The sequence below is a fragment of the Mytilus trossulus genome, chromosome 1 (assembly GCF_036588685.1).
Source record: "Mytilus trossulus isolate FHL-02 chromosome 1, PNRI_Mtr1.1.1.hap1, whole genome shotgun sequence".
Classification (NCBI taxonomy): Eukaryota; Metazoa; Mollusca; class Bivalvia; order Mytilida; family Mytilidae; genus Mytilus; species Mytilus trossulus.
The window spans coordinates 41,852,188-41,924,276 of NC_086373.1; the positions used below are offsets into that span (position 1 = coordinate 41,852,188).

At 33.4% G+C, this 72,089-nt stretch overlaps 3 protein-coding genes across 5 annotated transcripts; 2 read left to right on the top strand and 1 right to left on the bottom strand.

Annotated features, from left to right (window-relative positions):
• Positions 1–2,162: 2,162 nt before the first annotated feature.
• On the bottom strand, positions 2,163–6,049 carry LOC134708064 (uncharacterized). The gene is made up of 3 exons (XM_063568359.1): positions 5,780–6,049; positions 4,658–4,745; positions 2,163–3,036 (listed from the first exon to the last, which is right to left on the bottom strand). Exons 1-3 carry the CDS (start codon positions 5,964–5,966, stop codon positions 2,523–2,525), a joined length of 789 nt encoding a protein of 262 aa, XP_063424429.1. The 5' UTR covers positions 5,967–6,049; the 3' UTR covers positions 2,163–2,522.
• A 7,104-nt stretch (positions 6,050–13,153) lies between these two features.
• LOC134708069 (uncharacterized) lies at positions 13,154–34,009 on the top strand. Its single transcript, XM_063568371.1, has 3 exons — positions 13,154–13,291; positions 31,767–31,874; positions 33,492–34,009. The coding sequence occupies exons 1-3, from the start codon at positions 13,202–13,204 to the stop codon at positions 33,642–33,644; spliced, it is 351 nt and encodes a 116-aa protein (XP_063424441.1). The 5' UTR covers positions 13,154–13,201; the 3' UTR covers positions 33,645–34,009.
• A 2,137-nt stretch (positions 34,010–36,146) lies between these two features.
• Positions 36,147–56,847, top strand: LOC134724733 (mucolipin-3-like). 3 transcript variants are annotated; one of them, XM_063587945.1, is made up of 16 exons: positions 36,147–36,438; positions 40,031–40,072; positions 44,881–45,146; positions 45,704–45,895; positions 46,671–46,827; positions 47,406–47,496; positions 48,777–48,873; positions 49,543–49,639; positions 50,518–50,621; positions 51,381–51,551; positions 51,893–52,006; positions 52,689–52,811; positions 53,795–54,001; positions 54,570–54,667; positions 55,382–55,440; positions 56,531–56,847. In XM_063587945.1, exons 1-15 carry the CDS (start codon positions 36,363–36,365, stop codon positions 55,392–55,394), a joined length of 1,848 nt encoding a protein of 615 aa, XP_063444015.1. In that variant the 5' UTR covers positions 36,147–36,362; the 3' UTR covers positions 55,395–55,440; positions 56,531–56,847. The 3 variants fall into 3 exon arrangements, with proteins under 3 accessions (XP_063444015.1, XP_063444006.1, XP_063444023.1); XM_063587936.1 differs by lacking the exon at positions 55,382–55,440 and having other exon boundaries at positions 36,148–36,438; XM_063587953.1 differs by lacking the exons at positions 40,031–40,072; positions 55,382–55,440 and having other exon boundaries at positions 36,149–36,438.
• Positions 56,848–72,089: the final 15,242 nt, after the last annotated feature.

The window sequence follows — 72,089 nt, forward strand, 5'->3', positions numbered from 1 at the left end:
TATATGTATCCAAAAACTTTTAGTAATCTTCATTTTAGGCTATTACTCGACGAATAGGCACTTGTAGCTGTCACAAATCTTTGATTGAGATTTAGTTTATATAAGAAGTCAAAATTAGCACCGCGTAGCATGATCGAGATAACTCGTGTCGTAAACACACAATTGCGTTTAGTTAACTTCGTATTTATTCTATTCTTCATTTATCATACTAGTATATGTATGTGAATTATAGTGTGTGTGTTTCATAACAATGAGTGGTGTACAAAATGTAACATAGTCTGTCCTTCTTGACGGAGAACAAAAACAGCAACGGAGAATAAAATCAGCAACGCAGCACAAAATCAGCAACGCAGAAGAAAAGGTGTGAAGGACGAATTTAACATGAATTATTGTGTACAAGGTCAAGTTGAAAAGTAAATCAATCAATTTTACAAATTCGTGAATGAATTGATAAGGTCTTTACAAAAAGTCTCAAATATATTACCGTGATAGGACACAATATTGGAAATCTGAGACGTTGTTTTGGAGACAGTTAACTGGATATTACCCAAAGTAAATTGGTATGACATATTGATACGTTTTTTTTCTGTAGATGTATTGTTTATATAATACTGTCAAATTCGTTACACGAAGGTTTTTCTGAATCTGTTATTGATGGTCTTACGTGTATTTTGCATAACTTTTTTTTCAATGTAATCTATGCTAAAGCAATTCTCTTCATCTTAATGCTGAGTTTGGGATTTTAATTAGGGTTTTTTTTTCGAGCGCCACTGTAGATGAAACGAGCAAATACCATCTGTGACTAAAAGGTTTATTGTAGTATAAGGTTTTTGTAGTTTTTCGGATGTGTGTAAGTTTTATCCTTACATTGTATGCACACTTTTAATTTTGTATACTAGTTATTATCTTGTTACGCGTGTGTGTGTGTTGTGTGTAGTGGTTATGTAAAACTTTGATGCTTTGGTTTATAGTTTAATGACAATAAAACATTTAAACTTAAATTTTACATGAACAAATATAGAAGTTAAAATAAAATCAATTAAACAGAAACTAGTAACCTTATAAGCAATGCAGATCACAAAGAGAATCACTGTTCATGATAAACGTTGCATTAAATTAAACATTCCTATAAGCGAAATAACTCAAGTATGTATCGGTATCATCAGTATATATGTTTTACCCATATGGTTATGGTGCTTTTTTGTTATAGGAACCCAATACACAAATATGAATGAAACAAAAACAAAAAGTTGGATACCTTTCTAAATTCAAAATCTGTGTTAAGGAAAAGAATAATACATTTCTAATAGTCGTTATGTATATTAAATGCATGCTAACGCTATTTATTAACCCTATTTTGCTTTTTCTGTTCTTCACCTGTTGACATTTAGTTGGAAAACCCATAAAATATATCTTAATATGTTAAGCATTGTTGGGTTTTTTCCAAATAACACCCTCTATTAAGATAAAATTTGAAAGTTAAACTATCATGTTTATTGTAGTAAATTCACATCTTTTGTGTGGGTATCTTATTATTAGTAGTACTTACTATTTTAAAATTAGTATAGAACTGTTAGATGCTTCTAACATTAAATGGATATATTTTTTACACTAATTGTAAATCCAAGGTAAAAGGTGGACTACATTCGTATTGCCTTCTATTTCCCCTGGATAGATGGTTCATTTTGTAAACAGGGACCCTTAGCCTGTTCCTGGACGACTAAGGTAATTGTAGAAAAGAAATATTTAGGAACAAAACGTTTATATGTCTTAAAAATGAAGAAAAAAAGATAAATTTGGGATCAATCAAAAAGAAACTACATATTAATTGACATAAACATAAAATTCTAAACGAACAAAAGCAGTTTTTGTAAGGGGGATTAAGCAGTACATATAAGCAACTGTCCCAAGTCAGGAGCCTCTGGCCTTTGTTAGTCTTGTATTATTTTAATTTTAGTTTTTTGTGTACAATTTGGAAATTAGTATGGCGTTCATTATCACTGAACTAGTATATATTTGTTTAGGGAGGACGCCTCCGGGTGCGGGAATTTCTCGCTACATTGAAGACCTGTTGGTGACCTTCTGCTGTTGTTTTTTTATTTGGTCGGGTTTTTGTCTCTTTGACATATTCCTCATTTCCATTCTCAATTTTTTTTAGTTCAATAATTTGAACTAAACAATCTCTTGTCATCTCCAGCATTGGTAGAACAAGAAGCACAGTAAAAATTAAGTAAACTAAAACAAAACACGCTTTAAAAATTGTAGTTGGTTTTTTTTAAAGGGAAAGCAAATGTTTACAAAATCAATAATAAAATAAATTCTATCTGTATGCGATATTAAGATTGCTCTTAAATACTTTAAGTAAGCTGAAGCTATTGTGTCTGTTAAATATTCATCAACAGATGGGTTGAATTTTAAATATTATTATATACATTCACCGTTTTGATAATTTGTTATCCTTCTTCATCTATGTCTTAGAATCAGACAAAAAATATTAAAGTCATCTCAAGAGCGTGTGTTATTCATTTAGTACTAGTATTAATACTCCGAACTGGATTTGAATGCGGCAACCATATGTCTAAGTCTTTTGCACTCCTTCTTACTTTACCATACGTTTCGTCGTTTAAAGGGTTTTCGACACGTTCTGACACATAATCTCGGTTTTCAAGCATGCGCTGTCTTTTCTTTTTTAATCTCATTGCCGTTTTCTTAGATAATCGACCTCGTTTTGGCAGCTCTTCCCACCTTGTTGATATTCTTGGAGTTACGTTTTGATGATTAATATAGAAAACGTTCCCGGTAACATCCATTCTTTTCCGGTGACTTTCAAGTGGTTCTCGACAACATCGACAACAACCGAAAAACCAACTACACACCCCAAGGTAACCACAGCAACCATACAACGCACAGCATCCATAGAAATCAATGCATCCACAGACATCACAACTTCCACCATAATCACAACATCCCCCACAGCAGCCAAATTGTTCGTCGTCATCAGAATTCAAAGCACGAACTCGATTGCGGCGACGATACCTGAAAGACAAGAATGAAAAAATAGATTTCGAAAAATAAAGAAGCAATTAATGTTAACTTATTGTCCACTTATCTGTACTAATATGCATTATTGTTAAGGAGGAAGCGTAACCCCGCTTCCGAGTGCGGGATTTTCTCACTGTGTTGAAGACCCATTAGTAGACTTGGGATGTTTTCGTTCCTTTGGTCGGGTTGTTGTCTCTTTGGCACATTCTCCGTTTTCATTCTCATTTATATTACCAATTTTCTCTGTATATCAGTGTCAAAATTGGAAAGTTGGCCTAACGTATTCAAAATTTAATAGCAAAGTGCATATGTACATTTTAATGCACTCAATAGACGATGCGACAACATTAAAAAAAGACAGTTGTATATATTATATGTTTTTCAGTGCTACAATTGCAGTTAAAGACTATCAATTACTAACCAAAATTTGTATGTTTTCTGATAGTTTTGTTTAGCTTTACTTTAGGTACAGTGTTTGTATGGTAAAGATGTCCTGTCGAAGTATATTTCAGTAACGATTTAAAACATTTTGAAATAAGCCATGATGTGAAATAATTCAAACACAAAAATTGGCTAGTTCTCTCTTTCAAATATGACAGAACTGTTAGTGTAATGTTTAAACGACCATTTTCGAATAATATCGATATTGATTAATTGTTGAGTTACAACAGCAACAAATAATTAAAGATAAAATCAAGTTTGCAGTTGAAGAACCAAATATTCCAAAAGTTTTACTGAAAAAAAGAATCTACGCCTTTAACTAGCATCAGTTCTACTGCCATATTTTAGAAGTTCTTGTGACTATTCATCTATTCTTAGAATCATTTCCAAAACAGTGTGGTCCTGGCCATTGATTGACGACCTAAATTATCCCATTGACTGGGACAGATAAGGTGAACGTTTGTCTGTAACGACCATTGCTCACTTCTTACTTTTTATAGAATTTAAACTGTGGGGTCACAAAAGGTTCTTAACGCCTTTAATAATAAAATAATTCGAAAAATTATTCAGGAATAACCTTTATGTTTTGATTTATATTATTGATATAAATCAATACATCGTATTATTCCGGATTAGTTTTTCGAATTGCTTTATTTAGGTGTTGAGAACCTTTGGTGACCCCACAGATTCAGTGTCTTTAACAAGTACATAGTGAGCAGTGATTGTTTCCGACAAACTTTCACCTAATCTGTCCCAGTCAATGGGATAGTTTAGGTCGTCAATCAATAGCCAGGACCACACTGTTTTGAATATGATTCTATAGAAGATCTTTGAGGTTTGTACTTCATTGTAGATAGTAGTGTGCGCTTTCCATTTATTTTTTTTACTTTTGGACCAGCATAAACCCGCCTAGGAGTGCGTGGTTTGCTCGCTGCGTTAAAGAACAATTGGTTGTTTTTCGGCTATTTGGTCGGGTTGACTCTTCGATGCATTCCTATTCTCTATTTTATTGTTATGAGTGTCGAATATTAATTTTCCTTATATATATAAATTGAAATAAAAAAATGTCGATTTTGGTTGTTAATATTTCTTTTTTTCTGCTTTTTTATTTGTGTTTGTACATACATTTTACTTGAGTATATCCGATTCTTTAAAAGAATGCACGTTGGCTTACCTGTGTCGTTTTGTGCAATACAAACATAATGCTGTTATAATAGCGATGGTAAGCAAAAGTCCTAAACCAATCAGCAACCAGAACCAAACTGAAAAATAAGTAGAACAATTTTTTTAACAATTCAATTTATGCAAATCCATGAGAAATGCTCACACAGACTTGCTACAGGAGGGTGTTTGGGTTATAGCCTTTATTGAAATTGGAATGTACCTAGATTAATAAAACGGTGGTAAAAAAAATAGATGGATTTGAAATGCTGATGTATTGAACTTCCCTACGACTTTCTCTTAAAATATTGTATGAAAACAAGTCAAGCTAACACCTTTCAAATCTTCGATTTGAATATGGCAGGTATACCTATTACTTTGTACAATGCATAAAATGAGATGAAGGGTTCACATCATTGAGAAAGCAACCCACGTACATTTTGTACACAAATAACCAAAAGACTTCTAGAGTACGGTCGTCAGTCATATACAGCAGCTACTGAGTACACCATATGTTAAGCACACGCATATTCTTCAACTTCATTTTTGCAACAGATTTCTGATTTCTTTCCGCAGCAGTTTTATATATAAAACAAGGTCCAGTACATCAACCTCCAATAATTGTATACGTGTTTTAAACTTAAAGGTAGGATGCGAACCATAGCTATACCGGCATTGTTGTGAGGTTTTTCGGAAAATGTGATAAAGTTATAAATGTCAACAGCGGCTTTTGTTTTCTCTCTTTCTCTCTTACTTTCTGAAAGATGAAGAAAGAAGGATATTTTTTACCAAGCCCAAAATAATATCCGAGATAAAGCGACGAATTGTGTTTGAAGAAAAACATTTTTTTTTTCGGTTAGTGATGCTGATCTTCAATAAGAAACATTGATTAAGACTTTATTTTTTTACATACGTTTTAACCAATTTAAAAAGTGTATTATTCAGAGTCTTCCGTATCTATATTCCTGTAGTTTTCAATATATTTTATATTGCGACATAGTGAACGAAACAAATAGTGTGAAGACTTTAGTTCTTCAAGTTATCTCTTTATTTATCTTATCTATATATCTTTTCATTTTTACCTTAAAATTTGGTTAATTTGATGTATCTTAACAAATATAAAAACCTTACTAACCATCATCAATAAAATCCAAAGAACATTTAGGTGAACCAATCCAATGTGTGCCATTACATGTTATTGTTGGAGTCCCCGTTTGTTTATAACTATCATGACACACAAATCCCACTTCATCGTCTTTAGCATATGCAGATTTAGATCCCGTGGGGAATCCATGAGGAATAGTACCCGGAGTGCTACACATTTTCTACATCACTGTGTATAATAGACTAAATATACTTCGCAGTACTTTTAAAATAAAGATAGTATTTGTGTACTACTGACTAATTGGCAACGGTTACTGCAAATCAAACAAACCCAAAGAAAGTAAAGGGAAATTTATTACAGTCCGTCAATATCACGATTTGAAGAATTTACTTGATAAAGGTTTCGTTGCTGACAATTTACCAGTTTTGAATACTTCATTACTATATAATAAAACGCTTTACCTTTCACACAGAAAAGAAACTGTTCTTTTAGTTAATTGTAGTTTTAGTAGAGTTCACTGATTTAAAAATATATAATTTTCAATAAAACATGTTATTAGTACTGAATAACAGGTTTTCTAACTGATTGATTGATTCTTGATTGCTTAACGTCAGTAGCAAATATTTCATGCATGCACAAGACGACAGTGGTTTTCTTGGATTGATTATTTGCAAGCAGCGATATCAACCTTAAACCTCAAATCAAACATGTGATATCACTTCAGAGAACATGGCTGATATGTTGTTACCTTCATATTGTAATCGAGACAAAAAGTTTCAAATACTTAAAACTTTTAGACACCAAATCCTAAAAATGATATACAGAAAACAGTTAATAGTCTGCTGTCAGATTTGTCAGCAGAGTTGTAATAATTGCTTTTTGTCCAATTACATAAGTCATTATCTTTAATATACAGTCATTGAATTCTTTTTACCATACTCACACCAAATTACTAAATGTTATTTGGATAACATCTTTTGGGTGTGGTAGTTCGTGAACATTATTTTCTACTGCAATTTGCACTTATTCATTTAAATCTATATTGTATATATTCCAGACTATCTAATGAATGTCTGCTTATTTTTCTTGTCATTGGCTTGCTGTCACATTTGCGTATACCTAACATCTTCTTATACACATTCAAAACAAGGACCGAAGCTCATTCACTCGCCAACCAACACAGGTCTCATGGAAAGTTTAGTTTAGTCAACAAACTTGCTTCGGGAGTTGTTTCTATGATACATATTCTAGTAAATCACTGTAATTTTCAAATCCGTGTTCTTAGAACGCTTAAGCTGGTTGTAATGTTTTCATTTATATTGTTGTTTATTTGTTCGGTTTTCAGGTTTTTTTTAAACATTTTTTATCATCTTTAGAATTTATTGTTTTAGAGTGTTGAATCTGAATAAAAAAGCGATAAACTTATTTAAAGCTTCCGTTGATTTTTTTTTTTTAATCTCGTTTGATTCTTAAAAGCAATAATAAGCATTGTTCATTTCAAATTTGTAAGTGAAAAATACTCAATACCAACAGGTTGTATATAATCCAACAAAACAAATTCAATTAGTTTTCTTACTTTACTTCCAGAATACAAATATATCTAATCAGCTAAGAAATGGCGACCAAGGAAACTGACACAAACAATTAGTTTATCGTTAAGTTTACTTGTAATGAGAATGACATTTTTCATGCTCGTATTTGTTTATGATAATAAATTTTCACTACACAATAATATAAAATCAGATTTGCAACATAAATCTATTTAAAATCACATCAGTGAAGTTTAACCTAACATATACTTTTGGTTCATATCAATTTATATATCGATTGAACTGTGAACTAAGTACTTTAAAGAATGTGATTTATTTCAATACTTACGTTGGAGTTTGTGACGTATATTGCGATAAAGCTTATACTGGTATTTAGGTGTTTTTTTTCTAGTTTTTGTTTGTTATGTATATTACAAATCCATGTTTTTTACAAACATGCGCTTATTACTTTTCACGCTGCTAATATTGATGTTCACGAAGGATTTTTTTTTTTTACTTTATATATATTATATTTTTATAATAAGAGAGATGTGAGATGTTCGTCCATAACCCAACAACACACAAAAGTTAAAACACATCTTAGACTAGTGACTGGCATCGTTGACTGAGTTGTCTAGTAAGTTCATCTACATGTACTTCATTATTAGCCTGCCAACACTGCGAGTATGAAAACCCGAACGTGGCAAGTCCGTTCGACTCAAATATTAATTCACTAGTCCAAATGTCTCTTGTTCTCTTCGAACGCTCTGTTTATTTGCCAATAACAACCGACAACCACAAATTAGACTTTGGGCTGAAAGTGATATTAACACAAAAACTGTTGTATTTATAATTAAGAGATTTATATCATTAATAAAAATAATGTCTATTTAATAAAATTATGAAGCAGCTGGTCAAATATATCCGTTTTCGATATGATACAATAAATATCGATAATATAATTTACTTTCAGTATTTAAAATACAAATACTTTAGAGTATTGTTTCTCTAGTTAAAACGATTGACGTCGATATTAGACGATTGACACAGATATTAATGCACAAAGTACGGTGACCTATAGTTGTTATATCTGTTTCATTTTTGGTCTTTTGTGGATAGTTGTCTCATTGGCAATCATACCACATCTTCTTTTTATAATATATGCTTTCTGGTATATTTTCCATCAGACACGCGTGGGACAAGTTTTCATGTTGCGTTTGGTTCAATGTTGCTCGTCCTTTTGTCTGTTTTAGTTTTATTCCCATGTCATTTTCAGTTGGGTTTTTTTCGACTTATGATTTTGGATATCCCTTTGATGTCTTTCGCCTTTCTCTTTTATGAATTCTTCAAGATTCAGATAATCTGCATATTAACTTTCATAACAATCCCAAAAAGCCAAACAAACGTCTCCATTCTATGCATCAGGTGAGCAATATTAGTTTTCCGTATAATCTACTTATTGTTAAACTTCTTTAGTGTATTTGTCTAGACATATTTCAAACAAAAGAATAAGATTTGATATATATTGACATATGTCCTGAAATGCCTCTTTCAAATAGGGATCTTTATATAAAATTCCAGAAACGTCAGGATTGTTATATGGACTTGTTTAATGAGAACATGTTTCAACAATGTTGGCATTAATCTTTATGAAATGATTTCACTATAACTCAAAAATCACGAAATATGGAAAGAAATTTGTTTGAACGTATCAAATTATGTATTTGAAGAACGTAATGGTTTACTTTACAGGGTTGGGTCTTCAGAATGAATAAGACATTACGTAACATATCTTCTCTTTTCTGTTACTGTACCTGATATTCTTACTTATTAATAAGATGGGGTTATTTTCAATTTTAATATTGACGTATTTGTACTGAAGTTATTGTTAACTATCTTTCTCATATTAATCTATCTCTTGTATATACAATAATGTTATTATAGATCACAATTAGTTTGCCCTACATGATACTTGAAGACTGATTTGCACTGGTTGGTCATTCAGGTAAAATGTTTGTAACGCATATGAAAAAAAGAAAATAGTTCACCTGAACTTGAACTCGCATTTTCTTTTCTTAACCTTTTTTTATGTGTGAAATTTCAATATTTTAGAAGATACTTAAAATAAATGAAAACCGTAAAAAAAACCAGTCATTTTTAGATTAAGGGTAGGTTGAGAAGTTACAAACATGTTTAATCCCGCCACATTTCCTTTTGTACAATAACGCACCTGTGTCAAGTCAGGAGCCTTGAGACGGTTTCAAAAGAAAAATACGACTAAAAATGTTCGTATTAGTCTACTGAATTGTTAATGACTTATTGTTTGGTACATAAGGCGTTATTTTTTACGTTCGTTTTATATTTTTCATGTAACTGAGACTTTTATGAGGTTTTCTCATTGTCGAAGGGTAACAGTTGGTATACATTTACCAACTACCAATTTCCGTTGTCAACCATACCACATCTCCTTATTTTATATGTATCCCGTTGGATTTGTTCTTCGTAAATTGTTTACTTATAAATAGGCCTTTAATTTTTCTCGTTTAAATGTTTTACATTTTTAAGGTATGGCCCTTTAATTTATAATCGACTATACGGTATGGGATTTCCTCATTGTTGAAGGGTGTACGGTTGTTCTACATTTGCCTACTACCACTTTGTTTGACCTCTTGTAGGTATTTTGTTTCATTTTCAATCATAGCACATCTTTTAATTTCATATTAACCCCGGTAGATTTGTTTTCGTTATTGTTTACTAATAAATAGGCGCATAAATGTTTTACATTTTTCGGGGCCTTTTATAGTCGACTATAGGGTATGAATTTTCTAATTTGTGTAAAAAGAGGGCCGACACACACCAGAAGGACATTCAAACTCACAAAATCGTTAATAAACTGACAACGCCATGTCTAAAAAAAAACAAAAACAAACAGACAAAAAATAGTACACAAGACACGACGTAGAAAAATAATTAAAATACTAAGCAACACGAACACCGCAAAACACTGTGGGGGAGCTGAGGTGCTCCGGAAGGGGTAGCAGAGCCTGCCTCACAGGTAAAAAAATGTAGCACCTGTCGCGCGCGTTGCTCATATTATCATAAGCCCGGTATATAGTCTAATTCGGTACGTCACATTAGTGAAAAGGGAAGGGGATTGTAGTTACGACATAAAGAACATATCCTATATCATCTGTAAAACGGATATTAAGAACGATTAACCAACTAGTGATGGCGTTCGTATGGTGGGCTTAGAATTGCTCTCTACCACTTTATTTTAACTCTGGTGGTTATTTGTTTCATTGGGAAATTATACAAAATTTTCTTATTTTTAAATTAATGTGCATAATACATGTATATACTTACCATCATCTTTGATATTTAAAGTACATTCTGGTAGTGTGCTCCAGTGAGATCCATTGCAGGTAATTATTGGACTTCCGACCAGACTGTAACCTTGGTGACAGATATATCCCACAGCTTCATGGTTGCCATAACGACTCTTCGTAGACGTCGTGTAACCGTCTGATATAGTTCCAGGCTCACTGCATACCATGACGGAAAAAAATCAATGAAACTCCAATGTTTTTCATTAAATAAAACACAAGTTTTTCCAGCTTATACCGTTCTGCGTTTTGTCGAATAATTATAGACCCTGTTAGTTTGGTGGGATAATTTAAAAGGTGACATAAATTTATAAGTTAAATTTATCCCATGTCAAGTATTCTTTTATGGTTTATGTAATTTTAAACATAATTCAGAAACTGTTAAAGTACAGGATGTTTCAGCCTTTACAATATATGAACATAAATTAAAGGATAAATCCAATCTTTTTACCATTTTATAGAAATGATTAAACTATAAGACTTGGTTGAGACGCCTCTTGTGTACTCTAACCTGAATTAATAACATATATACATATAGCTAAAGTCAAATACTTAGAGAAAGTACATCGATGCTCGAAAATATGTATAAACTGGAAATATGCAATTGTAAAAGAACAATGCATGTCCTTAGAGATAGCCGTGAATATTATAAAGTCGTACAGTTTGTATTGCTGTTCTCCGTCTTACATTTTACAGAGGTCCACAATATGATAAAACAAGAATGTGTCCATAGTACACGTATGCCCCATCCGCACTATCATTTTCTATGTTCAGTGGACCGCGAAAATGGGGTAAAAACTCTAGTTCGGCATTCAAATTAGAAAGATCATATCATAGGGAACATGTGTGCTAAATTTCAAGTTGATTGGATTTCGACTTCATCAAAACTATCTGGACCAAAAGTTTTAACCTGAAGCGGGAAAGATGGACGAACGACCGGACGGACGAACGAACGGAAGCACAGACCAGAAAACATAATGCCCCTAAATGAGGCATAAAAATCATAATTTACCACAATTACAAACTTTTTTTTCTTCAACACAGTTGATGAATATAATATGTAAGTACTAGTATATGATTTCGAAGTAAACCATAATACATGTACTAAATATAAAATTGAGTACATATACAGTTTAAAAGGCAAACAATACACACGTCCATATGTACTTGGAATAAATTAAATATGCACATGCTGTTGGTTTATCCGAAGTCCATGACAATGATGCATAATAGCAATTCTTTTTAGATCTCACATTTTCAATACACAATCATTAATTTGAAAAAAATGAATTACCGGGTGTTGCACGTCTACATTTAGCCATGTAAGATTGTTGTGAAAGTGTCATTTTGTCTCTTGTGGAGAGTTGTATCATTGGCAATCAGACCACATCTTCTTTTTTATTTAAAATTCATATTTTCAAATTCAATAAAATTGAGAATGGAAACGTGGAGAGAGGCAACAACCCGACCAAAGAACAGAAAACAGCCCAAGACTACCAATGGATCTTCAACACAGCTCATAAAGTTGACTTAACTGAAGTAAATCCATTATTTTGTTTGCCTACTTTCTTTCTAACGTGTAAAGTCAGTCAAATAAATTTAGAAAGTCTACAGATTTGACATGGTTTTTAAAAAAGGAGGCCGAAAAATTGACACAAAGAATTGACTTCAAAGCTTTCCAAGGAATCTTCAAAAGATAAACCAATCAAAACTGCATTGCTTGCAGTCTAGCAATTCTTGTCTAAAAGTATGTGCTTAAAGATAATTAAAATATGAATATATAAACGAAGATGTGGTATATTGCCAATGAGACAACTCTCCATAAGAAACCAAATGACACAGAAATTAACAACTATAGGTCACCGTACCGCCTTCAACAATGAACAAAGCTTAACTATAAAAATCAGTTGAAAAAGGCTTAACTCATCAGGTGGATACACATAGAAATACTACACAGAGTGGACGTGGCCGGTTACTTGTATATCCCAACAACAAAAAAGACACTGAGGTCAGATCTGAGAGTGCTCACAGTCACTGACAGCTAGATCAAAGCCACTAACAAATAATAATAAAAATATATCTCTCTCTCTTTCGCTTTTTTTCCGCTGAATTTTTATCTCTCCCTTTTTATTTTTCTCCCTTTTTCTTTCTCTCTGTCTCTCTCTCTCTCAAATTTGCATTAGTTATTGAATTCCGATTTTCATTTACAGATGCGCATCCAACCGTTCATTTATTTGACTAATCTCCGAATTATTAAATTCGTCTGACCTTGTTACGCTATTAAAAACTTTAACTTATATTGGGATATTGCTAGCATAGGTATATGTCAATATATAATTCAATAAAGTATCTTATTAAAATATTGCCATCAGAGATCTTCATTTGTTTCTCGATATTCACATTGTTAGTATTTCCCCCAAATGTTACAACTACATGTTTATAATGAGATATGAAATATATCAAGAAAAATAAACTGAATTGAGTAATTTATGTGACAGGTGTTCCTAGAATAAGCCTCACTTCATCACCAACTTTGAAGGATGAAAATGTTAGGGGCATGGTTGGTGTTTAGTATTTATATTTCTTATGGAATATGCCACACAGCGATAAATTTAGATGAATTTCCCGAGGTAATTACTAGATTTTATAGATAATTACATGATATTGATTAAGATATTCAGGAAATGTTCTTACATTTTGTACTTATAACAAACATAGTTTTTAGAAAAGTAAATTTTCTATTTAGCAATACAAGTAAAAATAAACGATTTGATAATATATTTGTATATTGCCTTATTTATTTCTTTATGTATATACGCGATTTACGTACAAGTATGAAAACGCCCATTCAATCATTCCAAAGACATGTAGGAAATATAAAGTAATTTTTTTTGGCGAAAAATCATAGCAGGACAAAACCATCAAATGTCTGTATTAAATGCAAATACATATACATGTAATATAAAACTATCTGTAATATTATGCCTGTGTGTCATCTCTGGATTTAATGTTTGTGTGGTTTCTGTCTTATCTACGAATATCACAAGTATTTTCGCCCGATCTGTTCATTCCCATCTCACATTATAATCCATAAGATGCAAGTTACTGTCGAAAAGAATGATATTAAGTACTTTAAAATTGAAAAGCAATTACATGTAGAATTCGTAGCATGTGACGGGTTAGGTAATGGTGAAAATTTGGGGATTACTGACGGAGTGTGTGTGTACTTTATACAATAAACATTTACCTTCTAAGATAAAAATGTGAAATATTCTGATATTAAATAAAAAAAAAAAAAAAAAAAAAAAAATTATTGGAAAGCAGATTAATATGTTATTTTATTAATCTATAGATATCATTGTAAATGTATGTAATTATATAGATAGTATTTTTTTATCTAATGTACTATATAAATTTGTATAAATTTCTTACGGATCCCTATAGGAAGATTAGTTTTGACTAATGTGGTCATTCGTATCTATATTTATCCTAATGATGATTGAAACTCATAAACTCGGCTATGAATAAATTGTTTAAAGGATAATCGAAAAATGATTAGGAATTAAAGAAAGTTACCCTTTTTGTGTTTCATATTCGTAACTAATATGAAATGTGCTTTATCTGCCTATCCGCATGATTCGAATAAGCATTCTTGTACAACGTTCATTAGTTTACCTTTAAGTATTTTAGTGCTATATGTTACATAAACATTTTGACATGCTATGTTTAGCGCTTTTATATTACATTAGCATTTGACCATAACATATTAATGGCACGTCTTTTACATAAATTAAAGGCAACAGTAACGTAGTCTACCGATGTTCAAAATCAATTAAGACGATACAAATTAGGGTAAAAAGCAAAGACTTAGGGGAATCGCATGAATTCCGAAAGGAGCGAGACTGGGGGCGACAAAAGGAAGGATAAGTATCGCCTGTTATGCATGCATCATAAACAAATAACTTCTTTGTTCAGGCGCATGTAATGAACTTAATATATGATGCTGTATAAACCGTTTTGAAAGATAAGTTGCATCTGAGTTAGAACTGTAGATATTTTTCATTATATTTTTTTTTCAAATATATAGCGATGGCTAGGATTATAGATCAGTAACATATAGAAAAGTGATGCATTTTTTTGCCACAAGATTAAATGAATGTTAATCTTTAGATAAAGGTTTAGAGTATTGGACACTTTTATTAAACCCTTTTCGATTCTGAAACAATATTTTTTAAACTGGGGCTTTTATGCTGAACTGATTCCCCGTTTAAAAAGACCATAATGGTAAACAAAAGTTATATATACTGAAAAAAATTCATTTCGTAGTCGGTTTTATTACGTATATAATTTATTCTGGTATACAGAAAAACATACTAATTTACTAATTTACGTAATTGCATTGAACATTTGTTGAGGAAGCATTAAATATGAGTTATGTTACATCATGAGCAGTACAGACGACAGGTAAACATCAGAGAGAATTGGCGTGTTTATCAAAACGATTCCCGTAACATGTTTACTAAATTTAAACAGTTCTAATTTATAAGAAATGTGTATGAAAAAAGCTTCAATATCGCTCATTCGCCAATTTACTGACATAAATAAGACCTGTCCAGTTCAGAGGTACATATACATAAAGATTTGTCAAAAATGTATTAGTATGAATGAGTGGATGTTCATGATCAGATGTTGTTTTACACATTGAATGTTTTTCCTCTTTCTAAAAAAAAGTCCATTCTTTCACTGCCCTTTAAAAAGATTGTTCTGTCGACATTGTAGTCTACCTAGTTTTGAAAATAGCAGTTAAAGAAAGAATATGTGAAATCAAAATAAACCCAGACTGTGAACCATGTGATAAGCTCACGGCATACCAAGCCATGTCAGTTGATTAAATTCGGAATGAGATATGATTTTGGAGAGTTTTTCGGTAGCTTTGATGTTTTGTACATTTTTTGGTAAATATATTTTTAGAAAAAAAAAACTCGCAGCAAGTACCCTTAAAAATGAAATCGTATGGAGACGCTGTATTTTTAATTAAATGTCAGATACAGCCTGCTCATACAGTTGAACGAAGTAATACAAATATGAAAATAATTTGACATCTGTTTCAAGATAAAGGGAATGTAAATTATTAATCTACCTTGAATTATCAAGAATTCATAGAACTCATATACAATCTGTTATAATGACCAACTCGTATTTATCTATTACTGAGCTATTGATACATCATAATAATGAATAATGGACATATGAGGAATTATCTTAGTATATATCTCTTCCTCGAGAAAATAAAAGAAGAGCACCAACCCTTGCTCCCATCCAAACCAATAATAATCAATCCTTAAATTTAAACCAAGTTCCTTGATAGTCCACAAAATGTTTTCATTTAGTCTTAAAGTTCTACGTTCCACATTTTTTAATTCAACACCGATTTCCCAAGATCGAAATGATCACTATTCGTTAGCAATATCAAAAATTGTTAGTAATAAAATTAGTCATTGACAATTCATAGGACGTTAGTAAGACATATTAAAGTTGTGTATATTAACATTAATAAGTGTTGTCTTCGGTATAGACTATTTTATCATAGAAAGTTTAAATCCCGTATTACAGCTTTTGCATTAATGATATAGTGCCTAACAGGATTGTGTGAGGTAGAGAAACATGACTTTTAAACGATCGTGTTGAATTATGACATACAAAAATTGGCAGATCGGACATATTTTGACTTTAATTACTCACAGCTTTTGTTTGGGTTTAATTGGAATTGCAATATTGAAATTAGAATGAAAAATGTGTTTTTTGGTCAATATAAATAAACATTTTACCTGGCGAAGCCGTGCGTAAAATGAATTTCGGCGCTTCTCATCTAAAAATGACTTCTTTAGTGGAACAAACGTTTTATTAGTTAATTTCCAGTAATTTCTCAAGAACAGGCTATCCGTGGATAATTTATTTGCTCTAAATAAGTAGCATTTTGAGAAATATAAGAATTCGCAATTACGACCTTTCATACCTTTAGTTTCATTGATAAATATAATATGGCTTCGTCCGTGGTCCAGTTTGAAGGTCATTTAATTTACTGTTCACTCATCACGTGTTCGTGTATAAAGAGGAAAACCAATTATATTATAAATTTTATATCAACAGAAGTTTCTCATACATTTCTTTAAAATTGAGAATTGAAATCCTTTGCACATTTTTAGTTAGGCAACTGTTCATTTAAAGGGGTCATAGGGCTTTACTTTTATTTTCTTTTTTTATCTTTAATAAAACAGTGGCGGATCCAGCCCGCTGATTGATCTAAGAGGCGCACCGCTGAAATGATTTAAGGGGGGGGGGGGGCTGCTCCAATCATGCTTCAGCGACTCGCTTATAAGTTTTCCAACAAAAGCAATAGTTGGGCCAGACCGTCCCCTCAGGTCCTACTGGAGTCACCTATGACAGAGATGATTTATTGATATTACACTTCTAAAAAAAATTTTTATTAATTCAAAATTAAACAATTTTCGAAAGAGGCACGTAGACGAATGACCGATTTCATGAGACATACTATTTAATTGACACAAAAAAGTCATTTTACTTTCCAACTTATATATTATTCAGTATAATAAAATGATAATCATATGAAACAAAAATACAGTGATAATTATGCACTTTTAATCTAAATCGTATGCGTCCGAGTCATTATCAATGCCTTCAGATATAGCTTCCGAAATGCTTATGCATTCAGATGAGGGAATATCATGATTTTCAATCTCTGCATCTTCATCTTCGGAATCAGAAGAATCACCAACGCTAAATACTAAAGAAGGATTTTCTCTTTTGAATTTTCCATTTCGTCTTCTTTGTGGATTCCCTGAAACAAATATCAATCTTCCCAAGTGCGTGCTTTTTTTACTAAACCTTCCCATTGTTTTTTTAGAACCAAGTCAATGCCTTTCTCAATGAGAAATTTCAGCATTTTAAATGTGTGATTGATGTTGTTATTGGCGACATAATTTTTTACCAATGCCCATGCCATTTCAATAGGGTTCAGTTGAGGATGATAAGGTGGCAAAAAAATAACTTTATGTCCATATTTGGCAGCTATTGATGACATCTTCAGTTCTCCGTTAGGCATGTTTGCAAATATAACTTCGCGTATTGCCTTCGCTGTTTTCGGACAGGGCATTTCTAACTGTCATGGAATTTCCCCTTTCAACCACATTTCCTTTAATTGTGCAGCTTTTGTTTTTGTCCAATAAGTTTTTCGACATTCTTGGTTAACAACCTCTTTATGATATGATGCATTATCTGCAATGAAAACACACTTTCCAATAGTTTGGCATTCTTTTGCTAGTTCTTCAAAAATTTCCATGAAATGTTTCCCGTTCATAGAGTCATGGTAATCAGCTGAAGAAATATAATAAAATAAACTAAGAATGATAAACAAATATAGCGAAAATAACCAAGGATTAAAACAAATAGAATAAAACAGTAAAAAAATATGAAAGAGAAACAATCATAGCAAAATTATTAATGCAAAAGAGGCGTGAAATTAAATAAATTTATTAAAGAAATAATAGAAAAATGATAGAATGTCCATCAGATATCTTTCGCCCTTCTTTCATAAAACAAAAACAAGAATAATGTGTCCATAGTACACAGAAGCCCCATCAGCATTTTCTATGTTCAGTGGAGCGTTAAATCGGGGTAAAAAACTCTTATTATGCATTGAAATTGGGAGATCATATTATAGGGAGCATGGACAATATCATCTGCTTCAAGTTGATTGGACTTCATCTTAATAAAAAACCTCGACTAAAAACTTAAACCAAAAACTTTAACCAGAAGCGGGACATGCGAACTACGGAGGAACGGACAGACGGACGCACGGATCAAAAAATAATGCCATAAAAACAGAAACAACATGTGGTCCTGAAAATATTAATGTCATTGACAAAAAAGATCGTTACGCCAACATCTGACCTTCCAATGACATTTACTTGGTTGCCGTCAGATTATCACATTTTATTAAAGACTTATAATTTGGCAACAGGCAGGAATAAAACGTAAAGTGTCTTCTTCTCTATTTATCTCGTATACAGTTATAATTTTAGGATGAGATTTGGCGTTTGTCCTATAACTGTATATGAAAATAAGAAGATGTGGTGCGATTGACAATCAGACAACTATCACCCGGAGTTGATTTCAAATGCATTGTAGGTCGTCATACGGACTTCAACAATGAGAAGCACACACATTGTACAAGTTAGACCCTAAACAGAATTTAATGCACGGCTTTGTGCAATTTTATTTCACTGTTTTCTATAATATCTTATTTTATTTTATTCTAAATTGTTTTATTTTATTTGACTTTAATACTGTTTTCTATTGTTTCGGTTTTGTTTTTGTAGTCATGTTTTAAACATCATTTACTGCTTATTTTTTTAAACATACCAGTCTTTTTGGCAGTAAATAGTTTATATTTCCATTGAACCCAGCCATTAGCACCACCAGCGTGGAAAAGAATCCATCTGTTGCCTTTTCCAGACTTACAGTTAAACCGTTATAAAACCAGCCTTTGTTTAATACATGGTTTTCGTTAACATACGTCTCATCTATGTATACTGGATAAAAACCTTCATTGTCCCTCAAGTTTTTCAATTCACAAATCTAATCTGAATCACAAAATCAGAGTAGGTGTGTTCGAATAGCTATTTTGTTTTACTAAAAGTACTTGACGACAGTCTTTTAAGTTGGATGATGAAAATGCATATCTTCGAGAGAAAAAAATTACAATTTTTTTGGCTTCCATTTCTACGATTGCGCTTTATATTTGTCATCCTGTGATGTTTTAAAATTGAGTGTCCTTAACCTCAAACATAACGTCCAATAAAATTTAAGTATGATGTATACAAGCTGAAGCCCCGCCTATCTTAATTGCCATGCTTTAGCAAACATTGATACAAACAAAGCAAGCAAGCCAAACAAAGATTTGTCTTGCTAGCAATAATGTAAAAGCTGTAAAGTGAGGTGTTCATTTGGCGGTTACGGATTCATAGACATTAACTGTTTAGTGTCTTTAAATATCAGCTGTATTTGTACGAGGCTAGGAAACAAGGTGTATGCGAGCTTTTAGCGAGCTACTACACCTGTTTCGAGCCGAGTACAAATACAGCTGATATTCAAGACACTAAACAGTTATTGTCTTTATCCTGCAATTAATTCTGTATATTGCTTGTGTTTTGAAAGACACAAAAACTAACATATTTAGCATTTATTTTCGATTTGTAATCCCTTGAGGCCCGCGTAGTAATATCAAAATCACACATTACGCTGAAGACGGGTTCGCAAAAAAGGATCTCGAATTGTCAACAATAATACATCGCTCAAGGTGAATAATTATCTATTTTAACATAACAACTAAGTTCAACAGTAAAAACAAATAACAAAACATTGTCAAATTTGAAACAGAAGTGTACGAGTTGTCCTACGCTTCAGACTTGACATTCACTAAACAAACATGCATGCTGAAATTGACATGGTTGATATTGTAACCGTCATACACATTCAAGTTTTGAAATCGACAATTGTCATCGTCATTGGAATGCAACAGGAATACACATTCTGAGGTCACATAGGTTCAAACAATACTCAGTCCGGCAGTGGGCGGAGCTTTAAAGAGATATCTGTATAGTATACAAATACAGCATAGCGATATCTGTAGGGCTGTATCTGTATAGTAGGACACCCAATTGCAAGATAAATACATATGTATATACAACCTCTTTCGGTCAGAACGAGGAAGTTATAACCGATGCCTCGCGTTGGTAGAATACCACGCCCTCGATCTGCACATTTAGAGATCCATTAAAAAAACTCATTTGGGTGCCTCTAGGTAGCTTGTTGTGAAGCAAAATGTAATTTTTAAAAAGAGAATTAATTTACCATCCAAAATAAGGACATGTGTTCTTATTACCAATGCGACACACAATCAACAAATTGCACATAACAAGTAAAAGAGGCCTTGAGCAAAACTCGTACCTTAGAGTCATATATGAAAAGACAAACAATTTATGAAACAATTTAAAACAAAAACAAAATTGTTTTGACTATGACAAAACAACAAACGAAAAACAGAAATGACATACATGTATCAATAAACGACAACCACTGAATAAAGAGTTCATGTCTTGCGTAGGCACATCAAGTATATGCAGTGAGGTTAAACATGTTAGTGGGCGAACTACCCTTTTTGTAACCTGGAATAATTATAGTGTGTAACAGTTCAACGTTAAGAATAAACCATAAAGATAAGTTTGAAACGGCTTTAATCACCAGATTGGTACGAAACAGAGAAAAAACAGACTAACATAGAGACAACAGACACAAAGTTACAATTTTTAAAACTATTCACCGCTACTGTAGTACTGAAAGCAAGACCAAAGCCAACAATTAATAACAAAATAAACCATCTTTTTTTCGATATGCAGTCTCAATTCCCCATTGTTCTTAACGGTTGGTCAATTTTGTAGAACTGTCACATTATATTTAAATGTTAATTGGTTCTCGTCTATAATATGGATGAACTACTTGCGACTCAACTTTTCGCTAAAAAAAAATATATATATTATGCTGTGAATTACAAATGTATCACAGCTGACTGTTACCTTGTCCAATAGTCCCAAGAACAGTTCTGTCGCAGTTCATTTCTTTTATACAAAAAAAAACGCAAATTAAAAAAATCGCAGCTGCTATTTTTGTTTGCATGTAATTTCAATAAAACTTGGCATATGTAGGCTTAATTTATGAAATAAAACAACGGTGGCGCATTTAGGGTTCAACTTTTCAAAAACAGTATTTTAAAGAATATAATATACGCTGCACTTTGGTAAGAGAAAAAAATGTTCAGTTTTGCCTCACTATAAAGTATTTTAAAACCCCGAAAGGTTCAAAAGATAAGTATAAAATTTGAATAGCAAAAAGTCAAACAAATTTGTGATAAAAAGGGTCAGTAATTCTCAATACAGTTGGAAAAATATCCATGTACTGCCCTTTTATATCACCAAAAACTCAAAACTGCAGTGGTTTCAGTACAGAATAATACATCGAATGTTAGGCTCTTATGAACTTATCTTTCGGATAAAAGTGAAAGATACACAAATGAAAGATACAAATAAGCGCAATTTTGCGTTTGGAGGGGTCGAAACAATAGAACATATACTCTGGACTTGTCCGTATATATCAAAATTATGGGAAAATCTTAACTCCTAGATATATGTGAAAAAAACTAACTTTAAATATAGATTTAGTTTTAGTTGATATTCTAACGAAAATCTAGGATATAATTATTGTTAGATAAATAGTCCCAGCGAAAACCCATTAAAAATGACATAAGAAACTTATTTACTGTTTATATTTTTAGAAACAAATTATCACTGGAGCAAACCAATATGATAGCGCTTAAAATTTTCAAAGAAAACTTACCACTAGAAAAATATATATTTAATGTAAATAAAAGATTCAGTAGGGCGGGAAACTGTTAGAACTGCTATACTCCTTTATTTTTTAAATAACATGAAATATAAACAACAGGGCCATATGTTGCATATATTAGAAATATGCACTATCTATCCAAGCAACCTGTGTTTTGCAATCATATTTTGCAATATGCTAAACGATTTTAGCTGTATTTACTTAATGTTACTGTGTTGAATTAATTGACTGATGGGTGTCTATATTAAACTGTTGTATATCTTTTGTCATATATTAAATTGTGCATAAAATGTGTTTATTATGTTCATATGATTCATGTGCAAACAAAAAGAAATTCAATATAGAAAAATTTATGCAACTTATTATGTATGCCACAATACTAGATGAATGTTCGTCTAAAAATAAATGTTATGAATAAACCACTTCTTCGATTCTGACATAATATTTTTTGATTTGGTGCTTTAATGACAAACTGATTCCCTGTTTAAAGAGAGGATAAGGGGAAACGAAAATAAATGAACCAGAGCTTCATTTCTTAGTCGGTTCCTTCTGAAAGATTTTCGTTAAAGGTTTACTCAGCTGAAGAGACATTTGAAATATAAGGGGATGGACGGTGGTATGATAACATGGAAATGACGGTGCGGGAAGCGGGAGAGAGAGAGAAAAGAAAGCGGGATCATGGGAGATGAACCAAAAGATGAGGGGGTACAAATATGTATATTCGGGATATTGCTTAGAATCGATTTTCGTTTGGGAGTAAGGAAATGGAAGTGGAAGTACAGTGGACGAAGTTGGAAGTAGATAGGGGACGAAGTTGGAGTTGAGGGTAGTGAAGTGGGAATAAGACACCCTTCTTTTTAATCCCTCTAAACGATTCAGTTTTACCTCAGCTTATTCACTGCTTATAAGAATGAAATACCTCTACAAAAACACTGGAATACCTATCAAAAGTGAGGTTGCGTATAAGTAAGGAATTTTCAAATGTTGTTTTACACGTACCTGGAAAATATTGGGGTGGTTTTCTTCTGTTAATTTTTTGTTAGTTTTGCAAAACGATTTTCCTCCCCTGTCCCTTAAAAGAATGCTACGTCGGTTTGTTCAATAACTTTCATGTTTAAAGTAAATTTTATGGTGTAGATATTTTTAGCATAAACTCATCTGTTATAATAGCCTTAAACTTAACGTAATAACTCAAATAAGAATATGTTGGATTGCGCATTGCTATTTCAATTAAAATAAGAAGATGTGGTATGATTGCCAATGAGACAACTCTCTACCAGAGACCAAATGACATTGAAGTAAAAAACAATAAGTTGAACTGGACGGCCTTGAACAATGAGCCAAATATACCATGTCCCCATGCTGTAAATTTAATTAAATGTCAGATAAAATCAAGTTCTTATAGTTGATCAAACTAATACAAATATGAAAATAATTTGACATCTGTTTCAAATCTATATAAAAAAGGGAATGTAATTTACGTTTTTACCTTGAATTATCAGGAATTCATACAGTTCATAAGCAATCTGTTAAATTAATCAATTCGTGTATCTATAACTGAATTATTGAGCCATCATAATAACTATAATTATGAACACATGGGGAGAAAATATTTTAGTGTAACTGTCCTCAAGAAAACGAAAGTATCGCACCCAAAAAAATAAACCTTCAAATTGAATCAATTTCCTTGACTGTCCACAAATGATCTCATATTATTGAGATTTACGCTTGTTTTTTTCAAGACAAGAAAATTTAATATTCATTTTACATTTTCCTTGTTAACATTTTTTTGTACCAAGTCAGGAAAATGGCCATTGTTATATTGTAGTTCGTTTCTGTGTGTGTTACATTCTAATGTTGTGTTTCTGTTGTGTCGTAGTTCTCCTCTTATATTGATGTGTTTCCCTCAGTTTTAGCTTGTAACCCGGATTGGTATTTTCTCAATCGATTTATGAATTTCGAACAGCGGTATACTAGTACTGTTGCCTTTATCTACAACCTTTCCTCATCCGCTTGCGTTTGGCTTACATATTGAAGTTGTGCACAGTATATTAACAAGCCTTTATTTGGGTGTATAAAAATATGATCACCTTGGGTTTTAAATCTGGAAAAGAGGTGTTCGTTTGCCGCTGTCAGGTCAGAATGAGGTCAATAAACTTAATGCCTCGTGTCAGCAGAATGCGACGCCCTCAGTTACAAAACTCTTGTAACAACTATCTGTAGGTACAAATGTAGCATGTTGCAAAAAAAAAAATGCCCTTTTTAAATATATTATTATTATACAAAATAAAGAGATGTGGTCTGATTGCCAGTGAGACACCTATCCAACAGAATTCAAATACCTTGGATTTAAGCAAGTATATATGCCTTTGATCACAATCTGAAAAATAAGATAAGCTATATGAAATGTCCGGACGAACGAAAATATGAAACAAAAGATCCAACGGCCAGAATCATGACAAACAAATAAACGAACTCACAGACAGGATCTGAGTTTATTTTCATTCGTCCTAAATGTACATGAACTATTTGCGACCAACTTTAACACAAAAAACGATCAGTACCTAACCTTTGTTTACTATGCTACTTACTAATCAATTTAGAAATTATAATGCTCACTTCCAGTTATCTTGTCCATTTAAGACATGTCTAATGGCTTTCCTTGAAATATTTCCCGTCCAAATTGACACAAATATCTTGCAAAACTGTTTTGGCTCGAAAAATACTTTACTTAATTTGGTGTTATACCATAATTCAAAAGAACCAGAGCAGTTCATGTTTATTAATTTTTATTTTTTTTTCATTTTATTTTTTCACATCTAAAGATTTGTTGCAGATAGAGCATGTAACTATATAAGTTATTTCCGTTAAAAAAAAAAGAATTGAAATATGACAGCACAAATTACGGAAGCTGTTACATCTCATGGAAAATTGTGTGTGGGTTTTTTTTTAATTGTCATATAACGACATAGCTACTCATTGAAACTAACTAACTCATTATAATGAGTAAGTAAAGTCGTTATAATGAGTTCAAATAAAGAAATAATAATTCAGCATGACATCAATGACACATACCGGCTTTCGTACGAAATAGTTGCCAAAAGAAACCAATGATTTCTTAATTTGATTAAAAACTACTCAATTCTTGGATTCAATATTTTGATTTTTTTTATACCAAAAAACTTAAGCAAACAATCCGGCGTTTTGCATTTGCGCCGACCAGCATTTCACTTGTGCCGATTTGTTTTTTCACTTTCTCCAATTTTGTTTTTCATTTGCGTCTATTGTGTACCGGCAAATTACAGTCGAAGGTTATTTTTTTATTTATCATTATAAATCTCTACCTTTAGCCTAGTCCTATAATATAAGACTTTGCAGGTTCATACCATTTACATTCATTATCGGATATTGTTTTTACTATCAATGTTGAACCGCAAAGTCTTATGAGAACCATTCATTTTCTCGTAGCGGATTCCCAACGAATTTTGGTGGTAACTTTGAACGACAATTTGACAATGTTTTCGACAGTTTTAGGTTAACTTATGTCATTATCCTTACAAATAAACATCTCAAATAATAAATAAAATGTCTTACCTTATCATATGATGGATTTTTATCCGTTTTTGAACCACTTTTCAAACTGTCCCCCCTCATTTCAAATTGTCAAGCGGGTCAAGTACGAAAAGTTCCGAGTCTTTCCGAATGTTAATCACTTGTACATATTTCAGAATATTCCTTGGAAAACCAATTTTGTTTAGGACTTTAAGATGATAGTAATTGATGAAATTATGTAAATTAATTCTAATTTCCTCATCAAGAGAAAAGGAAGCTTATCGTCAAATGTGTCTTAACCCTTAAGAGGCGACCATTTAGTATTCATAAAAAGGTAAAGGATGATTTTATAAATGAATAGTATGTCCCGATAATAACAAGAATTACAAGGTGATAATTTCTCCAAAGAGTTATTGAAAATAAGTGTGTTGTGTCATGAACATAATGGTCAAAGCTGGAAATGGTGACAATCATTACATACATGAATAAGGTAGTTGGCTTTTTCGATTTACTTGCTTTACAGATTTTTTTTCATGTTGTGGCTTTGCCATTACAGCGGGGTTTTTGTTTCATGATGGCCATAACGGCGTGGGTTTTTTTCCTCTCGCGGAAGGCCATGTGGTATAAACTGCTTACATCAACTTCATTTAAACTCTTGTTAATGTAACATTGTTTTGTCTCATTGGCTTCCATACCACATCTCCTTACAATTTTGATTGGGCTACTTTCATAATGCCTGTAGAGTGAAGCTTTGATCGCCTTGCTTGCTTTGTTTGTTTAAACTTCTACCAAATATTTGTAAAAAAGATTGACATCTTAATACAATATATATCTATATATAGTTATACAGTTAATGCATAGCTCACCGGTCATATGCAGAGTCTGGGGTCAAATGTAAATAAATAAACGGTAAAATGTGATTCTAAAAGTATTTTGTAATTGAAAAGTGATTCAAAAGATATGAATAATACATGTATAAATAATTACGCAAACCAATATAAATTTGCAATTACGCATTACAACATCTTTCATGTTTCTTGTGCTGTTAAGCTGGAGGCCACTTTTTTCTTTCTTTTTCTTATTTTAAACGACTTCATGTACGTTTTCCAAAAAACCTATTTTCTTCCTGTAATATTTAAACAATATTACTATTTTGAGCCCTTTTACATCGCATAACACAGAACAAAACAATGGTAAAATTGCGAGATCAACATATGCATGAAAAGTTTAAATATTAAATGTCCTAAATCAGTGCTGTCCTATTGGCAAGAAGCTGACAGATGCGCTAGGGATGGCAGAGATGGATTCAGTTTTATTTTATTATGATAACCACCGACAAATGTATACACGATATCATAAAAAGCACCAGCACTTGTATCAGACGTTAAATTGTAAATTCATTAACCGTAGACAACTTCAAAGAAGATACATCAGATACAAAGAAATGCGAAGGATGCGATTTGCAGCACTGTCGGTGTCCTTCCTGTAAATGTTGTGCAGAGTGTTAAAAACAACTATACTTGTCAAGAAAGGAGAAAATTTAGTGTAGAAGAGTTTCCCAAAACATCGAGAGATTAAAATTGCATTCTTTCTTGAACTGTCTTCTCTAACAACTTGCTATTATTCTTTGTAACCACTAGATTTTTGAAATATTGCCTCGCCAGCTATTATAAATTTATTTCTATTGATACACAAAAGAAAACATTTGGTGAATGAGAATTGGCTCGCTCACCCCCGTTGTATAAACTCGTACTTTGAAAGATATTTATCTACTCATCCGCTCTCACAACTATAAATTCAATACTGCTTAATTTAACAATTTGGACAAGAGAACTTTTGGTGAATGAGAATTGGCTCGCTCACTGTTGTATGAACTCGTTTTTTGAAGGATCATCGCCTCGTCCGCTCTTAGAACTCAATTGACTAGAGAACATTCATTTGGTGAATTTGGCTCTTACATCCCCGTTACATGAACTCACATTTCCAAAGACATTTATAACCTCGCCCGCTTTCACAACTCGCCCATGATTTCTGTTGGTGCTCAATTAACAACTTGGAGTAGAGAACTTTTTGTGAAGGATAATTGGTTTGAATAACTTATAATTTAGAGCTTTTGGAGAATTCTGTACAGTAGCATACCATGTCTGTCTGAACTGGTCAGTAAGTCTTAATTTAACAGTATCATACAACCAGTTTTTACTTATAAAATATTTAGTGTTCCATATATTTGATAGTCCACAATGATCAAGCACAGATTTTACATTCTTGAACCAAGCTATATTTCCATTATAACTACCAGTTACAAGATTGTATAGAATAACAGGAAGTTTCTTATTTTCCCCAGTTACAAGCTTTTCCCAATAACTTATAGTACGTAATTTAATAAAAATATCCAATGGGAATCGGCCAAGTTCCCCATATATCATAAAATCAGGCGTGGACTTTTTAAGATTAAGCAGTAATTTACAAAATTTTAGATGAACACGTTCTATAACAGAGGTGTTACCCATTCCCCAGACTTCACACCCGTATAATAATATAGGCTTAACTACTTTATCAAATAGTTCTAGCTGGCTTTTAATATCTAAATTATGTAATCTCCCCTTTTTCAGAATATCGTACATAGCCCTTGTTGCTTTATCAGCTTGTGCCTTTTTTGCTTTTGTGAAACTTGCTGTTCTAGAAAATAATACACCAAGATATGTAAATTCTTCAACAATTTCTAACACAATATCAGCATATTTAAAACTAACATTTTGTAGTGGTCTACCTTTAGAAAAAATTACTATTTTGCTTTTTGGGATATTGACTTTTAATTTCCATGTATTACAATATTCCTTTAAAGCGTCTAATTGTTTTTGTAGATCTGCTTGTGTTTCTGATATAAGTACAGTGTCGTCTGCGTACAATACAACAAACAGTTTTAAATACATATTTAGCTCATTCTCTATCTGATCTGATAAAGATTTCAAACCGCTTATATTTTTGTTCTGAAAAAAGCTTTCTAAATCATTTAGATAAATAGAAAAAAGTATGGGAGATAAATTTTCTCCCTGTCTTACACCTACATTACATGGAAAGTAGTCTGAATATTCTCCATCACTGAAAATTCGTGATTTCACATTTTTATACATATTAAATATAGTGTTATACATCTTCCCATTCACTGTATGTAAAATGAGTTTTGACCAAAGACCAGATCTCCAAACTGTATCGAAAGCTTTAGCAAAATCAATAAAAGCACAAAAAAGTTTTTTCTTTTTTTGTCTCAGTAATTCAAATAAAATATGCAGAGTAAATATGCTGTCTATATAGTGGAATAACCCTTTCTGAAACCAAACTGGTTTTCATTTAACAACAAATATTCTTCCAAAAAGTTACTCAATCTTAAATTCAAAATTGACGTAAAAAGTTTACCCATACAGCTTAATATAGTTATAGGTCTGTAGTTTTGGGGATCTGACTGGTCACCTTTGTTTTTATAAAAAGGTATAACATTACCAGCAAGCCAAAGTTCAGGCACTTTTCCAGTATCAAATACAATATTGAACAGTTTAACATAGATTGGCATGAAAATCTGAGAGGTGCTCTTAATATATTCATTTATGATGAAGTCATCGCCACAAGCTTTGCCATTTTAAAGATTTTTGATGCATTTAAAATTTTCATTTTCCGTAATAGAACTGTTTAATAACGAATTAAGTTCGTTATTTTCATCTATAATAGTTTCTTCACTAGCGTCAGGATCTGACGAATTTAAATTTTTGAAAAATTCAAAAAGTATATCAACAGGAATATTATACCTGTTTTTCTCTTTATACGAGTTCAATATCTTCCAAAATTCTTTAGAATTACTATTTTTTAAAACATTCATCTTTTTTCTCATGACTTTTTTATGCTTATTAATAGAAATGTTCATTTGCCTCTTATATTCACGTTCTGTATTCTTCATCTCCTCTCTTTTTAAACATGTTTTATTGCATTTATATCTTCTTTTTGCTATTCGAAAGCACCGCCTTTTTTCCCAACATATTTTGTCAAACCAAGGTTTAATAACTTTTTTTCGACATTTCTTTTCATGTCGTTTATATGTAAAAGATCCAAACACCTTTTCGGCTGAATCCAGCATTAAACCATTTACAGATTCAACTATTTTATTAATATTTTCTTGAGCCAGTATACTGGTATTCAACATAGTTAAATCATTATTTAATTGATCGATTTTATTTCTATCGATATTTCTCAAAAATTCGGCTTCTTTTTCACAATCCCATTTTTTGAAGCCCTTTCTTTCATGGCATGTAAAATCGTTTATTAAAATGTCATCGCATTCGACGATGTTATCAATCGAGTTGAAGACTAGCTTACAGTTCAGAGGCGAATGAACATCGGAAAAAAGAGCAGAAAAATCAAGTACAGACATATTTACAATACATGATAACAAATTATATGTACAAATAAAATAGTCAACCACACTTGACTGGCGACATGTAAATAAGCCTTCTTTATCACCTTCAACCCTACCGTTTAAAATAAACAGATTGTTAATTCTACACATTTCTAAAAGTAGATTGCCATAGTGTTTTTTTGTCTTGTCGCAACTATTTCTAAAACGTGACATATGAAACTTGTGTAAATTGTTTGAAAAATCAATATTAAAATTATCTGATGTGTCATGATTGGTATTTGTTATTTCATAGAAGTCTAAATTGGCAGCAGTTCTGCTGTTAAAAATAGACTCATGGTTTGCTGAAAATTTTAGAAATTCTTGTTCAAGTATATTTATTGAATCTGGTACCTTATAGGTAGAATTTTCGGGTGGTATGTACACTGTACCAATCATAACATCTTGTTCTGTTTTTAAATAATTGGCTGAAATTTTAACCCAAAATACTAAATTACTATCTGTTTCTATTGTTTGCACATAATTTTCTAATTCATTTTTATATCCAAATGCAATACCACCTGATTTGACTTTTGATTTAGTTTTCTATTTTTCAATTTAAAAGTATAACCTGGTATATCAACATTATCAAAATCATCACTGTTGATACATTATATTAAATGATTTTGGACATGTTCTTTTCAACTGTAAACAATATACTTATACCGGTTCTTTTTCTTGTGTGTGTGTGGGGGGGGATATCATGTTAAAAAAAAATAGAACCCATATTTTTCTATTCTTTATGTTTTTTGCCGATTGTTCTCTATTCTGTAAACCCCATTCGTATTCTCTCACCACCTTTTATGGATATATCAATAATTTAATTGCATGACACTATTACAGTAATTGGTCGTGTTTTCGTGCGTTGTACATAGTACAATACTGATTATAAATATTATCGTCAAATTCGTTTCGTTCACGAAATCCTTAAAATAAAGAATCGTCACATATATTTGAAATAAAATGGCGTGAAAAAAATTGTTTATCAACTGAGGATAAAAGTGATGGATAAGGAACATTATTTTAAACTATTAATGCGGTAAGAAGTTACTTTCATTCATATTTAGGTTATTCTTAATAATTTTATCTGTTTTGGCAGTGGATTATTAATTTAAATTTTTGCTACGAGAAAATGGATGGTTCTCATAAGACTCTGCGGTTCAACATTGATAGTAAAAAAAAAATCCGATAAAAAACGTTGAATGTAAATGATATGAACCTGCAGAGTCTTATATAATAGGATTACCTCTCGCCAAGTTGTACATATATTATGAATTGTCAATTATAACATGTATATAACTGTTATCCCCCGTTGTCCCCAGCATTCAAAAGTACAACATAACATGCAATTATATCCAGATTTTACCAATATACCTTCTAGGTATACTAGTAGTACATGTGCATGTATTTAATCATCCGTATTAATATGCAATGCAAATAGAGGCAAATAAAGAATCAGTAATAATGAAAGAATCAAATCGGCGCAAATGAAAGATCGTAAATTTTGTCAATCGGCGCAAATGAAAGATCGTAAATTTTGTCAATCGGCGCAAGGTCATACGCCCAAACAATTACAACATAATGCTAAAAGCACCAATAATTATAACTCCTGTTTGTTTTTATTTCAGTGTGTAATAGCAGATAAAATAGATCAGTCATTACACCATATCAACAGATGTGAGGACCCCGAAAACATGTTAGACACACCCGACGGCAGCTATGAAAAAGAACGATCAGTATGATATACACATATATATAAATAAGGCAACTTTTTTGGAGGAAAAAAAGGGGGGATAATAAATTCTTTAATCTAATGTGACCTTTAAGAAAAAAGAATAATGGGCAAAAAAAGAGTATACAGCGAAGGACCCTCATTCAGACCCTTATATATAACGACCATAAATGAAGATCTCAATCTCTGGTATCAGAGTTATCTATCCTGATTACATGATTGTTGTCTTGAAGTAACACGCGCTTTCGATGGTGACAGAAAGGCTTATGTTTAATCAATTGTTGAATCTTCCCAGTTGAAGACACAACTGTGTTTAAGTTTTATATGAATGATTATATGCTCATTTTCTGATACATATTTAACAAGAACAGTATACTCATCTTCTGATACATATTTAACAAGAACAGTATACTCATCTTCTGATACATATTTAACAAGAACAGTATACTCATCTTCTGATACATATTTAACAAGAACAGTATACTCATCTTCTGATACATATTTAACAAGAACAGTATACTCATCTTCTGATACATATTTAACAAGAACAGTATACTCATCTTCTGATACATATTTAACAAGGACAGTATACTCATCTTCTGATACACATTTCACAAGGACAGTATACTCATCTTCTGATACACATTTCACAAGGACAGTATACTCATCTTCTGATACATATTTAACAAGAACAGTATACTCATCTTCTGATACATATTTAACAAGGACAGTATACTCATCTTCTGATACACATTTCACAAGGACAGTATACTCATCTTCTGATACATATTTAACAAGAACAGTATACTCATCTTCTGATACATATTTAACAAGAACAGTATACTCATCTTCTGATACATATGTTACCTGAATAGTATACACATCTTCTGATACATATTTAACAAGAACAGTATCCTCATCTTCTGATACATATTTAACAAGAACAGTATACTCATCTTCTGACACATATTTAACAAGAACAGTATACTCATCTTCTGACACATATTTAACAAGAACAGTATACTCATCTTCTGATACATATTTCACAAGGACAGTATACTCATCTTCTGATACATATTTAACAAGAACAGTGTATTCATCTTCTGATACATATTTAACAAGAACAGTATCCTCATCTTCTGATACATATTTAACAAGAACAGTATACTCATCTTCTGATACATATTTAACAAGAACAGTATACTCATCTTCTGATACATATTTCACAAGGACAGTATACTCATCTTCTGATACATATTTAACAAGAACAGTGTATTCATCTTCTGATACATATTTAACAAGAACAGTATACTCATCTTCTGATACATATATATTACCTGAATAGTATAATACTCAACTTTTGATATACATTTTATTTGATTAGTATTCTCAACTTCTGGCGTCAATTGTACATGGATTGTAATATGTATACTTATCGTCTAGTGTTCAATCAATTGACAAGTCTTCCAAACGTATCCAATTGTTAAAAATTTATAGGCAGCCATTTATTTCAACGTACCTAATAAAAATTATTTTGAAGAAAAAAAAACTTCCATTGAATAATTTTAAATCGAGAAGTCACAATTGCATTATTGATTACTATCAACACTTATCTATGCAGGTTTGCAAATGCCCTGGTGATACAATATGTCATGAAACTGGTGGAACGGGGAATTCAAAAGTTTACTACTGCAAGAAATTTATACCTAAAGCGTCCGGAACTAGTGGTCTTAATTTGGATGAGCCAAAAAACAAAACGGCGACACAGGATTGAATCACATGAACTATAGTTTTATGGAATTTCAATATTTGGGTATTTGTATTGCTTGATAAAGGTGTAACTGCATCTTCAGCACTGTGTGGGACTTATACATTAAATATATATTTTTTCAATATCAGATAGTATTTCTTTGAATTTGAAATTTAAATGCATGTATTGTTGTTTAAATTTTAAACTTTTATATAGATATTGATATCAATAACATAATGGAAGATATTATTACACTGTTGACATCAAAGATCTGAATCTGTTTCTCAATATTCACATTGTTTTCAATTCCCCCAAAACAACTGCATGTTAATGAGATTTAAATATATCAAGAAAAATAACCGGTGGCATTAAAGTACTTTTTAAACTGACAGATCTTTGTTTTTGTTTTTTTCTCTCTCAATTATTTCAAGAACAAGATGTAGAGTATTCATTAATGAGACGGTTCTAAACCAACCGCCACAATGAAAGACATCAAGAGGTCGACCAATAAACAATTCAACAATTATCATAAAGTCTGCACAATGAGAGCAGCACTTCTTGTAAAAACAGACCAGAAGCAAACTGAAAAAAAATAGTTTGAAAAAGATCTACCATAAAAACCCATAAAAACAGTTTCCTTTCTATAGAACAAACACGTTCAGACATAACCTAAGACAAATATCGAGGAAATTCCTGTATGAGGACATATGGCACATTTCAACTGTTTTTGTGTTTTTTGGGCTGGGGTTATGTGGAACTCAACTTTTTTAACTTTTAACTCGCTCTCTCTTTTTCGCTGCTACATGCGGTCGTTGCTCCTCACGTCTATCCAGTGTTCCTGGTATAACTTTTTTTTCTAGTTCTATGTTAAATTCCAAAATTACAATAATGTCTTCAACAATGAGCCAAATCTTACACTTTACTGAAAAATCAATTGTCAATATCACCGGTTCGTGCGGATTTATCAGATAGATGCCGATAGCAACACGCTTGTACGGTGCGAAATAGATGCGAATCCCAGATCATGAATTACAGTCAATGATATCTTCCATAAAATTCCACTGTAAAACATATAAACAAGACCAACAATTAGAAAACCACTGGGCAAATCAATAAATTATTAGCAGCTTGGCAGGAAAATAATACGGACAGAACTATTAAAAAATAGAGAAAACATGAGATTTGTGAATATGACAATAATAACTTGAAATGTGGTCGACTAATGTTTTTTAATAACAGCGCATTCTCTTTAGTTTATATCAATAGATATCATTCGATGAATTAAAGTAAACAAGAAAAACTGAGCGCTACCGCTCACTGGTGATACCTCCGCCGAGAAATATATTTCGGTAAACAGGAAGTTGTTGAGTGATGAATCTGAAAACCCATCACATACTGACTTACATATAAACCCGGAAACCAAATTTCAGAAATCCTTGTACAAAATGTATTGTAGTTCCTGAGAAAAATGTGACGAAAGTTGTCAACGTGGCTATCATGTGTAAAATGATACAAGTGTTCGGTATACAGGAAGTTGTTGAGTGATGAATCTGAAAACGTATCTGAAAATGTGACGAAAATTTTCCAACTTGGCTATCATGTGTAAAATATAAATACAAGTGTTCGGTAAAGAAGAAGTTGTTAAGTAATGAATCTGAAAACGCATCACACGGTATATCTTACTTATATAAACCCTGAAACCGAATTTCAGAAATCCTTTTCAAGAAGTTCCTGAGAAAAATGCAACGAAAATATTCATGGGACGGATGGACTGACTAACGGACTGATGGATGAATGGACAGACAGTGGTAAACAGTATACCGCCACTTTTTTAAAGCGGGGGTATATATACAATGTAACTATAGTCTTTTCGTTGTCACTTTGAATTTTGAAAATGATACTAACACTGATGAAACAGAAATTTAGTAATTGGTAAAGACTGTTTTGACCACCAGTTTGGCTTGTGTTTTTTTTTGTTTTATTGTGTTGTTTTGGTTGTTGTCTCATTGGTAAAATTAACTAGAGACGATTTTATATATTTGTGGATCTTTATCGATTACTTGTTTTATTTATTCGTTCGTTCGTTCGTTATTTCGTTCGGATTCGTTCGTTTTTTCATTCATTCATTCATTTACTCGTTCCTTCATCACTTCGTATGGTTTTGATTTTGATTTTATATTCGGTCAAAAATTGTGTTACGTTACTGACTAAATGTTGCTTCTCCTTCTTAATTAATTGTGATAACCTCCTTAATTACTATTGAATAATGGGTAGCGGAATTATCTGATCATTTTATCAAGATGTCTATGACATTTACACTAATCATCAAAGAAGATAACCTGAACATGTATATGTACCTGTCAATTCCGCTACTTTTACCTTGTAGTAATACTTTTATATCAACTAGGAATGTGCTATTTATAGGCATTGACTTGCGTGATATTAACACAAAATGCAAACAATTTTTAATGCGTATTAAAAATTACCAATAGTATTTATTATACAATCATGTGTTATTTGCAGTTTTAGCCATATTAGTGAATGCCCCTTGTTGGCCAGTGATTCTGAAACTGTCTATCTTCCGGCTAAGTTATGCATTAACAAATGTAAAATTGATTTATACGATGGTCAGCGACATGACGTGTATTGACCTTTCAAAACAAATATAAAACTACTACACATTGAAGTGACCATTAACACACTTGAGTAAATTTTGAATTGACCATCGTTTTTGGTGTGAAAATGGAGGAAATGGACAATTACAGTGAAGGTATTCAAGATTTAGACGATGATAAAAATGACTACAATCTATTATCAGGTAAATAAACTATATATATAAGTAAAAGTAATAACATTTACTTCATTCAGGTAGAACAAGTAAACCGATCGATACATATTTATGTATATTTAATCTCCGAATGATATATATTTATTTGTAATTTGTACATTTTAATTCATACTTGACATGATATACACCTATTTGACCCAGGTCACTCTTTTTTACATGGACGAACTGTCACATGCAGTTCTCTTTGTGTCATATTTTGCATAAAGATAGATTTTTGTTAATTCGTGTTCATTTGTTTTACCTTTGTCCAAACTAGCTATAGGATTTTTTTCGGAGGTTGAATTTAAATAAATTTCCTTTTGGATTTTACTTTTAAGGTCATTTTTATCATATCCATGATATTCAGGATTAATTTCCAAATAAATGACAGGACAAATAATTATTTTAATTGAGACGGTAACGACGTTTCCTCATTATATAATGTGATCGTCGTTATAAATCGATTTATAGTTTCACAATATAAAAAATAATAAGAAAATCTGGTTCAGTTTATTTTAAACCAGAATCAATACAGCTGATATATAAATCATAAAATGATAAATATGTAAATGTTATAATAACAATACATTTTAAATAAATTTGGAGGTAAGACTAAAAAGCATGTCATTCAAATGATTGTCATGTAAATTTCCTATCTGTGATGTATTTTACATATTTTCTTGAATTAGACAATAATTCCTTTACATTCTTGGTTGAAAATTATACAGAACAAATTATTTTTTTTAAAAACAGATGCATTTGTATGAAATAGATTTGAATATACCATTTGCTTAAAGCCATATTTTGGACATTCTAAACTGAATGAAATTAATCATTATTATCGCCATGGTGACATTAAATACATACCGTAATCTTTAATGACTTGCTCTAGATCTTTTTGTGAATCTTACCATGATTTTCGATATTAAGCTTGTGTGAACAAAGTCTTTTCTTAGTAAAAATTTAATACATTGTGAAGATAAGTGTTTTAACAAATAAAGCTGGTGATGGTTTTGCTAAGCTATCATAAGACCTGTCAAAAGATACTAGTTTATCTTATCATACCATGATCCTCTTAGGATTATCGCAGACCTCGCCTCGAAACTGCCGTAGGTTGATCTTAGCAAAAATATCCTAAACCTGTCGCAAGTTCTTAATATTAAAAAAAAAAATGGATTTATGGAAAATTCATGTAAATGAGGAATGTGTTTCCCATATATTACTAAACGTCTTGAATTATATTTCATAATTAGATAATTTGCAAAATAAATATAAAAAGTTAGTGTAATTCATATAAATACTCTGTTAATAAATTTAAACACCAATATAATATAAAAATTTTAAAAAACAAAATGAAGAATATAAGAAACAAATGATGGGGGTTTTTTTGTACAAAAGAGTAAAATTCAAATTTTCTTGTATCGGTTATAATAATAATGTCAAAAGGATAAAATCGTAAAAGTATACTTTTGGATGCAGTGGTTACTTATATCTTTAGTAAGACCATGCACCATAAGACACCTCTCGTGTAGTCCGAACTATATGAGCAGGTTTAAGATATGTCTTAAGGTAGGACCATTTTGTGAAACCCAATTAAGATAAAGATGTGTCGTAAGACCATCATAAGTCATGTCTTAGTCCTTATACAGTTTTGTAAAACTGTCCCCAGTAATTGAAAAACAATCAATAGTACATTTTGATGACGATTCGAAAAATTTTGATGACGAAATTGGTCATTAAGCCTTTGTTTAAATAATTTTTGAAATATTTCTTCGCATACAACATTTTTTGCATACCAAACATGCCCAGAACCTACGCCAAGTATTTAAACATACATTTAACGTTATTAACCCATGATATGACTTATTTACACTCATCATACATTATATATTTAGTGCACTTAGAATACAGTTTCTCGTTCGTAATAGACGAATCCAATATTTTACCATTCTTACTTTACGAGATATCAACAGAGGAAATCGTCCCCACTCAGAATAAATTATTCCAGAAGAAGTGGTTTGTTTTAGCAGGCAAACTATTATAATTACAGAATTCTATATGAAGTTTCCTATATCAGATGCATTTTTAAAGCTCGATGCTTGTATCAATGTTCCTGAAAACAACCACATTAGTTTTACTTGTATTAACAATACAATTCAACTTTTTACAATGATAACGAATTTGCAACCAATCAATAGTCTCAGATAACAGTGTCATCTGCATACATCAATAAAAATAATGAAAGTGTGATTTTAAATCCGCTGGCAGACATAAGCATTTAATAAACTCAAGTAAAATATCATTTAAAACCAATGAAAATAGTAAGGATGATAATGATTCCCCTTGTAATACACCTTTTATACAGAGAAAATTTCAGAAAATTCTTTAAGACTTTTGACACAGCTCATAGAATTTTCATATACAGATTTTTTAGGATTGAAAATAACAACATTTTGCAAGCTAAAATAGGGAAAATTTATAAATGGTTTAAATGCAAACGAAACAAATACCAACCAGAGACCAAAAGATGCTACTCTAGATGTAGGTCACCGAACGATTAAAAAAACTTGTACCGTACGGTAAAAACCAATAAAGGTCACAACATTAAACATGACAATTTGTCATATGTAAAACTGTTACAAATTAAACAAGGACCCAACGGCTTGATTGATGTATATAACAACACACACATTGTATATTATTTTATCTAGTTATTGGAGGTTGTTGGTGCATACGTGTTTTGTTTTTTTTAATTTCGTGAATTGTGACCTTACGGTACGATGATGTATATATATAGTTACATCTCTTCCAAACATTTATTTATGAAAAGCCGACAGAAGATACCAAGGGCCGGGACAATTAATCACACTCCGAAGAAAAACATCGTATACCAAGGCCTACATGGAAAACGAACGGGAATTCGTCGAATAACTACAAAACTCTTCATACAAAACTAAAGACCTGCAACGCGAACCCCAATAAAATGGCACAAATCTCTGGTCCTCAGGCTGGATCGGAAAAATATATCGCGTTAAATAGTGCCAGGTCGTGTTTTTCGTTAATTACAGTATTTTTGTTATGGTAGGTCGCATTAGATGATGTTATTACGGAGATAACGGTTACGACAATTATAACATATCCGCGGACATATATGCTGATTTGGGGGTAAACCAAGTAAAAGAAGATTTTAAATGCAGTATTTCTTTTATCATCTTTTCCTATTATAATAAAGATTTTGCTGCTTTTCGTGAATTTCATTTCATATCAAACCTTGGGCCTTGGTGTCTGAGTGGTCTCAGTTGTCATCGAGCGGGGGAGGGGGGAATTGTCGCACAACTATATCACAAGCATGTCGAATGAACTCCAACCATAGTTTTCCTACCTAAGGTCGGTGGTTTTCTTCGGGACCCTGGTATCATCTGCCATTCAAACTGTCAAGAAATGGCGCGAAATATTTTAAATGTGCTGAAAGGTGCATTAAATACATATCAATCAATCAATCAATGATCGATGATGTCTTACTAACATCCTTCATTGTCTTTTAAAAATCATTTCGTAAAATGGATACTCATTGTTTTGATAGACAAACAACCACAACAGAAAGCAGTCAAAATAGACGAAAAAGGTATACTGAGCATGAAAATATTCAAAAATTGTAGCCTGCGCATGTGCGGTTGTGAAACTACATTTGAATGATTTTACTTACATTATAACATTTAATGCTTATGTATATTCCTAATTCATTAATTTGAAGTCAATAAACATGAATATTATAACAATTATAACATTAATCATTTAATAAATGTCAGAAGATGAAGTAGTATGATTGCCAAAGACCCAACTCTCCACAAGAGATAAAATGGCACAGAAATTAACAACTATAGTTCATCGTACGTCCTTCAACAATGAGTAAAAACTAAATCGCATAGTTAGCTTTAAAGGCCCCGAAATGACAAATGTAAAATAATGCAAAATGTCTGTTCGAATTTAAGTTTTACGGGATTATTAAGAGCACCGAAATAAGCGTTGAACTAAACCCGTTAAACCAAAATGGATAGAATAACCTTGTTTTGCCAATATGGTCATACATTTTACATGTACTTGTGCCCTGTTTAGTTTTTATTAGTCAGTATTTGCAAGAGTGGAATTCATTATTTGTGTAAAATTAGCTGGGCTTGCATGTAAACTTACTTTGGTGAGAAGCATGTTAAATTGGGTAAACAGAATTGCATGTGCATTTCAGAAGTAAAGAAGATCGAATTGACCAATTCACTGACAAGTTCAAGTTTGTATGAAAGTAAACTCATCACAAGCAGAATTACAAAATATTTGGAACGACGCAAAATCACACAAAATCCTAACGTAAAGTAAAATTATCCACTAGGTATGAATTAAAGAATAGTAAAAGATAAACTTAAAGGTAGCTTTTTCAAACTAATAAGTAAACCAGAATGAATATTTACCAATCAGGACACATCATATGGATTTAGTGTAGAGAAGCTAAAGATGATTCTAGATTTTTTAACCAATTAAATTCTTGTTTTTGAAAGTACAAGGTCACTGGGGTAAAGCTGATGACCGTAACTGCATTCACGGTCATCCCAAGATGTCGGATGAAAAATTAGGTCAGTATTTTTATTGTCTGTTAAGGTGTTTCTACATCATTTTCCTTACAAAGCATACTTTGATACGATGTAAATTTATAAAAGATTCACACGGAAGTCACAAATCTCTACCGTGGAACGTGTATAAAACGGGAATTTGGGTTTGAAAAAATCGCTAGGATGACCGTAAATCGTAATCGAGATGACCGTAACAGGATTAGCGATTCATAACAAGGCTGACCGTAATTGGTTAAAAGATGACCGTAAATTGTTAAGGATGACCGTCAATTCTAAGAAATATTCATATTTGTATTCATAACTGTTAGTCGAGTTTGTCTCAATAGGGGTTCGTTAAGCGGTTATAATTATGTTTTATCAATTTCTTTTCAACTATTTGCCGTATTTAGAGTTTATGACAATGATAGTAAATTGCATATTTCTCGTAAATAATTAAATATTTAAGGAATGACTGTAATATTTTTTCTGTCTATGAAGAAATAAGATAAAAAAAAAGTTGGTGCACACTGAAAAACGCGCGTAGCGGGTAATTTAACAGTGTGCATCACATTTTTTATGTTATTTGGAATAGACAGACAAAATATTACAGTCATTTCTTATAATTTAATTTTAAATTCCATTTTAAACCAGGAAAAAACGTTGATAGCGTCACGGTAACATGATTAAATTATGTCTATGGGCTCATATCAAAATAACGTCAGCCAATCAGAAGACGCGTTATATCTAAAATTAAATTATTTATTGATAACAATGTTAAAATTTGAATACAAATCAAATATTTTATTTTTCCAATCAGGGTCCCAAAGCGGGCATTTATACAATTACCAATAATGAAAGTACATGTATATGCAACAAACATTGAAAATTATATAACGTGACAGATATTATAATAGACAAATGACAATAAATTTGTTCATCTGTATAGGAGACACAAATTCAAGGGACGGTGCTGTAGGATATACTGTTGATTGCGATAGGCAATAACAGCAATCCTCCTCGTGACAGAAGCAGATGAACAAAAATAAATAGAGAAACTGAATCCTGTCACTCAACAAATATTTTTTTTAAATAACAACAATAACAAATTTTGCGAAACATGGAATATAAATCTGCTATTTGCAGTGTTTAACCAGGCATATACACAACTCTTTTCATACAGTTGAGTTCTCACAAGACAGCAGCCGTAGCAATTTCTCTTGAGAATTTAGGTTAATGAAATTGAAACTCCAAATTTCACTTCCATATAGAGGAATAAGCTTAATAGCATGCTCAAAAACATGCATACAGTTCTAGTTTTTAAGGATTTAGAGATAATATGCCTATTAATATTTACATGGTCTAGAGATTTTTCCAAATAGTTGGGAAGGTCATTGATGAAAATCTTAAACAGGTTAGGACTTATGTTATCTCCTTGTATAACTCCAAACTGTGTAGGGAAGAATATAATACAAATTGACAGCGATGCGACGAAAAGTTGAAGTAAAAACATTGATTAAGCATAAGATTATCCAGCGGAATCAGATTAAAATCTTAACATCTGCCTTGAAATATACAAACAGTCCATTGACAACACCGGATCGATCCGATGGAACTGCAAAATTTATTCAGCATTCAGATGGTTTGACTGAGATTAAACATTCCGTAACAAATGAAAAGCAATAGTTCATAAATATAAAAAAGATGTGGTATAATTGCCAATTAGACAACTCTGCAAAAGACAATTCTCCACTGGAGACCAAAATGACACAGAAATCAATAGCTATAGGTCACCGGACGGTCTTCAACAATGAGCAAAGTACATACCGCATAGTCAGTATAAAAGGCCCCCTAAATAACAATGTAAAATAAATTCAAACGAGAAAACTAAAGACCTAATAAATTTCTTTTTTAATTCCGTTGGACACTCTTCTTGGACATAATCGCCACTGACTTTAAAATTGGAGGAGCATCTTTTGAATGCTATAGTTAGTTCTTCTAAATTTATAATTTGGTTTTCACTTGTATAATTTAGATTTTTACAGTACTATATACATTGTACATCAGATAGATTTAGAAATGTAAAAAATGTTGAACAATCCAACCCCCTTGTATATTTAAAAGGTGCCCTCCAATAATATATATGCAACACTATAGTGCAAAGCAGGTGCAACATATATACACCTGTTTCCTTTGGTTATAAGTTACAGGCAGGTTAACATGTTTACATAGTAAGCACATTGTCTACAAAATAGCTCATGTTCAAAGCTAGCAAGATTCCTCTTTCATTCGGATACGATTTAATACAGTTGGTGAACAATGTATTTGAAGCAAGTCTTATTTTCTTCTACCTATAGGATAATGCAGTCTTATAAATACGTTTTATACCAACACAATTAATTATTTGATACAAAAAAGGTAATACAAATACGGATATCTGTTAGAATCGATGGTCATCCTTTATAAATTACGGTCATCCTTTACAAATTACGGTCATCTTTTTACCAATCACGGTCATCCTGGTTTTATGTTACGGTCATCTTGAAAATATTTTACCTACGATTTACGGTCATCTTAGCGATTTTTTCAAATCCAATTTACTGTTTCATACACATTTCTCGGTAGTAATATGTGATTTCCGTGTGATTCTTTTATACATTTACATCTTACCAATGTATGCTTTGTAAAGAAAATGCTTTAGAAACACTTAAACAGACAATACAAATACTGACCTAATTTTTCATCCGACATCTTGGGATGACCGTGAATGCAGTTACGGTCATCAGCTTTACCCCAGTGAAGGTAAGACATCAATGAATTATAACATCTTTATTAGATACACTTCGAGGGCGTTAGCCAAAATGTATCGAATTTACACCAATATGTGAATTGTCAATGTAGAATGATAGTTTTCAATAATTTAGGAGATGGCATTTCAGTAACTTTATTATATGTTATAAAAAATCATGAAAAATGCAAGATATGAAAAAGAAGATGTGGTATGATTGTAAATGAGAAAACTATCAACAAAAGACCAAAATGTCACAGACATTAACAACTATATGTCACCGTACGGTCTTCAACAATGAGCAAAGCCCATACCGCATGGTCAGCTATAAAAGGCCCCGATAAGACAATGTCAATCAATTCAAACGAGAAAACTAACGGCCTTATTAATGTAAAAAAATGAACGAAAAACAAATGTGTCATGTATGCAGTTCACATAAACAAACGACAACCACTGAATGTACAGGCTCCTGACTTGGGACAGGCACATACATAAATAATTGGGGGGGGGGGGGGGGGGTAAACATGTTAGCGGGATCCCAACCCTCCCCCTAACCTGGGACAGTGGTATACCAGTGCAACATAAGAACGAACTATAAAAATCAGTTGAAAAAGGCTTAACTCATCAGATGGACAAAAATACAAGTGGACGTGGCCGCGTACTTATACATTCCGACACAAAAAGACACAATGAACAGATCTGAGAGTACTCACAGTTATCTGACAGCTAGTTCGAAGCCACTAACAACTAACAACAAAAATCATGCATCTAAGAGTAAAAGATGTCAATTTTCAGTCACTCCAGACGGTTTAATTTGATTATTGTAAAACACCAGTCATTTGAAATAAGACTGGGTAACAACGTTTTTCTGTAGTCTTTATAGACTAGTCGAATCTGTCAACATTGTATTTTTTGGTGCTTTACTATTTGTGTATGTTAATCACAGGATAAGAATAAACTGAAGTTTTTCTAAAATCATTTCAAGACTTGTCTAATCTGTCAACATTGCAATTTTTGTGCTTTACGATTTGTGTCTGTTAATCACAGGACAAGAAGAAACTGAAATAAACGATGCAGGACCAAAGAAAAAGAAAAAGAAAGCGAAGATCAGATTTAGAGACATTGTTGACTTGATGAAACGAAGAGAAAGCCAATACAGTCAGTATGACGAAGAAACCAGTAATGTTCTGAACATGTTAAGGGTACATTTTGGAGACCCTTTTTCTCGCTGCTTGGGCGAGAAAAATACAGTCAGAAAAGTACCTATTAAAATGATCCTGCTTCTTATCAAGCTTATTTTAGTCACTGCTCAGGTAAATAATTATATTCTTCTTATCGTTGATATATAAATACTCTTCGTTGGTCTTATTATGCCTCTTCAATCTTTTATACACTAATGTCACCCAATTTTGTTGCTAAAGGTGGAACATCAGTATATAGATCTATTTCCTCAGATAGATTTTTTTTTATACTTTGCCAAATTGAAGCTTTTGCTATGCTTTTTTTCAATATAAAAAAAGTCATTTATCTCTACTCCCATCTAAAAGTTGTAAAATTTATTCTAAAAGCAAAATTATTTGTTATTTGCGAAAAAATTTGGATTATGCATTACATCACTTTCTTTGCTTTATATAAGTAAACAGTCTGGAACGTAGACTGGTTCCCGATCGCAATATTAAGTATGTTACACATATACCAATATAACTGAGAGAGTATGCTAATAGCTAATACCTGGAACGTAGTCCCGGGGACCAGGATATCTGGAACGTAAATTGGAAGTCTGTCTAAAAATTTAAAGATTTAGGCAAAACGTAAATTATACTTTCTTGACAATATTTGATGCTAACTTTTATTTTTCCCGTACATGTAGTTAATCATGTTTGGTAGTGAAAGAGCAGAGTTCGTAGAATATCTTAAAGGCAACAATATCGCAATGAAGAACCTATTGTTTAAAGATTGGGACCCTGAATATGAGGCGTTCCCGTATCCACCAGGCATTGGGCCTTATGCAGTGTATACTATCGATGATCTACATGAACATATTGATTATGCTGTGAACAGGGTATGCTTTAATGTTCTTGGAAATATATGTACTTATTGGTCAAACCAAGAATCACATTTCAATGGAATACTATAATTGTTGGTTTTTGGCCGCTATGTTCAGGTCATGCGACACCTCGAAGTGACGGTCATGCGACACCTCGAAATTATTATTACTGTAATAACGTTGTTAAACCTCAAGAAAATATTTTTCGTTTTTACATGTACAAGTAATTTACTTTACAGAGACTTATTTTTCAATCATTAAGAAAGTGGTTCAGGCGTGCCATATGTATCCTCAAGACAATTTTGAGCTGGACCATATCGTAACTAAAGTTACCTGTTTATCATTGACTATTATGTTGACCATAACCTGTCTTTTTTTGTCATTTACGCTTTTGTAAAACATCGCATCTCCGTTCATCCAATATAAATTAGAACATGTGGTATGAAAGCCAATGAGACAACTCTCCATCCAAATCACAATGTATAAAAAGTTAACTATTATAGGCGAAGGTACGTCTTTTAAAACTTGAGACTTGACTCGCACTGAACAGGCAGCAAGCTATAAAGGGCCCCAAAATGACTAAGTGTAAAACAAATCAAACAGGCATACTAACGGTGTTATTTATATAAAAAAAAAAACGAGGAACAAGACACACCAACAAACGACAACCACCAAACAACAGGCTCTAGCCTAATCTATACTATTCAAGCCCAGTATACCAATAGCATTTATTAATCATGCGATATTAGTAGTAAAGTCTTCACTAAACCCATATTTATTTTATTTTCAGTATTATAAGCTTCCAGGAACTGCTGTTGGGTCATTCTTTTTGGGACACCTGGAAGATTCAGACCACAGTAATAAAAAAGAAATCTGCATTAAATATTACAAAGAAGGACACTTCCACAGAAATGGAACGATAGACTTAGATCCCACTATTATTAATAGTATGTAAGAATACTTAATGGATTTTTTTAGTCCCATATGCTCTTCAACTTTTTATTTTCATTTGGCTTTTAAACTTTTTTTAGTCGAGCGTCGTTGTCGAGTCTTTTATTTAAAACAAATACATGTCTGGCGTACACAATTTTAATCCTGGAGTAGGTTTCATAGAAAACTTACTCCCAAGATTGTTCGTAAGTGTACTGAATTGTTCATGACTTACGATCATATCTTATTCGTAATTTAAAAAAAAATAAAAATCGACTTCTGGTATTTATGATGACTTTTTTTACCTTTGTAAAAATGAAAAATATATAGTATGGCTAAATTGGAATCATGACTCACATACTTCACATATATTGTCGAGCAATCAACTACACTGAACTGGGTATACTCCTACCGTGAAGTTATATCGCTTATTTCCGAAATATTGAGACTATAGAAGAAAGAAAATGCTGCGTATTGGAGTCATAGAAAAGGCAATAAAAAAATAGTCATCCTTGTATTCAGTTTTTTTATATATATACTTTTGGATTTATTTTACTTATTTGTTACAATTGCAAATACTAACTACTTTTTTCAGAATGCAAAATATTAACGTCAAATTTTACAACTTATGGTTTTGATCCAACAATCAGACAACTAATGACCAGTGTTAATGGATCTTTAGTGAGGTAAGATTGTTTTTTCACTGGCATTCATGTTTTATTTCTCGCTGTCTGCTTCGCTATTATTCATGCTTTTTTTTATGTAAATCCTGATTTCTTTTTTACAGCAATTCATGCTCTCTGTTTCACAATAATGCTTTTCACTTTATCACTCTCTTTTTCTCTGTAACTTATATTCTTTTTTTCGCTGTAAATCATGCTCTCTCTTTCGCTGAACTTTGTGCTCTTTTTCACATTAATTCATGCTTTTTTTCCCTTATAATTCATGCTTATTTTTCCTTGTTATTCATGCTCTCTTTTTCATTGTTATTCATGTTGTCTTTTTCATTGTAATTCATGCTCTCTTTTTCACATTAATTCATGCTCTCTTTTTCTCTGTTAATAATGGTCTCTTTTTCATTGCTATTCATGTCTTCTTTTTCCTTGTAATTCTTGCTTAATGGTTTCACTGTAATTCATGTTCTTTTAATGGTTATGTTCAATAACCGATGAGATAACAACCAGTCAGAGACCAATGCACGATAATTAGAACATCTATCTATAGGTTACAGTACGGCCTTCAACAATGAACAAAACCAGTACCACAAAGTAAGCTATAAAATGCTCCAAGATAACAAAATGTTGCACCATCAATATAATTTATGTTAAAACTAACAAAAGAATGACAAACATTACAGAAAACAACAAACGACAACAAGTGATTTGCACGCTTCTGATAAGTGACACGCTAATAAAGAAGATAAAAAGCATGCTTGCGAGCGCTTAATTCTTAACCTAACAAACGACAGTGGTATCAAATCCCAAACTACTGTAAACTTAACTATAAATGTCATGATCAGCCATGAATGCTCGACTCTACAGATCGAAAAGAGACATAAAAGCGTTGTACCAATCTAACAATGTTCGCAGTCTCTGTTCTTTATAGTGAACGCAATCATGTAAATGATACCAGAATGATGACAAAGAGTAATCAAGTTTTCAGTAAAGTACGGATACAATCTTGCATATTGGCAAATAGTTTAACCCGCAAGTCATAATGACTACAAACTCGCTTCAGAGAATTCCCAAAGTGTATGCCTACGTGTACGTTAACGTTTATAATAAGATAGTATTTATAAATAATCAATTATTTATCAATATTTTTAATGAACTATTTCTACTGACTGTAGATGATTTATACAACCTTTATATATATAGACACACCAACGGTAACATATTTCTGAAACAAAATGAAATTGCATACAAACAAACCACAACCAATATAATGATACATGATTACTTTTCAGGTTGTTGGGTGTCGAGCTTAAATTTACTGTAACTTCCATACGTATAGATATGGAAGAACCAGCAACAAGGTCCCAGTGCTTTAGAGTAGCTGGAATGGTTTGTATCTACTATTTGCTCGATAATCAGTTCACAAGAATTGTATTGAAAATGATATGCAAATGATGTGAAATGATATGAAAATATAAAGAGGTCAATGTATTCCTTTTTTTTTTATAGTAGAAATCACTTTGTCTCGATATGAAGCGCGAAAAAAAGAGACGCCGTCTTGCTATAAAATCATTTTTCTCCTGTTTTTTAAAGCACTTCTCATACCTTTAAATGATTAACATATTAAATACGAAGACGGTGAACCCTTCATATTTTCAAAACGTATTGACTGAGTGAAATTATTACATTTGCAAAATTGTATTAAAGAAATGAATCTCAATGTTCTTTCAGTGTATTTTCACATTGTGGTTTGCAGTCAGTATTTAGAAATAAAAATATAGCGTTCTGATACTTTAAATACACTTTGAATAAAGAATGCGATGTACACCAAATTTAATCATGATTTTTATATATTCAGATGCAGGTCAACGAGTTCTAAATGTATACAAAATTTCATTAAAATCTGATTACCTAACCTGAACACATGGACAGAAAGTTCGGAACTTGTAAACGTTTATTCTACGAAATAAAAAAAATAGAAAAATAAAAAAAAATATATATATAAAAACTTCTGTGCACTGAATTTCAATTATAATATATAATTTGTACATATTCCAGATTACTTTCGACAATGTTAAGCTGAACGGACAAATAAAACAAGATTTGAAGACATGGATTGACAGTTTTCAGTGTGCAGGTTTTATCGAAAATAAATGTAGGTAGTATAAAATTGAGAAATTAAATGGGGAATGTGTCAATGAGACAATAACCCGATCAAAGCAGAAAAGGCAAAAGGCCACCAATCGCTCTGCAACACTGCGAGAAAATTCTGAACCCGAAGGCAGGATTGAGCTTGCCCATAAATACAAATGTGTGCTAGTTCTTTAATATTTTGGGGATCTTGTTAAGTATTGTATATCACAGTTGCACTGTTATCTGGCATTTCATTGGCATTGATTCAGTGATCTTTTCAATAAGGGAGCATCCATTTAATTTTTTTTTTTAAATGGGATAAAAAAAATTTCTGAGTCAGAACAAATTTATTTAGATTTTCAACCCTATCAATCAAATTATTTTTCTACAAAATTTTACACTATTATAAGGTATGGGGGGAAATTCTGCATTCAGTATAAAAAAATCATCTGTTAGACCAGAATTTTTGTTGTTCATCAAATTTGGGATCAGAATATCTTTTGAGAACCCGTCCCCTTGAAGTTAAATAGTTGTTCCGTAAAATTTACCATATAAGAAGCTTTAAACAAAACACTGCCATTATTGTGAGAGAAAAAATGAAATATTTCCCTAGAATGAGTTCCTCTTTGTCAGGTTTTTTTTTTTTTGCAAATTCACCTGTTTAGCTTCATTATTTTTAAACAATGATAATTGTATCCCTTATTTCTATTGTCCAAATTTGTGAACTGCATGTTGAGTTCATAAAAAAGGTAGGTAAACACGTAGTATTTTACAAAATGTAGTCTTTTTAATATTGAAAAAATAACGGTAAATAGCTGAAAAGCTTCCATCAACAAAGCTTCAGACAAACTTGGAACCATGATACATTCTTCCATACATGCCATATTCGTGTCTTTCCAGTTATTGAAGATGATATTGCTGTAGCTGTGATGTTACTTGTGGCGACGATGTTATCACTATTATTGTCTGTTCGTTCATTCTACTTTTCTATAAAGACACTAAAGGTATTATGTATTTTATAAAAGGGGGAGAAAGAACTTGTATATAAACATTTACCTGACTTCTCATATTAAATCGGTTGCACCTCTGATTTGTTTTGCTAATAAAAAAATCAAACATTTCCGGATTTTCAAAATGGTTTAAAATAGATATGTATCATATGCAGACTGGACGGTTGATATTTCTTCTACTTAATTTCTTTCCCTCAAATTTCAGTCTTTTCGGAATTTTTGTTTTCACATCTTGCACAATTTCATTAAATACCTCAAATAAATGATGTAGGTATTTAGAGCTAATTTTATCATTAGTACATGTAGCAATTTATAAAATAAAAGCTAAATCGTCACAAACTAGCCTAAGAGTATCCTTAATCTTACAACATTGAACACTGCAGGTCGCATTACACATTATAACTTACAATGGACTCAAACAGTAAGCTTTTTTTTGTGAAAAGAGTGTTTCTAAGCCTAGTAAATATACATCTGCTATTTTAAGACAATAAACAGTTATTGTCTATGCATCCGTCTGTCCGCGTTATAATTGGTGAACTGAGAGTTGGGAATTTATCGCATTCTGGGTAAAATCCAAATAAGTGTACATCAAAACGTTGTTATCGGTTAAAAACGTCTAAACAATGGAAGGTCAACAAATGACACCCGGAACGTTATTATAATTTTGGGATACGAACATTAAGATTTCCTATAGTCCCTTATATTCTAAAGTGGCGAATTAAATGTGAATAATTTCATACATTATAACTATAGGTAACTACTGACTATTTTCGACGAAGACATCCCGTCATTGATGGAAAGGCTGTGGAGGAATTATCAGCTGAGGGAAAATGGGAAATAGTTAAAGCACGTGACATCCTTATAATTATAAGTGATGTATGCACCATTGCAGGAACAGGATTCAAGATGGTTATAAATTCTCAGGTAACAATTAATATGCATTTACATAAGTCACAAGTCAAAAGTCATTTCACCGTCAATTTTTTTTGTGTGTTTATGCAAATTAAAATTTAATTACTCGCAAAAAAAAAGAACCACCAAAAATACACTATTGTTTACTATGAAATAGTTGTAGATGCAAAATGGCGCTAGTCTATTTGAGAATAAAACTAACGTTCGATGCTTATTTCAGTTGTTTGGAAATCCAAAGAATAGTAATAGTCTGTCAGCTTTATAAGTAGTTATAACTATTAAAATAAAATCACTATATGATTTTTTGCATGTTTTGAAAATTGTCTAATATTTTTTCTTCTTTTAATTTTCAGGCCCTTTCTAGTTCTTCAAATATGTATGATGCTTGTGGTATATTGCTAGGTTCTGGTTGCCTTTTTGTGTGGTTCGGTGTTCTCCATTATTTGTCCTATGATTCCAGACTAAATGTAAGTGATATAATAATTATTTGGATAGGTTATTTTTACTGCTGTTGAAAAGGCAAAATTGGAGGTTTTATTACGAAACTATGTCATGATAAAAGTTCACCACTTTTGTATGTTCACGCCGCGGCGTAGGAGGTATAATATATTTCCCTTGTCCGTATGTACGTCCCGAAATTAATTACCGTTCTCTAACATTACTTCGCCCAAACCAAACAGTATGAAAACTTATACGCAATGCGTATTAACACCAAACACAAATTAAGTTTGAATTAGCTGTCAACTTTTAGGAATTTTTGGTTCTCAATGCTCTTTAACTTCGAACTTCATTTGAACTTTTAACATTTTTTAATTCGATTGTCACTGACGTGTCTTAGAGTGTAGACGAAACGCGCGTCTTGCGCAAATATAAAATTTGAAAACTGGTATCTATGATGAGTTTATTTTCACCGTTCTCAAATTATGTCTCGTTATAAATATACATTATCTAGCTTTGAGATATATATATATAAACAAAAATAATAATTGTCGAGATAATTCATTTGGAGTGTATATATTTTATTATTTCCAAGAATTTTTTCCGTTCTATTATGCAGTTCAATCATCACTTCAATTTTCTTATTATTAGATTTAAGTTATGAACTTTGTATTAGATATTAAAAAATATATGTATATTTTATGTTTGCAGTTACTATTCAGAGTGATGGCAAAGGCATCTGGACAAGTGATGAGATTTTTGTTCTGTTTCGTCATACTGTTTATTGGTTTCACGCTGTGTGGATGGGTTGTTTTAGGTCCATATCATATGAAGGTATAACAGTAAATTAGTTTTGTTCGCTAGTACTTCGAATGATTCAGCGCAATCTATCGACCAGAGTCCTCTCGAGTATAACGACTGAATTAGTTGGGTTACTTCGCTAGCCAAGGATTTCGATCCAGGGGAGAGTATGGGACTGGAACTTACTCCTTGGCAAGCAAAGATGTATACTATGAGACTTGGAAAAAATATGAAAAAAGCAAGTTAAAGGATTACTGAACTCGATATTGTAATCTTTTAAAATACTCGTTATCAATTTATATCAAAGTTAAGAGTTGTGATTATATGTAAGCTATGATCACACATAACAAAGCTGTTGATTACGCCATCAGTAATGTAAATTGATCCAAAGGAAGAGAAAACGTAAAATTTAATAATAGATCAATGTGGTACTTCTGTATAAGAATAAGGAAATGTGGTATGATTGCCAATTATAGACAACTATCAACCAAAGTTCATATAAAAGAAATTAAAGGCAACCGTACGACCGTCAACAATGAGAAAAACTCATATAGTTGGCTATAAAAAGCCCTGACAAGAAAAATATGAAACAATTCAAGCAAGAAAACCAACGGTCGAATGTATATCAAAACCATTAACGAAAAACAAATATGACAAACATGAACCAACGACAACCACTGAACTACAGGCTCCTAAACTTTGGACAGGCTCATTAAGAATATAGAATGTATAATAAAAGCGCCCTTAGATTTTGAATAACGGTCGTTCATACAGTTTTGTTACTTTGCATTTAATAGAAATTCAAAGACCTCATGCGTTTCCTGCTATGAAACAGAATATATCACCCGTCATTCAAAAACACGCTCAGTCAAAATGATATGATCGGGAGTAAAACAAAATCGGTGAAATTATTCATCAGACGACAACATTTGTATCTAAAGATCTAAGACTAAGAATGCTGTTTTGAAAAGTCTATAAGTCATTATTGCATAATCTTACAATTTGTCCTTTTTTAGTTTTTCAGAATATGGGAAGCATTCTTTTGTTTATATTCGATATTAGACGGAGATGAATTATATTTGAATTACGTCACAGTAGAAGATGATAAACAGATAGTGTGGTGGTTTAATAGCATATTCATTACCCTATTCCACTTAGTGTTCGCAGTCATTGCCATGAATATATTCATTGCCATTTTTACATCAACTTACGAAGTCATGCAGGTATTGTTTATTTATAACTTTGTTCCGCTTAGTGTTTACAGTTATTGCCATTAATGTTTACATCAACTTACGAAGTCATGAAGATATTCATTGATTGTCCATTTATAACTGTGTTTCACTTAAGTGTTCGAAATAATTGCCATGAATATTATCATTGCCATGAATTTGTACGTCAACTTACGAAGTCATGCAGGTATTCTTTATTTAGAATTTTGTTTCACTTATGATTTGCAGAAATTGCTATGACTATTTGCATTGCCTTTTTAACATCAACTTATAAAGTCATGCTCTTAAATTCGTTGATTAAAACAATAATCAGTTAAAAATTTGTAGTGTTACAAATTAAAAATGTTTGAAGGAATTATGTAAGACATAATTATAGTTTACTAGAAATTGGGTATGATTATTTATTATAATTTTCAAATACTTTATCTGATTTAAATGAATCATCTAAAGCTGCTGAATAGTGCCAAATTATTTTTTAATAGTTATATTGATTTTCATTTTCTAATTGAAAATTACTCCATATCTATATTTCTATATTGGGAAATATTATTAATTTTTTAAGGAAAAAGACGAAAGGAGTGATCTAAAAAAGTGGTTAGATAACTATCGCCATAAAAAGAAATTCAATTTGACAAAAAAATGCAAAACTTGTTTCTGTGGGTAAGTAACACTTACGTTTTTAGTATGGGTGCGTTAATCCGAAATGTATGCCTAAAATCTCTTTGGTTGGATAAAAAATGAAAAAGAAACTAAGATAAGAGGAAAAAAAAGATATTTGAAATATATACTTTTGTATGTTAAATAAAATTAAGAATGGAAAAGGGGAATGTGTCAAAGAGACAACAATCCCAAGAGCAGAAAACAGCCCACGGTCACCAATGGATCTTCAACACAGCGTTAAATAAAACGCACCCAGAAGTGGACTTCAGCTGGCCTCTAAACAATTACTAGTTTAGCAAAAATGGACGTCACACTAAACTCCAACCAAAAGTTAAAAAAAATATATATACACAAGAATAACAAACTCAAAGCCCAGAGGGTGGTTTGATAAAGAAAATGGTATTTCTGGATTTTGCCACAGGTGCTTGAGGACAGGATCCTGTATGAGCCCCATATAGTCCCTCCCCCTCATTATCATAAATCTCAGTATAGTCGAGATTCACGTTGATAGTAAACATGCATATTTAGAGTATAAATATGGTATGTTAGTATATATATGGCACAAATAAGTTATATATATCGAAAAATCTGAGATTTATGATAATGAGGGGGAGGGACTATATGGGGCTCATACAGGATCCTGTCCTCAAGCACCTGTGGATATTGATATAAAAGAACGGTTATCATTTTGTATGGCTGTTTTACGTTTTACAGTTGTTTGTTATAACAAGAACCTTTCGGAGCACAGTCAGGGATTCCTTGAATATAGATATGTATGAAATGTGTTTGCATGTGACTCTGTGTGTTTTATTTTTACTTTTGAAGTTGATGAACCATGTTCATAAGATTTTTTGAAGCCCTACTTCAGGCAGTGGAAATTCTTTTCCTTTTCATTTTTCCGTTGTGGTGTACTTCTAATCTGTTTTGGTTGCAGTGTTCACTATACTTCATTGTACAAGAACCACGTGTTTGAGATTAAATGCAAATTAGAAACTGTAGGAATTCTGGCACAATTCAGGATTCATAATTAACTACACTCCTAAAATCTATTGTAGTTTCGGACGATGAGATAAACAAGTCTTCTTTTCTATACAAACAAGCTATTGATTGTTGTTTAATTAAGAAATAATTCATGCAAGCTATACTTTATTGTAGTTTTAACATTGGTAGGCATTATATTCGTGATTATTTTTGCCCGAGCGATAGTGAGGGCTAAAATAACACGAATATAATGTATAAAGTATAATTGCAACACATGACAGTCATATTAAATGAATTAGTAACAAAATATGCATCATTTAAGAGTTTGTAAGTGTTTAAAGTTAATGAAATATATTAAATGCATGCCAATTTGATCAAATTCATTATTCTGCAGTAGTCAATATACGCATGTGCAAACAAAATTTATTGGATTTAGAGCATGGGTTAATTCACAAAGCGAAAGAAGCACGTCATATTATAATTATTAATAAAATCTTTATCATATTCTTTATTGAAAAAGCACTTTACGCCCATATGGGCATATGGCTTACAAACATCATATTGTGATATACATATAATACACAGCAAAGCTATGAAAATTAACAATACAGAAACTTTCTACTATGATCCTTTCTGTTATAAATGCATTAACGAAACCTTAGTCGTACCCCCACTAGGACATGTAACGTGAAATGTTGTACATTACTTATAAATGCTAATATAAAAATTTTAAGATGTGTTAAGATTGCCAGTGAGACAACTCTTCTACAGAGACCAATGCAAATGACATATTACTCTAGCTCACCCTACGGCCTTCAACAATAGGCAAAACACATACCGCATAGTAGTTTCATTCGTCTCATGATTAATTTTTGTTTGCAGGTGTATTGAGATAGTTGATGGTTGATGACTACAAACTTCAAAAGTAAAGAAGAGAATAGTGTACGAACGCCATTGAAATATAGGATGCGCAGTAACCATAGCATTTTCAATGACATTATTGGTTTTATGCTCAATATTACATCGCCTTTGAGAATATCTGATATTTTACTTAACTTGCTTAAAAGTTTTGTTTATGTTTGTTGTTTTGCCTGTACTCTTTCATTTTATGCCCAGCTTAGTTGTATAAATCGACACATGACTACCTGTGCAGCTTTTTTTTAATGTTATTTGAGAAAAATAAACTGTTTCTCAAATGATGACTGTTCTAACAATTATTCCATTACTTAAGAGTTATGTTGGAGGAAATAGGAAGTGGTGCGGGAACAAGGTGACGAGCTATGGTAGTAAAAATAGAGTTGTTTCATGCATCGTTGACAATGTAATGGAATTTGATGCGACTGTCATACAAGTGAGAGGTTTAGCTAGCTATAAAACTAGGTTCAATCCACCATTTTCTACATTAGAAAATGCCTGTACCAAGTCAGGAATATGACAGTTGTTATCCATTCGTTTGATGTGTTTGGACTTTTGATTTTGCCTTTTGATTTTTGATTTTCCTTTTTGAATTTTCCTCGGAGTTCAGTATTTTTGTGTTTTTACTTTTTATACTTCATACACAAAAAAGTAGTACGGGAGATGGAATAGAAGAATTTTGTTTAGGTTTCTTACAATAACTAACCCCAGTTTAACGGTTTAATTGATAGTAGTACTTTTTAACTCTCAACCAAACATCAGACAAACTTCAAAAATTTAAATCAGTAAATTGATTGACGATTTCAGTTTTATCTATTTTTATACGCCTGTGTTTTAAGGGGCACAGGACATTTGCGCTTTTTAGCCTGTAACATGATAGGAAATTTGCGTTCCAAACATTATCGACACTTGCGCTTTGAATTTTAATACACCTTTAGAGACAGGTACAGGGGAAAATGTATATGTCACGATGGTTTTTTACATGTATCATTGAAAAACAGTCGGTTGATTACATTGAAATTCGTTATATTGATTAACAGGCATCTAAGATAACTATGCCTGTCTTTGATGTCTTCATAATGATTACTTTAATAGGTACATGTAACTATAGCAATGTGCCATGAAACTACTCTTAAACACAAATGTGCTAACCTATGGAATGACTATTTAACTTTTAACCATTAAGAAAATTGTAAAAACGCAAATGTCCTATACAAAAAGCACAAATGTCCATATTTAAAAAGCGCAAATGTCTTATGAATTTAAGCGCAAATATCCATTTAAAAAAGCGCAAACGTCCCTCGCCGGTTTTGAGATCGAAGGAATGATGGTATACCGGTGTCTTACCGTCTGTCTGTAGTCAACAGGTCGTACAATATTATAACTACAACCTGCTTTCATCTTTTCTTATGAAACTGTGGTGAAATGTTTATATCTATTGATGTAAGCTCCCTGTGGATTTTTAAAATTTCTGATTTAATGTTTGGGATCCAAAAAAAGTATGCCATTTTGTATGGTAGTTTATTTTGATGACATTTTGTATGGTAGTTTATTTTGATGACATTTACTTTACTCTTTACTTTATATAAATTTTATATGTATATTGAATTGTTCTTTTTTCAAATTTTGAGAGGTTTTTTTCTTTTTCTTTACATGGCCGAATCATATACTTATTGTATTTACCATGCGCAAGATGACGGATGCTAAGTGTGCAGCTTGTATACCCTCCGGAAGCACTTGAGATAACCAATATTTTTTGTTGGGTTTCTGGATTTCGTGTGCACATGTTCTAGCTTTGAAGTAAGTGTTATACAATGTATGATCTTGTTTTTCTTTTTGTTGTCGTTTTTGCATATCACTATGGCAGACATTGCCAGCTTCTCTCCGACTCATGCGTTTTAAATTTCCCCTTGGTATCTTTTGACTCTGTTATCAAACCCTTACTAAATGCATCTGATTTGTTAAAGGAAGTCAACTTTAAAAACTGTTCGTCCTGAATCATAAATTCATTATTTGTATTTTAGTACATGTTATTAGTTTCATTGCTTTTCGAACGACACAAATTCAAGAAGTTGAGAATACAATTTGATCAGACACTGCACGTGTATTTAAATGCGTAAGGTAAAGATAGCATACATCTATAATATCAAATGATTGATTGATTGATTGTTGGATGCTTAATGTACAGGGGCAAATATTTCATGCATATTCAGGACGAGAACAAGTTAACAATAAAAACAAAAGGTAGGTCTTGTAATAATAGAGGCCATCCGGGATGATGGTCAGGGAAATTTTGTACGCGAAAAAAAAAATAGAAGGATACACAGTTAGTCAATGTGTTATTTCTTGCTCGCTCGTCTTTTTAGTGTTTGGTTCGTGATTTCAAAAACAGGTCACACAGGAGGGATATATCTGAAAAATACCCTGATATCTTTACTATAAAACGAGAAGACTTTTTTTTGTGTGTCGCTTCTCATCATTCCACAATAAATGAATCATCATGCCTCTATGTCCTACATGTATATGGTACCATACATAGTCGCATTAAAAGCGTGGTTGACATTATGTTGAGGATACATTTTTGAAAAAGATTTTATGACTGGAGAATTAAAAAAAAAAAAACATAGCTCAGACATGTGTTATCTGTATAAATTGGAAGTCAACGTTAAATAAGCGATGCTGACAAGTGTGACATTTTGACCAGACTCAAGCTAGCGACCAATTCTAGCGACCAATCAAGCTAGCGACCAATTCTATCGACCACTAAAGTTAACAATGAGGATAAACACGTAACAGAACCATTTAGAGATATGCCTAAAAATCACAAAATGGAATTATACTACAACGTTCTACTAATATTTCATACGTGATGTATCGCTATTAACAGAAAAATACATACTTTTAGAAAGGAAACTCTTATTAGTTTTGTTTGAATTTTATTTTGGATTCCAACAAATAAACGTGAGTAGCGTGCTTGCTCGAGGCTTATGTTAAAAATCAGTTATTCAGTTTTTAAAGATTTTATATTACAGTACAGTATACATTTATATCAACTCGAGACTTCTGTTCGTTTCCAGAAAGGAAATAAATAAAACAATAAATAAACAAAAGGCAAAAAAGAAAAACAAGTTCAACAAAATAAAAATGTCTGGAATGTTGTTTGTTTGCTAAACTAAGATTTAACGGTTATATCAAGTCTCATGATTCAGAGTTGTGTATACGTAAGTTATGTAAAACAAAATAGAACAAATCTAAGTACAGAAGAACGTTCAGATGTCAAGATATGACTGTGAGACAAATAAAATGTTTTTAAGTGAATAAGGAACCAGAACAACATGTAACGACTTTCTTTCTATATCCTCGACATTTTAAATTATCGAGTATTTCCCTTAAAATCATTTAGGTGTTAGGAGAGTGGCTCTTGATACAGAATATAGTATAGTCCAAGGCACTTGAGATAATACTCAAAGCAATAAAACAAATAACAATTCAGTGAAGAGAAAGAAAACAAAAACAATCAATAAAACATTTATCAAATCAAAATATTCTAGACTACGTTCAGCCAGAAGTTTATTCATACATTACTGCTATACCAAGTTAACCTAGCCATTTCTATGCCACCAGTTTAGGGCTTATTATAACACTTTATTCCCAAATGTATCAATTTTCATATTCTTTGCACACTATCAGTTCAAACATCAATAGTCCCATAACAATATTCAAATATAATGATTATTTCATTTAAATAAGTTCTTTAAAAAATGGTAAGCAAAAGTAAATAACATTACACATTTATAATAGACTTCAAATAAATAAAGGATCTCGAATGTCTTGTTCAATTGATAAATACTGAATAGAATAAATCAAATGAAAATGTATTATAATAATAAGCAAATAATTAAACAGCCTGAAATAATTGATAAATGAAAAGGGATTTAATTTATTTCTATTACATTGATAAAGAATTACTATATTGACCCGGTCAAAAAAAAAAGATGCAAAGTAGTACATGAAACAAAATAGAGCCTATACATATTGATCTTTGTCAATAAGTATACTACTAGTATTTAGTATATTTTGGTATCAAATGAGAGCGTTATCACTTAGGATCACTAAAGGATCCTTGTTAAATAATAATTAGAAAAAAAGATAAAAAGCAGGGCATATTTTCCCCGTTGTACAGTTTTGCTTAGTACCTCATGCACCTGTTTTGGTTTTTCCGAATAACTGGGAACCAATAGATAGCAGTACCCAGTTTAGGAGTTTGGTTTTTCAAACCCGGTGGATTTTTCATTATGAAATTTATTGTGCAATAAAATTCATTTTCAGACAAATGACTACTAATTAAGCCTTCAAAGATGGTTTATAAGAACATAGAGGTTATTTTAACATGTTAAATGCGCTATTTTCTGTTTGACCCTCCGTATTAACCACCTGCGGTCAAGAACTTTGCCGTAGGGGGATGGGAGTAAAGCGACCGCTGCCATCACCCGTAATGGACAAAAATGAGAATTTGGGTATGTGGTTGTCAGCTTTCGGTGCACTTTCCCACCCGGACATTTTCATGAATAGAAGAGACAAGGACAATCCCACCAGGTGTGGGAAAAAACTTTGCCGTAGGGAACTGTACAGACAGTCTGAAAAATGAGCACATAGGCATTACTGTATATGTACCTCAGACTTTGGATGGATAGGGAAGTCTTCATGTGCTTTTTCCCACTCCGGAATTAATACGAGTTGACGATATGGATAATAGCTTTCATTCTAACCACCTGCGGTCAAGAACTTTGCCGTAGGAGGATGGGAGAAAAGCGACCGCTGACACCACCCGTAATGGACAAAAATGAGAATTTGGGTATGTGGTTGTCAGCTTCCGGTGCATTTTCCCATCTGGGCATTTTCATGAATATCAGAGCCAAGGACAAGCTTTCAATCCCACTAGGTGTGGGAAAAAACTTTGCCGTAGGGATATCTGTACAGAAAGTCTGAAAAATGAGCCCACAGGCATTACTGTATATGTACCTCAGACTTTGGATGGACAGGGAAGTCTTCAGGTGCACTTTCCCACTCCGGAATTGATACGAGTTGAATATATGGATAATAGCTTTCATTCTAACCACCTGCGGTCAAGAACTTTACCGTAGGGGGATGGAAGTAAAGCGACCGCTGCCACCACCAGTAATGGACAAAAATGAGAATTTGGGTATGTGCTTGTCAGGTTCCGGAGAGAGCCGTGGTGTAGTGGTTAGTGCATCGGACTACTAACACAAAGGTTCCTGGTTCGATTCCCGTTTGGGATGAAAATTTCAGGATCTCAATTTTCGGCTCTCCCTTGCCACCATTGGCAAGTATGGTCTTAAGGAAACGATGATAGTCCGTCGGAAGGGGACGATAAATGGCTGGCCCGTGTTAAGAGAGTCATATCTCTTGCACGTTAAAGACACCCTTGTAGATTTCGAAAAAGAGTAGGCTAATGCCGCTACAAGGCAGCACTCGCACCCGCAAATTAAAGTGGAAAGGGATTAATATAAGTTGCAAAACTTGTTTCCCAATCCACTCTAAATAAATATGTTTAAACTAAGGTTCCGGTGCACTTTCCCATCCGTGCATTTTCATGAATAGAAGAGCCAAGGAAAAGCTTTGAATCCCACTAGGTGTGGGAAAAAACTTTGCCGTAGGGAACTGTACAGAAAGTCTGAAAAATGAGCCCATAGGCATTACTGTTTATGTACCTCAGACTTTGGATGGACAGGGAAGTCTTCAAGTGCACTTTCCCACTCCAGAATTGATACGAGTTGAAGATATGGATAATAGCTTTCATTCTAACCACCTGCGGTCAAGAACTTTGCCGTAGGGGGATGGAAGTAAAGCGACCGCTGCCACCACCCGTAATTCACAAAAATTAGAATTTGGGTATGTGGTTGTCAGCTTCCGGTGCACTTTCCCATCCGTGCATTTTCATGAATAGAAGAGCAAGGGCAAGCTTTGAATCCCACTAGGTATTGGAAACATTTTTGCCGTAGGGAACTGTACAGAAAGTCTGAAAAATGAGCCCATAGGCATTTTTGTATATGTACTTCAGACTTTGGATGGACAGGGAAGTCTTCAGGTGCGTTTTCCCACTCTGGAATTTATACTAATTGAAGATATGGATAATAGCTTCCATTCTAACCACATGCGGTCAAGAACTTTGCCGTAGGGGATGGGAGTAAAGCGACCGCTGCCACCACCCGTAATGGACAAAAATGAGAATTTGGGTATGTGGTTGTCAGCTTCCGGTGCACTTTCCCATCCGTGCATTTTCATGAATAGAAGAGCCAAAGACAATTTTTCAATCCCACTAGGTGTGGGAAAAAACTTTGCCGTAGGGAACTGTACAGAAAGTCTGAAAAATGAGCCCATAGGCATTATTGTATATGTACTTCAGATTTTGGATGGACAGGGAAGTCTTCAGGTGCGTTTTCCCACTCTGGAATTTATACTAATTGAAGATATGGATAATAGCTTCCATTCTAACCACATGCGGTCAAGAACTTTGCCGTAGGGGGACGGGAGTAAAGCGACCGCTGCCACCACCCGTAATGGACAAAAATGAGAATTTGGGTATGTGGTTATCAGCTTCAGGTGCATTTTCCCATCCGGACATTTTCATGAATAGAAGAGCCAAGGACAAGCTTTCAATCCCGGTAGGTATTGGAAAAAACTTTGCCGTAGGGAATTGTACAGAAAGTCTGAAAAATGAGCCAATAGGCATTACTGTTTATGTACCTCAGACTTTGGATGGACAGGGAAGTCGTCAGGTGCACTTTCCCACTTTGGAATTGATACGAGTTGAAGATATGGATAATAGCTTTCATTTTAATCACCTGCGGTCAAGAACTTTGCCGTAGGGGGATGGGAGTAAAGCGACCGCTGCCACCACCCGTAATTGACAAAAATGAGAATTTGGGTATGTGGTTATCAGCTTCAGGTGCATTTTCCCATCCGGACATTTTCATGAATAGAAGAGCCAAGGACAAGCTTTCAATCCCGGTAGGTATTGGAAAAAACTTTGCCGTAGGGAATTGTACAGAAAGTCTGAAAAATGAGCCAATAGGCATTACTGTTTATGTACCTCAGACTTTGGATGGACAGGGAAGTCTTCAAGTGCACTTTCCCACTTTGGAATTGATACGAGTTGAAGATATGGATAATAGCTTTCATTTTAATCACCTGCGGTCAAGAACTTTGCCGTAGGGGGATGGGAGTAAAGCGACCGCTGCCACCCCTCGTAATTGACAAAAATGAGAATTTGGGTATGTGGTTGTCAGCTTCCGGTGCATATTCCCATCCGGACATTTTCATGAATATCAGAGCCAAGGACAAGCTTTCAATCCCACTAGGTGTGGGAAAAAACTTTGCCGTAGGGAACTGTACAGAAAGTCTGAAAAATGAGCCCACAGGCATTACTGTATATGTACCTCAGACTTTGGATGGACAGGGAAGTCTTCAAGTGCACTTTCCCACTCCAGAATTGATACGAGTTGAAGATATGGATAATAGCTTTCATTCTAACCACCTGCGGTCAAGAACTTTACCGTAGGGGGATGGAAGTAAAGCGACCGCTGCCACCACCCGTAATTGACAAAAATTAGAATTTGGGTATGTGGTTGTCAGCTTCCGGTGCACTTTCCCATCCGTGCATTTTCATGAATATCAGAGCCAAGGACAAGCTTTGAATCCCACTAGGTGTGGGAAAATTTTTAACCGCAGGGAACTGTACAGTCTGAAAAATGAGCCCATAGGCATTTTTGTATATGTACTTCAGACTTTGGATGGACAGGGAAGTCTTCAGGTGCGTTTTCCCACTCCAGAATTGATACGAGTTGAAGATATGGATAATAGCTGTCATTCTAACCACCTGCGGTCAAGAACTTTGCCGTTCGGGAATGGGAGTAAAGCGACCGTTGCCACCACCCGTAATGGACAAAAATTAGAATTTGGGTATGTGGTTGTCAGCTTCCGGTGCACTTTCCCATCCGTGCATTTTCATGAATAGAAGAGCCAAGGACAAGCTTTGAATCCCACTAGGTATTGGAAAAAATTTTGCCGTAGGGAACTGTACAGAAAGTCTGAAAAATGAGCCCATAGGCATTTTTGTATATGAACTTCAGACTTTGGATGGACAGGGAAGTCTTCAGGTGCGTTTTCCCACTCTGGAATTTATACTAATTGAAGATATGGATAATAGCTTCCATTCTAACCACCTGCGGTCAAGAACTTTACCGTAGGGGGATGGAAGTAAAGCGACCGCTGCCACCACCCGTAATTGACAAAAATTAGAATTTGGGTATGTGGTTGTCAGCTTCCGGTGCACTTTCCCATCCGTGCATTTTCATGAATATCAGAGCCAAGGACAAGCTTTGAATCCCACTAGGTGTGGGAAATTTTTTTACCGCAGGGAACTGTACAGAAAGTCTGAAAAATGAGCCCATAGGCATTTTTGTATATGTACTTCAGACTTTGGATGGACAGGGAAGTCTTCAGGTGCGTTTTCCCACTCCGGAATTTATACTAATTGAAGATATGGATAATAGCTTCCATTCTAACCACATGCGGTCAAGAACTTTGCCGTAGGGGATGGGAGTAAAGCGACCGCTGCCACCACCCGTAATGGACAAAAATGAGAATTTGGGTATGTGGTTGTCAGCTTCCGGTGCACTTTCCCATCCGTGCATTTTCATGAATAGAAGAGCCAAAGACAATTTTTCAATCCCACTAGGTGTGGGAAAAAACTTTGCCGTAGGGAACTGTACAGAAAGTCTGAAAAATGAGCCCATAGGCATTATTGTATATGTACTTCAGATTTTGGATGGACAGGGAAGTCTTCAGGTGCGTTTTCCCACTCTGGAATTTATACTAATTGAAGATATGGATAATAGCTTCCATTCTAACCACATGCGGTCAAGAACTTTGCCGTAGGGGGACGGGAGTAAAGCGACCGCTGCCACCACCCGTAATGGACAAAAATGAGAATTTGGGTATGTGGTTATCAGCTTCAGGTGCATTTTCCCATCCGGACATTTTCATGAATAGAAGAGCCAAGGACAAGCTTTCAATCCCGGTAGGTATTGGAAAAAACTTTGCCGTAGGGAATTGTACAGAAAGTCTGAAAAATGAGCCAATAGGCATTACTGTTTATGTATCTCAGACTTTGGATGGACAGGGAAGTCGTCAGGTGCACTTTCCCACTTTGGAATTGATACGAGTTGAAGATATGGATAATAGCTTTCATTTTAATCACCTGCGGTCAAGAACTTTGCCGTAGGGGGATGGGAGTAAAACGACCGCTGCCACCACCCGTAATGGACAAAAATGAGAATTTCGGTATGTGGTTGTCAGCTTCAGGTGCATTTTCCCATCCGGGCATTTTCATGAATAGAAGAGCCAAGGACAAGCTTTCAATCGCACTAGGTGTGGGAAAAAACTTTGCCGTAGGGAATTGTACAGAAATTCTGAAAAATGAGCCCATAGGCATTACTGTTTATGCACCTCAGACTTTGGATGGACAGGGAAGTCGTCAGATGCACTTTCCCACTACGGAATTGATACGATTTGAAGATATGGATAATAGCTTTCATTTTAATCACCTGCGGTCAAGAACTTTGCCGTAGGGGGATGGGAGTAAAACGACCGCTGCCACCACCCGTAATGGACAAAAATTAGAATTTCGGTATGTGGTTATCAGCTTCCGGTGCACTTTTCAATCCGGGCATTTTCATGAATAGAAGAGCCAAGGACAAGCTTTCAATCCCACTAGGTGTGGGAAAAAACTTTGCCGTAGGGAACTGTACAGAAAGTCTGAAAAATGAGCCCATATGCATTACTGTATATGTACTTCAGACTTTGGATGGACAGGGAAGTCTTCGGGTGCACTTTCCCACTCCGGAATTGATACGAGTTGAAGATATGGATAATAGCTTCCATTCTAACCACATGCGGTCAAGAACTTTGCCGTAGGGGGATGGGAGTAGGGTGACCGCTGCCACCACCCGTAATGGACAAAAATGAGAATTTTGGTATATGTTGTCAGCTTCCGGTGCACTTTCCCATCCGGGCATTTTCATGCATAGAAGAGCCAAGGACAAGCTTTAAATCCCACTAGGTATGGGAAAAAACTTTGCCGTAGGGAACTGTACAGAAAGTCTGAAAAATGAGCCCATAGGCATAACTGTATATGTACCTCAGCCTTTGGATGGACAGGGAAGTCGTCAGGTGCACTTTCCCAGATACAAAATATAGAGAAGAAGAAGAAGAAATATGTCACAAAAGTCTCCAAAATTTTGTCTAAAGGAAAATTTCAAAGGATTACAGTGATACCTTTCCTGAATCCATAGGTTTATATCTATCAAGTGGTCCCAAAAAAATCATATGCTTTCCTGCTCGTTTTTCCATAAAATTGAATGCGCAAAATCTTTGTTGATAAACACTACAATAATTTAAGGACCTATGAACGGTACGGATAGGAAAATTCGGACTGTCAATCATAGAAATGGCCTATAAAACATGTTGAAATCAATCAAAATGTTCATATAAACCCACTAAGAAGGCTTTATTATTCTACAATTATCTAAAAATCAATTTTATTGTACAAAAACTTTCATATTTAAAAAATTCACAGGGGCCATAATGCGAAACTAAACTTCTAACTGTGTATTGCTACCTTAAGGATTAACATTTTTTTTCCCAATCCCACTTTAAATGGATTTCTGTTTTCTACTAGTTAAAACGAGCATTTTCGCCTGCTAGTTTTGAAAATCGGTTCAGAAATAATTTTTTTATGAAGGTTAGCAGTTGACACTGAAATGCAACAAAAAAGTGATTTTATGAAACATGCCATGTCAAAGTGCATTTTCTCCTTTTTAAGTCAATTTTCTAAAACTATACCTTCTAACACTGTCTTTTCTTGTTTAAAAACTTAAATTAACCTTAACAGTAGACAACCTTTACAAGTTAAAGCTATTTTAAAGCTCTAGAATGTCAATTTTGTTGTGTATTACCATACCAATGCCTTGGTTAAAATTTAGTAAATACTGAATTTATTTATAACAGCGGGAAAAAAATTAGGCTTAATTCATGCTAAATTGTGACTTTATAATTGCTAAAAAATTAAATTTGATTTAGTCGCATGAAAAAATATAAAGCGTTCCCTTCTAAGGTTTCTACATAACACGCAATCTTCTTTTCCAAGGGGTAGCCAATAAAGTATCAATTTAAAACGGAACCACGTCTTTGTGTCAAAATGTCTATATTGGTTGCTAAGGACAATAAACAACAAAACTAACATATATTGTCATACTAAAGGTTGTTTCTCCCTTATAATTGTATCTATAACATACATATCAATAGCTTTGTGGTATGTATGTCTAAAAAAAAGCAATTATTTGCTTTTTCAAATGCCATAAGGTAGCAATACACAGTTAGGAAAAAAACATAAAATTGACACTCATAATTTTTAAACACCCTTTTTCCCCTCCTGTCTAACAAAGAAGGCTTTATATGTGTGTTATGCATGTATATACTTGTAGAAAGGAAATCTTCCATAGATTTGATTTCTAATGGTCATAAGGGTGAAATATGATCCCTTTTGGGTGTAACCATCATCAATCTGCATTTCTTAGATACAAAATATAGAGAAGAAGAAGAAGAAACATGTCACAAAAGTCTCCAAAATTTGGTCTAAAGGAAAATTTCAATGAATTACAGTGATACCTTTCCTGAATCCATAGGTTTATATCTATAAAGTGGTCCCAAAAAAATCATATGCTTTCCTGCTCGTTTTTCCATAAAATTGAATTGAAAAGATCGAGCGCAAAATCTTTGTTGATAAACACTACAATAATTTAAGTACCTATGAACGGTACGGATAGGAAAATACGGACTGTCAATCATAGAAATGGCCTATAAAACATGTTGAAATCAATCAAAATGTTCATATAAACCCACTAAGAAGGCTATATTATTCTTCAATTATCTAAAAATCAATTTTATTGTACAAAAACTTTCATATTTAAAAAAATCACAGGGGCCTTAATGCGAAACTAAACTTCTAACTGTGTATTGCTACCTAACCACCTGCGGTAAAAACTTTGCCGTAGGAAGATGGGAGTAAAGCGACCGCTGCCACATCCCGTAATGGACACAAATGAGAATTTGGGTATGTGGTTGTCAGCTTCCGGTGCACTTTCCCATTCGAGCATTTTCATGAATAGAAGAGCCAAGGACAAGCATTCAATCCCACTAGGTGTGGGAAAAAACATTGCCGTAGGGAACTGTACAGAAAGTCTGAAAAATGAGCCCATAGGCATTACTGTATATGTACCTCAGAATTTGGATGGACAGGGAAGTCTTCAGGTTCACTTTTCCACTACGGAATTGATACGAGTTGAAGATATGGATAATAGCTTTCATTCTAACCACCTGCGGTCAATAATTTTGCCGTAGGGGGATGGGAGTAAAGCGACCGCTGCCACCACCCGTAATGGACAAAAATGAGAATTTGGTATGTGGTTGCTAGCTTCCGGTGCATTTTCCCATCCGGGCATTTTCGTGAATAGAAGAGCCAAGGACAAGCTTTCAATCCCACTAGGTGTGGGAAAAAACTTTGCCGTAGGGAACTGTAGAGAGAGTCTGAAAAAATGAGCCCATAGGCATTACTGTATATGTACCTCAGACTTTGGATGGACAGGGAAGTCTTCAGGTGCACTTTCCCACTCCGGAATTGATACGAATTGAAGATATGGATAATAGCTTTCATTCTAACCACCTGCGGTCAAGAACTTTGCCGTAGAGGGATGGGAGTAAAACATCCGCTGCCACATCCCGTAATGGACAAAAATGAGAATTTGGGTATGTGGTTGTCAGCTTCCGGTGCACTTTCCCATCCGGGAATTTTCATGAATAAAAGAGCCAATAACAAGCTTTCAATCCCACTAGGTGTGGGAAAAAACTTTGCCGAAGGGAACTGTACAGAAAGTCTGAAAAATGAGCTCATAGGCATTACTGTATATGTACCTCAGACTTTGGATGGACAGGGAAGTCTTCAGGTGCACTCTCCCACTCCAGAATTGATACGAGTTGAATATATGGATAATAACTTTCATTCTAACCACCTGCAGTCAAGAACTTTGCCGTAGGGGGATGGAAGTAAAACGACCGCTGCTACATCCCGTAATGGACAAAAATGAGTATTTCGGTATGTGGTTGTCAGCTTCCGGTGCACTTTCCCATCCGGGCATTTTCATGAATATAAGAGCCAAGGACAAGCTTTCAATCCCACTAGGTGTGGGAAAAAACTTTGCCGTAGGGAACTGTACAGAAAGTCTGAAAAATGAGCCCATAGGCATTACTGTATATGAACTTCAGACTTTGGATGGACAGGGAAGTCTTCAGGTGCACTTTCCCACTCCAGAATTGATACGAATTGAAGATATGGATAATAGCTTCCATTCTAACCACCTGCGGTCAAGAACTTTGCCGTTCGGGAATGGGAGTAAAGCGACCGTTGCCACCACCCGTAATGGACAAAAATGAGAATTTGGGTATGTGGTTGTCAGCTTCCGGTGCACTTTCCCATCCGGGCATTTTCATGAATAGAAGAGACAATGACAAGCTTTCAATCCCACTAGGTGTTGGAAAAAACTTTGCCGTAGGGAACTGTACAGAAAGTCTGAAAAATGAGCCCATAGGCATTACTGTATATGTACCTCAGACTTTGGATGGACAGGGAAGTCTTCAGGTGCACTTTCTCACTCCGGAATTGATACGAGTTGACGATATGGATAATAGCTTCCATTCTAACCACCTGCGGTCAAGAACTTTGCCGTAGGGGGATGGGAGTGAAGCGACCGCTGCCACCACACGTAATGGACAAAAATAAGAATTTGGGTATGTGGTTGTTAGCTTCCGGTGCACTTTCCCATCCGGGCATTTTCATGAATAGAATAGCCAAGGACAAGCTTTCAATCCCACTAGGTGTGGGTAAAAACTTTGCCGAAGGGAACTGTACAGAAGGTCTGAAAAATGAGCTCATAGGCATTACTGTATATGTACCTCAGACTTTGGATGGACAGGGAAGTCTTCAGGTGCACTCTCCCACTCCAGAATTGATACGAGTTGAATATATGGATAATAGCTTCCATTCTAACCACCTGCGGTCAAGAACTTTGCCGTTCGGGAATGGGAGTAAAGCGACCGTTGCCACCACCCGTAATGGACAAAAATGAGAATTTGGGTATGTGGTTGTCAGTTTCCGGTGCACTTTCCCATCCGGGCATTTTCATGAATAGAAGAGACAAGGACAAGCTTTCAATCCCACTAGGTGTTGGAAAAAACTTTGCCGTAGGGAACTGTACAGAAAGTCTGAAAAATGAGCCCATAGGCATTACTGTATATGTACCTCAGACTTTGGATGGACAGGGAAGTCTTCAGGTGCACTTTCTCACTCCGGAATTGATACGAGTTGACGATATGGATAATAGCTTCCATTCTAACCACCTGCGGTCAAGAACTTTGCCGTAGGGGGATGGGAGTGAAGCGACCGCTGCCACCACCCGTAATGGACAAAAATAAGAATTTGGGTATGTAATTGTTAGCTTCCGGTGCACTTTCCTATCTGGGCATTTTCATGAATAGAATAGCCAAGGACAAGCTTTCAATCCCACTAGGTGTGGGTAAAAACTTTGCCGAAGGGACCTGTACAGAAGGTCTGAAAAATTAGCTCATAGGCATTACTGTATATGTACCTCAGACTTTGGATGGACAGGGAAGTCTTCAGGTGCACTCTCCCACTCCAGAATTGATACGAGTTGAATATATGGTTAATAGCTTTCATTCTAACCACCTGCAGTCAAGAACTTTGCCGTAGGGGGATGGAAGTAAAACGACCGCTGCTACATCCCGTAATGGACAAAAATGAGAATTTCGGTATGTGGTTGTCAGCTTCCGGTGCACTTTCCCATCCGTGCATTTTCATGAATAGAAGAGCCAAGGACAAGCTTTTAATCCCACTAGGTGTGGGAAAAAACTTTGCCGTAGGGAACTGTACAGAAAGTCTGAAAAATGAGCCCATAGGCATTACTGTATATGAACTTCAGACTTTGGATGGACAGGGAAGTCTTCAGGTGCACTTTCCCACTCCGGAATTGATACGAATTGAAGATATGGATAATAGCTTCCATTCTAACCACCTGCGGTCAAGAACTTTGCCGTTCGGGAATGGGAGTAAAGCGACCGTTGCCACCACCCGTAATGGACAAAAATGAGAATTTGGGTATGTGGTTGTCAGCTTCCGGTGCACTTTCCCATCCGGGCATTTTCATGAATAGAAGAGACAAGGACAAGCTTTCAATCCCACTAGGTGTTGGAAAAAACTTTGCCGTAGGGAACAGTACAGAAAGTCTGAAAAATGAGCCCATAGGCATTACTGTATATGTACCTCAGACTTTGGATGGACAGGGAAGTCTTCAGGTGCACTTTCTCACTCCGG

Bases quoted from the DNA above. Each gene is read 5' to 3' on its own strand.
- LOC134708064 (XM_063568359.1), bottom strand. From the start codon at position 5,966: ATGTGTAGCACTCCGGGTACTATTCCTCATGGATTCCCCACGGGATCT. The intron at 4,746-5,779 runs GTTAGTAAGGTT...CTTATTTTTCAG, and splicing joins TTTGGATTTTATTGATGATG to TTTGGTTCTGGTTGCTGATT. The intron at 3,037-4,657 runs GTAAGCCAACGT...CTTGTCTTTCAG, and splicing joins TATTGCACAAAACGACACAG to GTATCGTCGCCGCAATCGAG.
- LOC134708069 (XM_063568371.1), top strand. From the start codon at position 13,202: ATGAAAATGTTAGGGGCATGGTTGGTGTTTAGTATTTATATTTCTTAT. The intron at 13,292-31,766 runs GTAATTACTAGA...TTTTTATTTCAG, and splicing joins ATTTAGATGAATTTCCCGAG to TGTGTAATAGCAGATAAAAT. The intron at 31,875-33,491 runs GTATGATATACA...TTATCTATGCAG, and splicing joins GCTATGAAAAAGAACGATCA to GTTTGCAAATGCCCTGGTGA.
- LOC134724733 (XM_063587936.1), top strand. From the start codon at position 36,363: ATGGAGGAAATGGACAATTACAGTGAAGGTATTCAAGATTTAGACGAT. The intron at 36,439-40,030 runs GTAAATAAACTA...TTGTTTTGATAG, and splicing joins TGACTACAATCTATTATCAG to ACAAACAACCACAACAGAAA. The intron at 54,002-54,569 runs GTATTGTTTATT...TAATTTTTTAAG, and splicing joins CAACTTACGAAGTCATGCAG to GAAAAAGACGAAAGGAGTGA.